This window comes from Bacillus rossius, chromosome 16 (assembly GCF_032445375.1).
Source record: "Bacillus rossius redtenbacheri isolate Brsri chromosome 16, Brsri_v3, whole genome shotgun sequence".
Taxonomy (NCBI): Eukaryota; Metazoa; Arthropoda; class Insecta; order Phasmatodea; family Bacillidae; genus Bacillus; species Bacillus rossius.
This window is the reverse complement of record NC_086343.1, coordinates 26,016,404-26,088,492: the sequence shown is the minus strand read 5'-3', so window position 1 is coordinate 26,088,492 and position 72,089 is coordinate 26,016,404. Positions and strand designations below refer to the sequence as shown.

The following is a 72,089-nucleotide window of genomic DNA, read 5'->3' as shown; positions in this document are numbered from 1 at the left end:
TTCCTTCTCCTTGGAGACTATCGAAGCCATCCTTCTTATGCGATCGATAGTGAGCATCCCGCATCCCGCATAAAGGAAATAAATATTAATTATCTGCAAGCAACCCGTGACGACATCTGATGTTGAAAAGCGGAACTACTTACACCAAATACCTTTGCATGAGATAAATTAACTCTCACCACTGAATATTGCTATTGTAGTCAGTTAGAGACATGACGTTTCGTAGCCACGCGACCAATTAGTTATGCAGTCTCGTGACCATGCGTTCTGGAAGCTTCGTAGTCTTATAGCCTCGCGATCACGTAACCTTTAAGACTTGCAATCGCATAGTCTCGTAACCTCATGGCTCGTAGCTTGTAGTAATGATGCAATGGAGCCTCGTAGACTTGAAGCTACGTAATCAAGTAGCTTTGTAATCTTATAACATAATGCTGTTGGAGCAGATGGAGCAAAAGAGAAAATTCCGACGAAGACAGATGCGGCAATTGGAGCCTTGTAGATGAGTATCTTCGTAGTCAAGTACTCATGCAGACTTGTAGTCCTGTATCCTCGCAGTCACTTAAACTTGAGTTCTAGAAGCTTCGTAGCTCTGTAGCCTCGCAGGCATGTATAACTCGTAACCAGCTAGATCCTTTTGGACTTGTAGCCTTGCGGCTCATAGTCTCTTAGACTCGTAGCATTCTAGCCAAATATATTTGACGCTGACGAGACAAAAAGCAGTTGGAGCCTATGACTTTAGAAGCCAATGACTTTTGGAGCCAAAATACTGTTGGAGTCAATGACTTTTGGAGCCAAAAGACTGTTGGAGACAATAAATATTTGAGCCAATGACTATTGGAGTCAATGTCTATTGGAGCCAATGTCTATTGGAGCCGATGACTATTGGAGCCAATGAATATTGGAGTCAATGAATATTGGAGTCAATGAATAATGGAGCCAATGAATATTGGTGACAACGAATATTGGAGCCAAAAGACTTTTGGAGCCAAAAGACTGTTGGAGACAATGAATATTGGAGCCAATAAACTATTGGAGTCAATGTCTATTGGAGCCAATGTCTATTGGAGCCAATGAATATTGGTGTCAATGAATATTGGATTCAATGACTATTGGAGCCAATGAATATTGGAGTCAATGAATATTGGTGTCAATGAATATTGGAGCCAATGAATATTGGAGTCAATGAATAATGGAGCCAATGAATATTGGTGCCAACGAATATTGGAGCCAAAAGACTGTTGGAGTCAAAAGACTGATGGAGCCTTTTGGAGCCTGTTGGAGCATTTGGAGCAATTGGAGCCAATTGATAATGGAGCCCATGAATATTGGAGCCAATGAATATTGGAGCCAATGATTATTGGAGCCAACGAATATTGGTGTCAACGAATATTGGAGCCAACGAAAATTGGAGCCAATGTATAATGGAGACAACGAATATTGGAGCCAACGAATATTGGAGTCTACGAAAATTGTAGCCAACGAATATTGAAGCCTAAAGACTGTTGAAGCCAATTACTTATGGAACTACTAACTGGAGGATTCATAGACTGATGGAGACATTATATCCTAGCTTAACACTGACGATCGCATCCTATCGAGTTTAATGTAAGTGCGAATGTACCTCCTTTTCGTTAAATGAGCTTTCGTTTTGTAGAATGTGCTTCCTTTTTATTGACGGCGCGTCCAAAATGTGCTGCCTTTTTGATGGTGCTTCTATTTTTAATGTTGATTTGACTCTAGTATTATAGTAAATTGATCTTGATTTGACTAGCGTATTATTCCATCCGGTGCATGTATATAAGCGAGTCCTAGACATCGGGTCGCTCAGTTTGTTACTGACAACGTTGTAAGGATCACCTAGTTTGTTTCTTCCGGTGCATAAGTTGCGTAATTACCTGTTTTTGCGAACTCGATGGCATCTTTACCGACTTTAACGGCGAACTCGATGGACGTTGTACCATCGTCTACGGGAACCTTGACGACAGCTACGACGGAGAAGGAGCAGATCCCGTTGGCAACGACTACAACACTGGAGGAGACTTCGACAGACATGATACCACCAGCAGAAGAGACTTTAATGCCGGTAGTGCGGGCTGTACAGGAAACCTCAACGGACGCTGTTTCACCCTCGATGGAGACTTCAATGGATGACGAATCCTCAACAGCTAACGAACATCGATGTCGTTACTGTGACAATATTTTCTCAAACATCAGCAATGCTCGTCGACATGAGAAGAGAGAATGTGCTAAGAACCCTTATCGAAAAATGTTTGGCTGTATTAAGTGTCGCAAGCAATTTACAAGAAATGCTAATTTGAAGCATCACTTGGAGACATGTAAAGGCCCTGCAGAGCGGCAGAAAGTAAAGGTAACGGTGCAACAACGATGCATCGATGTGCATAAGAGCATGCCTGGAAATGGTACAACCACAGTTACAACGTCATCTGGTTCGGGTTTGTCTTCAACTAGGCATCCTTGCAGCTACTGTGATACGTCGTTCGCATTTTTCCATGATGCACGAAGACATGAGCGGAGCAAATGCAAGAAGAATCCTTCTCGCATGAAGTTTCGCTGTGATGAGTGCCTTAAATGGTTTACTCGAATCGATAATTTGCGACGACATGCGATAAACTGTAAAGGTGAAGTCCGTGCGCCTACTGCTGAACTACCTGCCGCAATTACGACTCCTCGGTTTAGGTTGAAGGCTCGTGAGCGTTCAAGCAAAAAAACAGATGTGCAGCAACCGATTGGTATGACGTCTGAACATGAAAATAAACCTAAGACTGTGTTCGGAGCATTACAAGTAAACGATAATGGCTTCTACTTGGCGCAGTCTGCATTTCGTGGAACGTTGAAAGACTACTATTATCTAAATACGTTCGGTGAGTCGAAAGACATTTGTAATTTTCTTGATGATATCAGACAGGACATAATCAATCAGCTTACTGATGACGTAGCAACAAACGGTCCATTAAAATATAACTTGTGGTTGGACTGTCTATATGGAAAGCCATATCCGTTAGATGACAAAGTGAAGAAGTGTGCATTCAAGACATCGGCTACAGTAATTTACAGTTCTGACGATGTGAAGCAAACTGTTAAAAACGGTATCCAGAAACTCTGTCAAGAAGAGGAGAACTATGTCAGTAAAGGTTCTGGTTGGACTCTGTCTAGTATAAACCGATTGGAGCTAAGAATTAGTCATTTCACACCGATGCGGAACTAAATGATTGATTATAAATTTGCTAGCTTTCGTATGTGATCCTGTAGTAGAATAGAAATTATGTAATAAATATTATGTTTGTAAAAAGAACTTGCGGTGTTTAATTCCTCGAACCTGTTACTAATATGTTAAATTGATGTTATATTTAATTTTTTTTTGCATCATGCTCGATTGTACTAATGACCTTAGTCGATCTAATTAATCAGTATATTGATTGGAAATTTATTTAATGATTTCTGAACTTTTTCCCGAATCTCTAGCAATATAATTACGAATTTTCCAAGATGGTGGTCTTGATGTCTGATAGGATGATGGTTGTAGAGGATTTAGAGTCTCTTTAAGAATGTTGAACATGGTTGATTGAAATTATTTTTTTTCATAAAATTAATCATTATTGCATCGATCGGGTATCGAACCAAGGACTGGAGCGGATCGTATCGATATGTAAAATGATGAGTGATTTATTTAATGAATTTTGAAATTTTTCCCGAATTCCTAGCTAAATAATTACACGATTCCAAGATGGCGGTCAAATGACAAGATGGCGGGTGACACATCAATAATAAATGATTACTGCACTCTAGCGGGTGAGAATTCAACTAACATGGTGTCAGCGCACTCTAGCAGACTACGATAAGATGGTGGTCTTCTGCGTACAAAGACAAGATGGCGGACATGATGTCATACTAGGTGACGATATATATATGCTTTGAAAAAAAGTGGTGGGAGTCAGTATGCCAGCAGCCACCGCGGGGGAAGGATCTGATGTTTTATTTTTATTTTTTGCCCTCACCGGGTTCGAACCGAGGACTCCGAGCTCCGTGTCTAAAAAGTACGTTTTTAAAAAAAAAAAAATATATTAAAATTTTATTAATTGAATTTTTTTATAAATTTTAAATTTTTTCCCATTAAAATCGTATAAGAAATAAAAAATTTAAAGATGGCGGACGTAACGGAAATTGCAACTGTGACGTCATCATCCAATATGGCGGAAAACAAAATGGCGTAAAGTTCGAGAAAACACAATGACGTCATCCAAAATGGCTGATCCAAGATGGCGGATCCAAAATGGTCGCCGGTGTCAAGGTCATGGTCAAAGTCGCGGTACTACTTGTCCCGTTACGCTCATCCAAGATGGTCGCCGTGACATCACAGATAGACGTGACGTCAGAGATGTGCCTCGGCTCTCGGCTCCACGCGCCGGCGCCAGGCGTCGGATAAAGATGGCGGGCGTAACGGAAATTGCAACGGTGACATCATCCATGTTGAGGCTTATCTGAGGCTGTAGACATGGATGCTTAAGCCTACATATGGACATTTCTAGCTGCTGGGATTTTTACGGAATAAAACGGGAAATTTTCCCTCGAAACGGGCATTTTTCCCTCGAAAACGGGAAATTTTTTCTTAAAACGGGAAATTTTGAGTCATTTTGAGTCAATTTTGAGGAATTTTTGCCGCCGTGACGTCACAATCCAAGATGGCGGTCGGCTCCACGGGCTCCACAGCCAGAAGCCATGTTCCAGAACATACATTCGTATACTACTTATATATATAAAGAGACATAGTAACGCTTACCGGGTATTAGCTGGTATAGTCATAAATATTTACATTTCAGTGTATTTCTAGATCACAAATATTATAATAAGTGGCAAATAGATAAATTTTTTATGTAAATTAAAACTTCTTTTTCTCTATTTCCACGGAGAAAAAACATTGAAATAACTATATTCAAACTATAACTCATTTAATTAAAAAAAAAATCCCATGACAGTATGCGTTTCAAAATATTTTTTCATTCAATAAGGAATGATTATTTATTTGATTTTATTTTATACAACAAAGCATCAAGTAATAAACAAAAACAATTCCTCTTTACAAATTTTGGCTTCTGAAATGAATTGTTTGGTGCATAAAAAGCTTTTGTTATTCTTAACGTCTCTTAACATTAAATTGTAAGCCCATTTTTCCATGATATTGATGATTTTTTTAATATACCTATGCTGCAATTTGAGAGTTTCGAAAATAGTTAAAAAGAGGAAGGGGAAAAGAGAAAATGTCGTCTTCTACGATTTTGCAAGGGAAGACGACGAGGCCTTGAACTTTCGTGTCCTTGAGGACTAAGGGCGTGGCCGCGTCGTGATGCGCGTCGTCTGCGACGATCCCGGAGAACAATTGTAGCTTTCATCTCCGCGGGGATGCCGACGTAATTGCTGAGGGTCTGTTTCCAGTCCGTGACATAGTCAGCCGCGCCAACAACCACCTCTGTCCACACGTTGAAGTTAGATATTCCGCACGATCAACGGAGGAATATATCTAAGACCTAGCATCACACGTTATGTTTGATATTCAATTTTCATGATGCTTTTTTCGTTCAAAACAAGTTCATCCTATTTTTTTTGTATTTTTGCTCTTTTTAAAAAAAACCATAACATAAATATTGATTGTCAGTAAAAACGTTTTATCAACTTTAATTATTTTTTATAAGCTTTTTATGAACTCGAAGAAATGGAAAAAAAACATGTAATCGTGTGTTTTCCAGTTTTAAGTTACCCGTTTGAACGTAAACTTTGTAGTTAAACATTTAATTTTTAAACACATAAATTTTTAATAAATTGAAATTTTGTGTTTCTATAACCCTGGCAGACCTTGGGTTTCCAGTGATTCGGAAATGCCAAATTTTTATTGATTTGTAAGTTGTATCATAAAAAATTTAAGAATTTTATGATAGCTACATACGAAAGGATAACACAAAAATTTTAACCTTTTGATTTTATTATCCGAATACGTGTTAATATTAAACGTTTTTTTTTTAAGTTGCAGAAACCATGAAATCATAATTGAAGGTATCAATAAAATAATATAATCACAAAAGTCAACTATATTTATATTACAAATTAACGTTAAATCATGATCAAAACACAAACACAGATAAGGGAAAAATAATTTGGAAACTACTTCATTTAGGTTCGGTATGATTCTTCATATTGGTTATTTATTTTTTTTTTGTGATTTCTTTTATTTGAAGTAATTTCAATAAATATATTCCAATAGGTCTCTTCCATATAATTTTGTTTTCAGATTTTCTTAACATATTTTTCTTCATATTAAATAATATTGGCAATATCATTTGCACGAATATTTACCTCTTATAACAAATTTCTTTAAGAACCTGATGAAAAAAATTGGATACGAAATTACAGGAAGTAAACAGGAAAACCCGTCAAACACTGTAAATAACTATAAAATGAAATAAATAACTCAGGATGTCAAAGCGATCTTCGAGAGCTATAAATATAGATTCATCACATTAGCTGTTTTCCATCTGCTATGTGATCACTAATTTTATTATATAATATTTATTGAATTTAATTTACCTGCTGTTAAATCTTACACACGTGAACCTAATTACAACCATTTATTGCCTTTTTTTTCTGATATTAGGTAACACAACGTAAACTTTAGAAGAAAACTTTAGTGATGACACACAAAATGCATGAACGCTATCGTCTTTAACTGACAGAAATAGTTTTTAAATAATTTGACAATAAAATCGCATAACCATCATGGCGTGTAAGACCGTAACTTAAGCAGGAGAGTCGAAAACGAACGTATGAAATAGTATGTATGAAATAGTTTACCGGTAATAACATATTTTGTCCTATATTGTTATAAATTTACTTTGGCTAGTGTAATGCCTGTGACTCGTAGATATTGTCTGCAATAAATTATTTTACTTTGTGATATTTATGTTGACCGCGTTGTTTGGAACATATGTGATATTTTCTAAGGCATGAGGGAAAAAAATGCATATTGCTCAGATATGAGGAAAAAGAACATACATATAAAAACCCTATTATGACAATCAAAACGTTACGGAAATTTTAATATATTCACTTCATGCCAAAAATAAATAATGTTACGTTTAACATTTAAAAATTGAAATAAAATCTCAGTTATTTCAATGTGACTAGTGCTGTGGGAATTCGAAGACAAATATTTAGGTTATCCACTATTTCAATTTCATAGAATTTAGACTACGGCATAAATATTATTGTAAAGTTTAATTGCACTAGTACGTAGTTAAAGCTATTTGAAAGGAATTTAAAATTTTAAGCTTCACGTAGCATTTGACTGTAACAAAAATGTCTGCTCCAGTCTTAAACAATCATGCTCTTTCGAGTGATGTTATCCGAAAAGCGGCAAAATGGTAATAAGCACTTAAAAACCACGCATTACAAAGTTGCAGGCTCTCTAATTCATTGAGTGCTGGTTCAAATCTTATTGCTTGTTTATGGCGAGCTGAAAAAAAAAACACTTGTAACGGCAACCTTGTCGTTTCGTAACACAATCATTAGTCCAAAAATTAAAACCAGACACCATTTTCTAGTAAAGTATCGTCTGTTCTATTAAGGTTTAACCAGAACAGTTGAATTTCCTTAATTTTAACCAACTTTGCGATTGAAAATAATGAGACATTTGTGTAATAAATGTGTAATGCAATGACCTAAAAAGGTTTCATTTTAATCCTTAAAAATATCGGTATAGGCAGATCGATCGAGGATAGTCTCCAAAGTTCTCTACATGTTGGGTTAAATGTGACGTGTTATTTGCCTACTGACTTGAGAGACAAGTTAACCGATGCACTATGTTTGACTCGGAGCAGTTTACCCTAGATGTAAGGAATAAATATTTTAGGATAAACGACATATACGTCAGACACCTTCTGTTAGGGCAGTCGTCTTGAGGGTAAATGAGTGTAAGACTAATGCCTAGCAGGATCGGTTAAGCACTTAAAATACTTTAGAGGTAACACTTATAGGGAAAACCCTATTTGTGGGTAGATACATATATTTTTTATTTTTAGGCCTAAGTGAAACGTTTTTACAACTGGTAGACTAATATCAGAATGTCAGGGTAACAGAAATGAGTAGGTAAAGGAGTTACCGTGTGTTAAATTTGTAACGTACCTACGTATCGAATATTGCGGGGTTGAAAAAAAAAGTTTATAATTAAAACATTTTTACAGCTGGTTTCAAATGGCAACAACAGCAATGATTTCGTATACTCTCCAGTAATTTTGTAAACTTTTGCAATTTTTCAAACTGTTTTGCGTAATTTTCATACTTTTTACATGCTTTATATTAGCTTCACCTGTATGTTTGTTTGTCTGTCCGTCTGTAACTCTTTCGACTAAGAGTGATTGGCTCATCACAATTAAATGTCCCACCAATTTCATTACGTTCATTAGCCGAGCGGTCTAAGGCGCGCGACTTCTGTGACGTCAACTTTCGGATTCAGCGATCGTGGGTTCTACTCCCGGCCACGCCGAATAAATAATGTTTTTTTTTCCCGGTAAATTCTAAGATTATATCCATACATCTAACTGTAAATGATTCAGAGAGACTTTACCATTTCTTTGTGACGTTGCAACTCCAAATAGTTATCTCAGATGGTAATAGGTAGTGTCGGTAACTCATTTCCCTATGATAATTATACATAAATATAGTTTAAAAAACTAAAAAAACATGCTTTTAAAGAATATCAAACTAAAAAGTTAAAAATAAATATAGTTTAAAAAACTAAAGAAACATGCTTTTAAAGATTATCAAACTAAAAAGTAAAAAATAATTTTAAAATTTAATTTATGACAATAGTATATAAGCAATACTAGTATAAATGAGAAAAAAGCTTGAGGCGCTTTGTGCCATATTTTTTGTGTATTAAGCGCCCCATGCTTTTTTCTCATTTATACTAGTATTGCTTATATACTATTGTCATAAATTAAATTTTAAAATTATTTTTTACTTTTTAGTTTGATAATCTTTAAAAGCATGTTTCTTTAGTTTTTTAAACTATATTTATTTGCATACTTCTGCACACTTTTCATACTGTTTGTATGATTTTTTCACACCTTTTAATTTACTTTTACATACGTTCGCATACTATTGCATACTTTCGCAACTCCTAACTCGCAACTCCAAACTTACAAATCTGAGGTTGGTTTTGGTGTTAACATTAGCAATTATGACAACATGTATAGAAGTTTCTGATAGTGTTACATATAATATTTTAGATTTCATAAAACAGTACATTATTCCTTGGATTCCACTGAAAATAAATGTATATTCTCAATGCATTGTTACACGTGTTTGAAATATATGAGTACCTACTCTTAAAATGCACTATTCCTCGTATTGGTGAAGTTTCAGTTCTAATGCGCGTGTTAGTCACGTATTCATTTTTTTATATTTTTGCTGACGGTTTCTGTCCACTACTGTGATTCCTCAACATGAACTCTAGGTCCATCACAAAATAAAATAACAAACTTAAAATTCTTTAAGCTTTAGGCTATCGCGAACTATGCGAACTTTTCTGGAAGTCTAGGTTTGAGTGCCAATGGATTAAAAATGTTAGTGTCAAAATACTTTAACATCTGTTTCACGTCCTCGTCATGCGAATATGATGTCTTTGCGATTACAATCATAACAACCAAAAATAAAAGCTATCGTGGTTGTTATCTTTTTATCCGTCGTTATTTTTAAGTACATACAGAAAACCGTTTAATTGTCAAAAAATAGTGCACACATAAATGTTAAGTTAAAAATTCAATCGAATGTTTTCTTTGCTCGTGAGTTTTCTGATGTAACTGATTCACAACTTCAACAAGAAATTTTCTTAATTGTTTTAATGTTTCAAAGTTAGTAACATGGATTTAATTTTGTTCTCATAAAATATTAAATAAATTATTTTTATTATAAAAGTGCATTTTATATCTTGAATAAATTATTTTCTTTTTCCTTGTCATTGAACTTGAATGCAGAGAGTGAAAATCGCAGTTTCATTGCAAGCAGTAACTCGAAAAGTCATTTAAAGTTCTCAGTGTTTTTTTTACCATCAACATTAATCAGGTGCTTCTGCCGGCTTGAAATGGTTACGCCGCAACAGTAACAAGCTCAGATTCAATCAATACGTCACCGAAGGCTGCAGAAAGTAAACTGACGACACTACGTTTTCAACCTTGGTTTATCGGCCATGCCATTAGCTTCGACAACTCGTTCTGGATTCTCCCGTTCCATTTCCTAAGCGGCTGTAAAACAGCTTAACGGTTGTAACCCATTAAGGCAGGCCTTGCTAAACTCACGAAGTCACTTTAGAGATGGGAGGTTGTTTAGAAATATTCACGCAACTTTCACATACTAATGAATATAAATAATATAAAAGTGTCTGGGATTTTAATTTATCCCATTTTAATTATAGTATTTTAGCATAAGATATATCTGAAAAATACAATATAAAATATTACTTGTCAATCTTTGTAAAATGAATTGACTATAAAACTATATATATATATATATATAAAACTGAACAAGTATAAGATAGTAACTCACAGATTATTTCACTCTTAATTTATTGTGATATATCAAATGGTTCCAAAGATATTTTATAATGCGCTAACATAAGTTTTCAAAACAGATAAAACTTTGTTTCAGCATTATTAAACTTTTGTATGTAACATTCTTTCGAGTATGCGATTCCACTAAATAGTAAATGTTTTCTCCTGAATTCAAAACTTTAAAAAAAAATAAAAAAATAAAAAAATAATTAAAAATATTTCAAAAAAACTTTTGTGTATAAACAATAATCGTATATATTTCCTATCTAAATAAACTATATGAATTTTTCTGTCCGCGCTAAGAAAGTTGTATGTTGAAAATTAAATACCTGTTCTTGTGGATTTGAAGACTTTCTTGAGTTTACAATGTATCCTCCTCCATACACAAGCTATTTTAACTTGAATATGGATCGGGGTTGTGAACATTAAAATAATTTTATTTCCAGAAAATTATACAGTCAAAAACACCAAATTAGTCATCGTTTATGCTGAAGGGTTGTTAGATATTACAACTCATTTGAAACATGTAAGAATAACCAGTTTAATAGCCTATAATAACCTATATTGTTTAATTTTGCGAATTAAAATCAAGTTCACCCAGAAAGAATGGTTAAATATTGTGATATGTATAAAATTAATAACTTTACAACTTTGTTTTAGTAGCTTCAAACCAAAATTTTTTTTAAAAATTATAGCTAGTTATAAACGACTGAAAAATTTTAAAATTTTAGGAGTATTAACACTAACAAGTGAGTTAATATTTTAATAATTCCGTGTTAAACTGAAATTTATCATCATTTTTGCTCTCTTTTTGTGAGGGATCCAAACGGATCAAAAATTACTTTTATAGGTAAGCACGTAAAAACAAAATTCTATTCAGTAATATCGTTTTATTTACGTCATTCACAATGTTTAAAAGTTGAACACATTTTGTTGCAAATATTAAACTACGTATTAATAATATTGCATTGCAGGCTAAACCATTTACTTATTAAGTAATCGTGTAAAGCAAACTTTTAACTTTTCACGAGAGCAGAATTGAGTGTAAAGTAACTTAACAGTGGCTCCAACAGATCCAACAGCTCCAAGTGCTCCAACTGCACCAATTGCTCCAATGCTCCAAAAGCTCCAACAGCTCCAATTGTTCCTAAAGCTCCAATTGCTTTAAGTGCTCTATTTCTCTGAATTTTCCAAGTGCTCCAAAGCTCCAAATGCTCCTAAGCTTCACCAGCTACAATTGTTCCTACAGTTCAAAGTCCTCCATGTGCTCCAATGCCTCCAAAACTTTAATCGCTCCAAGTGCTTCAATGCTTTAATCGCTTCAATCGCTCCAACAGCTCCATTCAGCGATGAAAGATATTTTATCTCATACAAAAAAACATTGGCGCAAGTAGTTATACTTCTAAACAACAGATGGCACCACGTGTTGCGTAGTGGTAAATATTATTCTTTTTTATGTGGGATGCAGGATACTCTCTCTCTCTCTCTCTCTCTCTCTCTCTCTCTCTCTCTCTCTCGATCGCAAGAGAAGGAGGGCTTCGCTATACATCGTCTTGCATCATAGTGTCTCTCAGCTTTTTAAAGGTATAGTATTCGACTGATTAATTAATATATATATTTTTTAATTCCAAATGATTTAAATTTGGTCAGTGCTGATTTGGTAACGGGAATTCAGCAATTTAAACGAAACTTTGAATAATATTGCATGCCTCATTAAGTTAAAAAAAAATCATGCCCAGATTGATTCCTCAGAAATAAAAAGAAGCACTCGGAGAACATCAAGAAAAGTCTCACCAGGAATAACCAGGAACACTCGGAGAGAACACAAACAGAAGCGTCACTTGAATGGTCAAAAGAACTTGGAGAAACCAACCAAATACAAATATTGACAGGAATAATCAGGAGCATAAAGAGAAAACTAAAGAACGTTTTATTAAATCAAGAATTAAAAAACAATAATAAGATTTGAGATATTTACGATTTAAGGTTATTTTAAATGTTTCTGATCTGACATAACCAAACATTAATATTAGTTACAATCACCTAAAATTGCGATAAATCTATCCTGACAAAGGAAGAAGTTTAAAGAGCAAATGTTTGCGAGGATATTATTTTTATAGCTGGAATTACCAACCAGATTTTTTTTTTTTTTTACTTTTACTATGAAAAAATTCCAAGGATGCACGAACGTAGATTGTTCAGGTGTCTGACTCCATAAATCTTAGGTTTCTAATGTTTTTCACTGTGCTGTATAGTCTGGGGGTAATTTATCACGATAATTTTTATTTAGTCCCAAGAAATACGTGCGTACATGTCGCTTTGTCATTGAGACGTTTGTGCCTATCAAAATACGATGATAAGGATAATAATAATGCCAAAACTAATTTTTCAAGGCAAACTTTGAATAAGATAAAGTGTTACCCTTAAATAATCGAAACGTTCTTCGTAATTTTATATAACTGAATCTTCGTGGAAAATATGACGTATTTCGACTACCGAGTTTTTTTTTTTAAGGTAAACACAGTCGTGGAGTAAATAAAAATAATTTGTTTTTGCAGGAGTCCAAACAAGTTACACAACGATTATTTTCATGGATTCATGTTCAGAGTCAATGAAACAAGTGCCCGTTGAATTTACGCAGATGACGGTAAAATTTACGAAGATCCTAGTATGATTTGTAACCAGCGTTTTTTTCGCAAGTTGGAGTGAATGTGTGTCAGTGAGGCGGGATGATAAGTGCGACGCTCGCTGGTGCTTCTAGCGCGGTATATCCTCTAATAGCAATGGTGTGAACTGGCACGTAGTCTTCTCGTTATCACATGATAACTGTGAAATTTGAGCCGTGGCCGTAACATTATATTGCGCAGAAATGAAGATAAAGGGGTAATGCAAGTCCCTTAAGTGCTTTCAAGAATCTGTACTGGTTGTTTTACGCCTAAAAATTACTCTGAAAACATGCGTTTTAGCCATTTTAATTCTTCTAAAAATACGGTTTAAAACCTTAATTCGAAATCAAAAGTACTTTTCGGCCGTCAGGGAACTCTTAAATGCTTTTCGTAAGCAGAACTCACTCAGATATCTTGAGTAGTTATCAAATCGCGTTGTTTTATCCTGAAGCTCTGCGCACCGTGTGTGTACCCGGGTAGGCAGGGGGCCTTAACAGAGTGTAGTGAGATGCCATTTGTTGGTTCACCCCCCAAACTTGCAAAACGCAGCGGTCTGCAGATTCCTCGTGGGAACTCCGCCGGCGTCTGGTGCCTTTTTCAGCGCCCAGAGCTCGTCGTAACCGCGAGCAGAACCTTCCCCAAGCCTGCAGGCCACACTCGTACAGCGGGAATTAATGCCTCTCGCCGGAGATGTACGTGTGTGCGGTCTGACGGCCTCGATTAATGCCCGCCCTCGATGCCGGGACGAGAGTGTGTGTGTGTTTCCGTGCCCGAGGTCTTCAATCTGCCCGCGAGCTGTTAATCTGCGCGCCGTGTGCCTCTACGTCCGTCTGCGCGCTGGAGACCAGCGGTTACCCAACCGTTGGGTAGCGACCCACCAGCGGGGTCGCGGAAGGGTTACAGGTGGGTCGCGACTCGGATCCCAAAACTATCAGAAACCAATCGAATAAGATAGAACCAGAAAAGATGAAGAAAAATCGAAACACATCGAATCGTGTGCAAACACATATCTATTGTTAAATAAATATCTGTTTTGCTACAAAGTGCTTATATTTTGTCAACCACTTTCAAATCAGAACACAAATTGTTTATCAATAAGTAGAGACCTGAAAAATTCGCGGGTCCATTTCGTGTTATGCTAAAATTCAAATAATTATACCTTAGTGCTGCTTCTGTCATTGGTTCACTGTTAATCTGGAGGACTGAGGGCCAATTAGAGACCCTCGCTCATAGAAGTGTCGAATCACAGACCACCCAGTCGAGACGACTCACAAGTCAGCAGCCAATGAACAGTTGGCATTTGCCCGAGTGTGTAGAGGATATTGGAGTCTATCCTGGAGGTCATTGACAGCGCGAATTTTTCCGGTCTCTATCAATAAGCAATCGGTATCTTTAAAAAAACTTATATATATTTGCAATATGTGATGGTTCATTATATATACATAAAGAAGTGATAAGATACAAATAAGGTTTTTTTACTCCACCATGGACAGATAGACCGTGGTGGTATTCCTATAAGGAAAGGTGGGTCGCCAGCTGAAAAAGTTTGGGAACCACTGCACTAGACAGTTAAATCGTCTACGGTATTTTCGCTGGTGGAATATCTGCGCACGCTCAGAACCAACTGTACATTTATCGAGTTTTTTTTAAGGAATATTGCACCTGAAACGAACAAAATATTTAACGTATATTTACGGATGGACACTTCAGTAGAGATTTCCGCGCTTACGTTCCAAACAAGGTTAAACATGCGCGTATAACCTATTTTTGAATATCAGTTTATACTCCAAGATTCTTATTGTGGGTACGTGTTTCAAGGCCCTGTACCCATCAATTTTCACGAAGACGCTTGGATGATTTCTGATTAGAGTCATTTGGAAATTTAAGATGGGATTTTTAACAGTTGGATAATTACCTGTTAATATTCTGGTAAAATAATTGCCTCACGTTTCTTTCACTAGTCTAAAATTCTTGCATGGTATATATATATATATATATATATATATATATATATTTAAACAATGATTTAATGAACACCCGTTTTTCCTATTTTACACTGTAAGGATCTAGAGATAGCTAGAGGCAAGGTACTGCAGATGCGGTAGAACTTCTTTTAACTGCAGGTAATGCAGTCCCTCCCGTGCTTCGCGACGCGTTCTGCTGGGCTAAACAGCATCCAAACCATTCCGAATGCGGAACTGCTCCAACGTTGCCACATAGCGTTGCGAGACTACAGTGGTTCCCTTTTGCAGGAAGTCAACGAGCACGAAACATTGGCGAAAAACTGTATTTTTCCCGCGCATGTGATTGCCTTGAACTTGTTGGCACGTGGGTGATGTGCTATGGCGGTACCTCAACGATTGTCTTTTTTTCTATAGGTCACGCACAGAAAAAAATTGGTTGTCTGTAAAGTCGGTTTACGGACGATAGTTTAACGTGACAACGTCATAACAAAACATTAATGAAATGATTGCATACTTTTATAAATAAAATTGAATCATTTTTATTTTAATAATAAAAGAATAAATACTTGAAATTATACTAGTAATCTGATTTTTAAAATGCAAGAATAATTAACCTTTTTTTTGCCGAAATTTTTGTTGTAATAAGCAATAAAAACCACATTAACTTTTCACTTCACTTTATAAACAGTCGAGTGGAAGAGAGATAGATGCGGCGCAAGCGTACAATAAGCGTTAACGGGACACAGCGTAACGGAACAATTTGCGTAACGGGACACTTTTTCGTGCGTGCAGCCGGCGTTCATCGATTTATTAGACGTTGTCATGTGAAAAATTCTGTACTTTTACAAAAAGATTCCTTTGGAAACCAGTTGACAAAAAATATTTTGTAATACCACTAGAAATATAGTGTATCCTTGTACAATACATTGCTATGGTTATTTTTGCATTTATGAAATAAATAATTTAATATAAAACTGAGAATTTCTTACGTAAATTGGTAGATAATTTTAGCATTTTTTTTTAACCATGGAAAAGATAATCAAATATTCAAGAATTTGACTTTACTTTGCTGTATCAAGCTTATTATGCACGCAGTTACTAATGGAAAGCTATTCAGGGAAGGGTTTTAAAAAGTAACTTCAATCATCGGAGGTACTGGGACAACACAACGCATAAATGGCCGGGTGAGAATCGGAACCCGGTATTACTGCGAAATCTATTTTTTTTTGTAGTGAAACAGTTGTTTTCAAGAAAATGTAAAAATTAAAAAAATGTGCGTAATACGTAGAGACCTGCAAAATTCGCGGATTCATTCGGTGTTAGGCTAGAATTCTAACACATATACCTCTTAGATAATTTTGCTAAAGGCTTACTGTTTATCTGGAAGAATCTCAACCAGTTATAAACCCTCAACCAAAGAAGGATCGAATCACAGACAAACCAGCTGAGACGACTCACAAGTCGGCAGCCAATGAACTTGCGTTATTTGCCCGAGTGTATAGGGGTATGTGCAGTCTATCCTGAAGGCAATCGAAACCGCGAATTTTGCAGGTCTCTAGTAATACGTTACGTTAATATTTCTGTTCAATTTACCGAATAAGAATTACAATGTGTAAACGCGCTGGGGAAAAATCACCTCACCCTCACGCTCAGGTCGGGCCAACAGATGCTGGAAATCTTGCTTCGTCTGCACTCGGCGCTCTTAGCGTCAGCATCCAGGGCACTAAGGAGCGCGCACTTCGCGATCCACCTGTGGTTCACCAGTCCCTCGGCCACGATGAAGTCAACTATTTCTTGAGAGATGTCTCTGCTTGATTCGACCGTTAACCGCGAATATTTTCGTCGACGCGATTTCGATGCTCATCCACAGGACCGTCGAGAAAGACCATGAGTTCGGGACAGATAATATCGTCGGACCGCCTCCCTATCCCTGTTATTTAAGAGGCCACTCCAGTGTTTCAGGGGCACTACGCAACCCACGTTAACCTCATAACATTCAATGCTATTTTCATTTTGCTTATAACTAATTAACTAGCATAGATTTCGAAATTATGCTTGCTTGATATGTAAGACAACGATGCTCTTATCAAAGCCCCTTTCTTCAAAAACGTGCATAAATTATGGTTTTATTCTAATCTTTACTAATATGCATAGCCTAAGTGTATTGTCTAGGTTTGAAACATAATTTATGCACGTTTTTGAAGAATGGGGCTTTGATAAGAGCATCGTTTTCTTACATATCAAGCAAGCATCATTTCGAAATCTATATTAGTTAATAAGTTATAAGCAAAATGAAAATAGCATTGAATCTTATGAGGTTAACGCGGGTTGCGTAGTGCCCCTGAAACACTGGAGTGGCCTCTTAATGAACAATTTATTTTTGAAACACCACAGAGGGTAAGCGACATATGCATGTATATATGCAGTAAGCATAGTACTTTATATTATTCAAAATATCTTCCTTAAAATATAGTTTATGCGTTATTATTGCCCTTAAAAAATCCACCGTTTCACAGTAACAAATGCCTTCATGGCAAGATATATTTTATTTACAGAAGGTGACAAGGAGCAAAAAAACACCTATTTCTTGGGACTTTATAAACATTCTTGTGATTAATACAGTCCACGGCCCCGAGCTAGCTCTTGTACCATACCGACGCACCAGTGAAGTAAAATAATACCCATTTAATTTCAAAATCCTACCCATTACATTGAGTAAATATCATTTATTTGAATTTTGATGATGCTAAATTGATCTTGTACTTTTAATATATAAATAAATAAGCAAAACCGTCTCTAAAATTTAAGTTTATGTTTGGCTAACAAAAGATAATATAAAGATTTTATTTTTCAAAAAATTCCAAGGCCTTTTGTAAACACCAACAAGACCAGGGAGCTTTTGGTGAAGCCACTCTTCCAAATAGCAGGTTTATTTAATGATTACGTATCAAAAATTGTTGTCACGCTATCTAAAATTTGGGTGCAGGGTGGGTGTTTAAAAGCGTTTAAAAATTGCCTGTGACTCAAGACACCACGACAATTTCTCGTGTTTTGGTTATTTTTATGATTCAGAACCGTAACTTAACCGGCCCAACCCAACGGCTTGGCGTCGAGTTACGGGACGCGCGGTACAAAAAAAAAAAGAAGTTACAGCCGCGGAGGCGTTACTTTTCAATGAAGGCCTCGCGTGTGCATAAACGAGGATGGTATTAATCCGCGAATGCGCGCGCTGTCCGGTCACGAGTTGGAAGGCGGGCGGGGAACACCTATGGGGGTCAGCTCGGCGCTGTAATAATAAGAACCGCCTCTCGCGCCCGGCAAACTAGGGTCGCACTCAGCCCAATTGCGTCAGGTCATAAATAACCCCCCCCCCCTTCCTCTCTCTCTCTCTAGCGAGTCTCAAGGTTGGAGGATGAGCGAGCCGTTGTAGAAAGTCCTCGTGGTCTCACCGACTCTGTACCGCGTCTCCCTCTCATTCGTCTATCTCACCGCCTGCACCCTCCACCACCACCACACACTATATTCACTCCGCACTCAGTTCGCCCCCGTGTGATCGAAACCTCGGGCGCCGATGATGAACGTGATCTCAAGCGACGAGCTGCTATCCGTCTTGAAAGTGTTTTTTGACGTGACGTCTAATAAATCGATGAACGCCGGCTGCACGCACTAAAAAGTGTCCCGTAACGCACATTGTCCCGTTACGCTCATTGTACGCTTGCGCCGCATCTATCTCTCTTCCACTCGATTGGAACAACCGTAGATTTGACTTTTTCCAGGCGCATTAAACTTGAAACACTCCCGTTCGTTTCCTACTTTTCCTACCATCGTCCTATCCTTAACAGAATAACACAGATTGGAAGAAGTTAAATAGCAAACATGCATAAAAGTTATAGTTAAAATAATCTCTTCGTTAAAGTAATAAACATATTTTAATTAATGAGTGCAAATAAAAGTAAATGTATCCATTAAATTGTAGATTTCATTTCACTCCTTCTTTGTATCCATACAAAATAGTGATAATTCAATAAAAATGATTCAATTTTATTCATAAAAGTATGCAATCATTTCATCGATGTTTTGTTACGACGTTGTCACGTATAACTATCGTCCGTAAACCGACTTTACAGACAACCAATTTTTTTTTGGGGGGGGGGGGGGGGAGGGCTGCAATGGCATTCTAGAGAAGGAGTCCCGTGTTGGGTGCCCCGCCCACGGTGTGCATATCTTCAGAATAAAACCACGTGATTCTAAAACTGTTACAGACATCAGAACAACCGTATTTAACCATTTTTAAGCCCCTTTAGGTGTGAAATTTTCTTTTTACACTAGCCAAAGTTTTTAGTGTTTAAAGAGTTTTAACAATATCGGTCAAAATGCTTTTGACTGATTTCGAGAAAAAAAAAAAAAAAACATAAAGTAACAAAGAAACAGAAAAAGAACAATACAATTTAAAAAAAATATATTTTTGGTAATTTAATAATGTTAATAATCTTTTAAAATATAATTTTTTGGAAACTAAATTCAATGTAAATACTTTTTACCGGAACAGATTTGTTATAAGTATGGATGTGGCCTTTACTGAATATAGTGTTTAACGACAAAAACTGCACTGGAACGTTAATTCTGAAGTGTGCATGCCAAGAAATTACATGCTCTTTGTTATTATACTAAGGAATAAATTATATTGGATTTATATTCTAAACAAAAATTAACATAAGCTTAAATTATTGCAGACAACCTTTTAGTAAAAACTTAAAAACCTTGCTTTAGCTGTTTTATGAATTAATTATAAAACAATAAATAAAAAAAAATATTAAATTAAAGACACAAAATATTTAAGGTTACTCCCCGTTGAAATATAATATAGAAATAGACTAAAAAAACACTATCCCTACTCCTCCCATCAACGTACTGGAGAGCGAACAGGCAAATAAACTGTGTGTCGGTACTGAACGTTTCTCCGCAAAACTACGGAATGTAAACTTACAGTTTTTATTCCCAGCTTCAAGTGTCCACCAACAAAGGCCCAATCGTCTGTGCTGGAGAACGACACCGTTAAAACGCAATGCGTGGCGTTGTGTGGTTTACGCTCCTTGTATCGGTCTTTTATTGCGCCGTCTCTCGTGCACGCTTTGAGAACCTTTACATCTTCTATTTATTTATTTTTATAATTTTTTTTTCCTCTTCAGTCCTTGCTATCGCCGATGTATCGTCGTTCGTAACTGTTAGTGGGAATGAAAGGACTGTGCTCCGTAACGTACACTGTAAAAAAAAATATGTCGTGTAATCTAACTCATAAGACCATAAATGTAGCAACAGAGTCTCCAATGATGTTAGTGTATTTTTATACCTACTATTATCGTGTGATTTTTAAATACAGTTTTTAGTTTAAAATACTTTCGAAAGTTAAAGATCACAAATAATTTGATTAAGTAAATTTACAAAAATTGACCGGTGTATTTTTATTTCGTGATATGTTAGTAAATATACATAAGCAATCCAAGTGTAATATATAGATATTTATGTCAGATAATTTTACATATTAAATTTACATAAACAATACATGTGCAAAATTATTATTCTTTTAAAAATTTTGTAATTTTATAGCTTAAGACAAATTATTAGGCATGTTCTGTACTATTAAGCTACTTTAAATATATCACCATTTCCTGATAAGACGAACTTTTTTTATATGTGTGATTGAAGGCGTATCCACACACGACGAATGGAATTCCATTTGCCTATAATAAATCTGTAATAAGAATATCACTAGCATAAAAAAGTGTTCAACTAGTAGATACTACATAACAAGTAACCTTATGCAAATTTAATGTATTTTGTAATTACCTATAGATTAATTATTTAGATACATTATCGTTGTAAAGTTTACTTTAACTGTTATTAGAGATATTAACAAAACAACAAAAAAAACTAATTTTAGTGTAGCAATGAAAAACATTTCTTTGATTAAATCACGCATATCGAAAATGTGTTTTGTCATTTATTCCAAATTTGCTATTTTATTTGTTGGGTATTGTAATTTCATTTGTATATTCGCGTAGTGTTACAATTGGGTTTATTAAAAAAGTTTTTGTAAAATTTCGTAATTTATTATACAGTAGGCTTAATGAAGATTTTCTGAAACGTTACGTTAACCTACATTACACTCGCTGTTCAATTAATTTGCGTCAGATTTTAAGGGTTTTATGCAGGTAGGTAATTATTGTAATAAATTTAATGTCACATTCCTGCGGTTATTAAACTTATTTATATTGAAATTTTCAGATTAATTCCGAGCTAAATGAAATTTTGCACATTTGATCTTCAAAACTGTCTACCTTTCACACTTTACGTTCAAAATAAAATAATAAAATAACCTCTTAATGTTATTAATAAAAAAAGAAACTAAACTAATATCCTTAAATTGTCTTCACTCTGTGTAAGGCACAGCAAGGCTAGTTATACATAAAAACGTATTGCATACACTTCAATCAGGCTAGTTAGTAATATATTATTTTGGTGTGAAAAATATCAAAAGTATAATATTTTAAAAGTTTATTGTCTTAGTATGATTAAGGAACATTTTGAGTTTTCATAAAATGCACTGCAAAAATAAAATAAATGTTTAAACTTCATCACAACAAAAAAATCTTTAAAATTAATATTAAAGATTAAGGGTAGCTCAAGTTCCAGTAAGAAGTAAGAGAGATGTTGCTTGTTGCTTGGATATATTTCATATAGTGTAGATGTCTGGCGGGTGGAGGTCACCCTTTACCAACAGTTAGTTGTCAAACTGATGTATGTGAGTGTCGTGATGTCTGTATTTAGAGGCTTGTAAGGTATTCGGTGTCAAGGCACATTAATACAAGTGCATAACCTGCATATACAAAAATAAATTATAGGGACCGCAGTTTCAAACCACGACCATTCCAAGAGAAGAGTAAGGATAGCCAGTGGTTTTTCTAGTAGTACTTCGGTGTCGTCCCACCAATGTGTATTCTGTAGCTCTCCCATCTCATGATCAATCCATTAACCATTTATGATGACCATGATGAAACCGGGAGGGCATGTGTCGTTTTGCATAAGGCGTTTTGCCTAATTTTAGGCAAAACGCCGTATAGGCAAAACGCCGTTGGCCAAATAGGAGTTAGGCAAAACGCCTGTTACTCAACCGGGACATAAAATCGTAACTTATTCGTTCTTCAAATATTAAAAGAATATGAAGTTTCGGGAGTTAGGATAGTATTCTACTAAATGAATTTTCATCTATAATTTTGGCGTTAATTTAAATTTAAAAGAACCAAATATTATTATTTATAATTCTCATAATCAGTTTTATAAGAGTTTTTAATTGGTTTTAAGAAACTTAAAGTCAGATCTATATCTCAATCCTAGCAAGAACATGAATTAAGAACATGGACTCATGCGTTAAGTATTTTGTAGTTACCTGATTTTAGATGGGGTTTACCATAATTTTTAGGACACCAATCATAAATAATAAAAAAATTATGTGCTTCAAAAACACAGAAAATATCAGATTCTAGGGTATTTAAACAACCAATTTTTTTTATAGATTTAAGAATTATATCCTACAAATAATGAGTTTTCAAACAAGATCACGAACAAACGTTTAATTAAAACAGGTTTACTAATCTTTGTTCATGACAGAATTAAGATTAAAATTGACCTAAATGTTTATAAAAATCGTCCAATAAGCACCTAATAAACAAATAAAACTACTTGCAAACACTAATAGTTATAGTATAATATAGTTCCAAATAATAAAAAAATCATGATAGTGTAGACGCATAATAATTTAGGATACTACTCCTTAAGAAGATAGGAAAGGTCACATCTTGCATGAATGACATGAATTAAAATAATTATCTGAATGACTTGATATAATTCAATTGGGTTTGTTTCATCGGCTAGTTATTTTCATTGCGGTGATTTAAAATGTACAGAATTAGTCAATACAGCGTTTAGTTAAAAAATAAATTTAAACGGTTTTTCATTAAAAAAATACCAGAAATAAATTAAAATGTTTGCTGTGAAGTTATTTAAACCACATAAGAGAAACCTCTATTATAAACCACATTAAGAACGAAATATTTTTCAAAGGGCTTCTTTTACAATTGCCTAATAAAACATTTACATAAATTAAACACAGCTTAAAATTGTAAGATTTTTTTTGTTCGTAGTTTTGGTTAAAAAAAATTGGTTTTTATGATAATTTAAAAATATTATTGCAGCATTTTTTTCATTTTTTAAGGCCTTATTTTATAAAGAAATCTTTTTTTTAACTATGCACTGTATTGCTATTTCTGTATATTAAGATCTCCGTAATAAAATTATATAGCCGACAAACCCAACCCCATTGACTTCTGTCAAGTTTTTCCGATTATATTATTGTTTTTATATTATCATATTTCATGCAAGATGTGACCTAATATACTCTTAAATTAGGGAGCTGAAGGGGACGCACCACAAGGCCGAAATACCACAACGCCGAACTTACAATAACGCCGAAAACCATATCGCCGAATGCCGAATTGACTACAACGCCGACAGCTAGAAAACTGCTGTGTACCACAACGCCGAAATACATTAACGCCGAAAAATGTCATTGCAGGACTGCCACAAAGGTTAGGTTAGGTAAGGTTAGGTTAGGTTAGGTACACAAATTCTTTCAGTGGTTTTTCATTTTGTTCCTGTGCCACCCCCCCCCCCCCCCCCCCCCGTAACAACATTTTTCGGCGTTACTGTATTTCGGCGTTGTGGTACACAGCAGTTTTCTAGCTGTCGGCGTTGCGGTCAATTTGGCATTTGGCGTTATGGTATTCGGCGTTATTGTACGTTCGGCGTTGTGGTATTTCGGCGTTGTGGTAACGACCCGTGCTGAATATAGGACACAATAAGAGGCTCTTTCTCTCGCTCATTTCAATGAATCTGTTATCAAGCACAGTGCATTGTTAGATCAACCAATACCGTTACAAAGGGTCATCTTACAAGCAATACGAAGAAATGCGTTTCACCGGCGTCTGGCGAGTGATGGATGTGCGACATCCGGGACTCGACATCTTCGACGCATCGATGCAAGTCCTACTCGAAGTTCTCGTCGATATCAGCGATTATTCAGAAAATTTTACGAACTCGACGTATCGGTCGATATTTTTGACATGTTGGTCTCGAGATATCGATTTCAAGATGTCCACCTACGACTTTTAAATCCAAACTGTAAAAAAAGGAAAGACAGACCTAACGTCCTGATGTCGAAACGGTCATAGGCCTATCGATATTTTGCAGAGACCGATACAAAAGAAGAACTCTTAGCTGTATCCTATACTTTATTCTCACGAACGAATAATTCTCACGGGTTATTTGCATAGAAAAGATAAACAGTAACTGTTTATTAATATGTATGTAAAAAAAATTTCCAATAAAGCTACCTTGTAGTAGAATAACATTTTTATTTTAATAAGCCTATGTGCTTTGTGTCAAGTTGAAAACGAAAAAAAAAAAATTAGCTTTTACAATTTTACAATTAAGTTAAGTTTAAACTCCACGTTGTAATGCCGTAGGTAAAACTATTTTTGGCATGAAAAGGTATCTTCGGGACCAATTGAGATACAGCAATAATATAAATATAACTAACAATAATATAAGTATAACTCTGGGTTTACAATACAAAAAAGGTTCTAAATTTTAAAACAAAAGCATCTGCAGTTATTATATTGAATCATAGCCTACAATTTGAAAAATATGTGTATATATTTTTAAACGTTCAGGTTTGGTCTCGGAATGTGCTCTGCTGCTCTTGCAGTGGGGTCTTTCGACGGAGGCAAGAAGGCGCAGTTGCGCAGGCAGGCGCAGTTGGCGCTCGTGGGAGAGTGACGTAAGCGTGAAGGGCCCCGTGGAGACAAAAAGCCAGCGAGTGTGTTCAGTTGACAGTCTCAGCCACATGCTGCATTCTGTCTCCCCCTCCCCCCCCCCCCCTTTACGCGCAACCAACTCGGTCGTGCCGTGGCAGAAGTTTGCGATCCGTGAGAAGGTGCGCTTTGCTGACGTCACAAAGAACACATGGCCACGTGGCCGCCACGTGCCTTAGAAGTAAAAACTTCACATACAAAGGTGTGGTATACAAAATGTGTGTGTGTGACTATGCGAGTTAGCAAGTATGCAAAATGCGCAAATATATATAAAAAAAAGTTGTTTGTTCCATGGTAAATATGCCACAGAGTGACCTACCCCTCATAGTTAAACTTTGCGTCGTCCCAACAGCGTTACACTTTTGTTTCGCTCTGAGGACGTCATCGCCACCGGCTGTGAAGAAGTGTCGCTTCGAAACAGACAAGCGACTGCGTGGCAATCTACGGTGGACGCGGCAGAAGGCCGAAAATCACTAGACCGAAAGGCTCTAGGCCGAAAGTCATTTAGCCGAAAGGCACTACACCGATAGGAACTCAACCGAAATGCACTAGAACGAAATGTAGGGTAGCTAGACGAAAGGAACTAGACCGAACAGATACTAGACCGAACAGACACTATACCGAAATGAATTAGACCGAAAGGAACTAGACCGAATGGAACTAGACCGAAAGGAACTTGACGGAAGAGACACTATACCGAAAGACAGTGACCAAACAAGCACTACACCGAACAGGCACTAGACCGAATGGCACTAGAACGAAAGACACTTGACCGAACAGACTCTAGACCGAACGGACACTTGAACGAACGAAAGGCTTTAGACCAAAAATCCATAGACAGAGAGAAAATAGACCAAAGGCACTACACCGAACAGGCACTAGACCGAATGTCGTTTCTCTGATATTCAGGTCAAATTATTTCAGGTCTGATGCCACTGCTACTCCATGCACAACCTTTCACAAGAGAAACCTTATGCGTTAATTTCAGCGAAGAAACTTATCACGATGAATTTAACATTTGATGTTTTTGTTAGCATTGGCAAGGGGGGCTAGTTGCCCCCCTTCAGAAATGGGAAAAGACCTTGTAGGTAGAGAAAAATTGGAACTAATCCTTATAAAGATATTTTTTTTATTGTTCATGATTGAATGACCCTATTGCCTTTGCTTCCCCATAAAAGAAGGTGAATTCAGGAAATGGCGCCTCCCCTATTTTTCTCTTTAGAGCACGATACATCCTTTAGTTAGTAATTTTTTTTTTTAAGTATGTTAATTCTGCATCAGACCAGCAGCCTATAGACACAAATTCCAACTTACATTACATTAATGTCATGACTATAAGTGAAAATTTTAAATATTTAAATGAACATTTACCACTAGTCACTTATCCAGATATATACGATGATGTATATATTTAAAGAGAGAACTACATAAGTAATGTTATTTATAAAAAAAACCTTCGTCTAACACAATTTTATGGATGAACATAAACAGTTCTTAATTTCCGCCAAAATGCTACACTAATTTATCCGCGCTGGTTGTGGCACCATGTGTCCTTAAAGCAGTAACTACATATTATCGTTGTCTTTTAAAAGGCGGGAGAACTCTTGTAATAACCTCAGCAGGTAACTCTACCCTTGATGATGGCGACTACAATGTCGACCGATACGTCGGTGATATACGTATATTCGCCTTGGACGCGGCTACAACCCAGAAGCCAAGCAACTCCGTGTTTGTAGCAGTATTGCAAGCTATCTCTTGGTGGTTGTTTGACGGTTTTGGTGGGGGGGAGGGGGCAATGGTGGATTCAGAGGTTCACTGTAGGATTTCAGAGAAGGCAGAGAAAAAAATTTCTTAAAATTACTAAATTTGTATTTAATCTACTCACACTACACATAATATCCAACCGCCAGATTTTATGGTTCTACAAGACATTCATTAATTATATAAAGATATTTTATTGGTTTCAGAAACAATAATTTTTGTCGGCATTATTAATGTAGCAGACAACTGGTTTTTCGGGGGGGGGGCACTTGGATCCACCACTGGGAGGGGGGTGTCGGAAGGAGAGACTCGGACGGCGTGGAAGGGCAGTGGCGTGCCTGCGATACGGCATCTGCCGCTGTGTTTCCCCCACCCCTCCTCGCCGCTCTCCACAACCATCAGGGCGAGGACCTCACCTTTGCAGCCGGAGCGGCGCCACGACTCGACCCGAACGTGCCGAGTGGCGCCGGTGGTTCCCGCGCCGCCCGCGCCCGCGGCAGAAGCAGCAGTACCGTCGCACGTGACGGCCGTGGCATACCCCCGATTCCGATACACACAGCTCCTCGAAAATAACGTGGGTGCCCGCTATAGGCCCAAAGCGCCCAACCCCCCCTGCATGGTTGATTCTTTCACGTCGGACCCCCAACAGTCAAGCACATATGCACATCAGAAACATAAAGCCTATAGTTATTGCATATATGTTAATATCGACAATGACATCATCCCAGGTAACGCTCAATTCCTCGCTGCCAAACGAAGCCTTATTATACAGGGATCCCGATGCTGAGAAGAAGTTCGTGGAGACAATTGTGGACATTGGAAATCAGGTATGGGACATTTTTATGAAAAGAGCCTGCCGATGGAGCGACTGACGTCACTAGAGTACACATCAGCTTCGCTGCAACCCTACAGTGCTGCTACTGCCGATTGTCATTCACGGCTGATAATTACCAGGTCGGAGGACCATGACCACTTCAGTGGGAAGCACCTAGGAGCCAGCCTGCAACAGCTGTAACCTCCTTCGCAGGCGGCCCAAGAAACTGGTGGTATACTTCTACAACCGAACCTACGATGATAAATTTATTATTAAATAGCTAGGCTTTGACGAAAATGAGATTTTTAATTATCTAACTCTTCTTACCTGGACCTTTTTTTCCCCTCTTGTCCAGTAGTTTTCTTGCTTGCTTTAATGCATGTTTGTTTGATCCCCGCATGACCCGGCCCAGGGTTTTCTATGTGTCTATGCAGGTTTCATCTGGGACAGGGGCGCCGACTATGACTACAATCGCGGCCATGACTGGCCAATAAACCCCAATTAGCACACGATGCACGCGCCCTGGTTCTGCATGGTTAAAACACTGCATGGTAGAGTGTATAGGCTTCGGCCTGAGACACACTTAGGTGCTCACCTAACCTGGACCCTCCCCCCCTCCCACTGTACAAGGTCGAGCTGTAGAAAATGTAAAACACACCCGGAAATTTTTTAAAAGCATTTTCAAAACCGAGACAATACCTTGCGGACAAAAATTGCGTGAGGGAAGTGGTTCAACACAGCGGTGTGTGTGTTTATGGACCATCATCAGCACCTACGCGCCGTTCTTAGCTTGAGAAGAGACGCAGTCTCATCAGCCGTTTGCGCCCTGTCACCACTCAGCTGTTCGTCCGTCCACTTTTTCCCGCCAGCGGGGCCCTGTGTTGAGGGAGGGGGGATAGAAGTGTCTGCAGTTTCGCAAGACTCGTGCGCGCGCCGAAAGGCAGAGTTTCGCGCGGAAACAAGGATTGCGCAACGAGAGCTTAAAAGTTCGTCGTTACCGCTCTTTGGAGTGAACTAGGAAGTGTCATGACAAACAGGGGTGTCTAAGAGTGTGCAATTCCTGCACCCGGCATGGAAAAAGAAAAAAAGAAAATTTTAGTAATCTGCATCCAAAATTAAAAAAAAAAACACCCCTACATGAACGTATAATCTATCAATTTTTCAGTTCAAGGAATTGGCTGATTGAACTCGAACACTCGAATACCATAGATTTTCTGTTGTTTAAGAAAAATAAAAATAAATAAAAAAAAAGTATTTGAAAAAAATATTTGAAGGAATAAAGAAAATTCAAATATTTAAAACTGAACTCTTTAAATTTCCCTAGGTGTGTCTTTTTTTTTTTTTGCACCTTTCACATTACCGTTACCAAATCTATTTTGGTTATAATAGACTGTTTATTGTCTAACTAAAATTACCAATATGCATTTACTTTGGAAACATTGATTGCGAAACAACATTTAAAGGGTTGAATGTTTAAAATGTCATTATTTCAAGCTGGAGCCAATGACGTTTGGGGCCAAAGACTGTTGTAGTAAAGACTGTTGAAACCAAATAAAGCTGGAGGTATTGTAGCCAACCGCAAATTGACGATCGCATTTTACTGAGTTCAATGTTCGTGAAAATGTACATCTTTTTCGTTAAATGATCATAGTCAAGCCTTATATTATAGTATCGCTGTGACGAGATCGTATTCATGTGACGAGATTTTATTCCTGTGACGAGATTGTATTCCTGTGCCATGTCTCTCCGATGAGATCGTTTCCTACCACGTTGAATTTACGTAATAATGTGTGACCTTTTCATTATATGTAATTCCTTTTTGTCAAATGCGTTTTAAAATGTGCTTCCTTTTTTTGATTAAATGTAATTCCTTTTGTTGAATGAGCTTTCCAAAGTGCTGCATTTTTGTCGAATGTGCTTCCAAATGTGCTTCCTTTTCGTTGATTGGGTGTCTTTTTTTGACTGTGCTTCCGATTGTGCTTCCTTTTTTTTTACTGTGCTTCACAATGTGTTTCCTTTTCGTTGATTGAGCTTCAGATTTTGTTTTCAAATTGCTTCATTTTCGTTGGTTGCGCTTACTTTTCGTTGGTTGTGCTTACTTTTCGTTGGTTGTGCTTACTTTTCGGTGGTTGTGCTTCCTTTTCGTTGGCTGTGCTTCAAAATGTATTTACTCTTTGTCGAGTGCGCTTCCAAATGAGCTTCTTTTTGGTCGAATGTGCTTCCAAATGAGCTTCCTCTTTGTTGAATGTGCTTCCAAATGAGCTTCCTTTTTGTCTAATGTGTTTCCAAATGTGCTTACTTTCTGAATGTGCTTCCAATTGTGCTTTATTTTAATTATGTGCTTCTTTTAGACAAATGCGCTTTCTTCTTATTGTGTGCTTCCTTTTTAACGACGCATGAGCATCGATAATTATGTACTCAGGGCATGATTGGCTTCGTGGTTTAGAAACGTCTGTTCATTACTACTCAAATTGAACATAATCTTTTTGAAATGTTGGTCGCATATCGGCGAATAGCACCTCTTGCTGCCATCTGTGGCGAATAGAGTTAACCCAAAAATCACACATACAAAAGGAGACTTTATAGTATTACTTTTTTAATGCATTTTAACGAAAAGGGCAGTATTTCAAATAAAATACTTTGTCCAAAATCAGTCCAAAGAACGGGTTTAGTGTTTTTTTAAAGTATTTTTCGCTTTCATTGGAATCATTTCATTATATAATTTAAAATTTCGCTCTAAAAATCTAATGATTCTATTGTCAACGTAGCTGCTCTGGCAGTGAGTTCTAGCGGTAGGTGTGGAAACTAAAGCGTGATTCTCGTCCAGAAATATAGTTTAAAACACGATTTTTTCGTATGTTTATCACGCTCGGCATTATTTTAAAGATTTCCAGGTTAAATTTATGTCCAAGTTCGGTATTACAGGTATAGTGGCAAAATGAGAACACACGAATTTGCTCGTCACCGAAGTAAGTTGTAGCACATTGGCACATCGCTGGCGAATAATGAGAGACTCGCTCACATTTTCTTGTAAATTCATTTATGTTTTTGACGTGACAACGTCTAATAAATCGATGAACGCCAGCTGCACGCACGAAAAAGTGTCCCGTTACGCACATTTTCCCGTTACGCTCATTGTACGCTTGCGCCGCATCTATCTATCTTCCACTCCATTGGAACAACCATCGATTTGACTTTTTCGAGGCACATTAAACTTCAAACACTCCCATTCGTTTCCTACTTTTCCTATCATCGTCCTATCCTTAACAGAATAACACAGATTGGAAGAAGTTAAATAGCAAACATGTACAAAAGTTATAGTTAAAATTATCTTTCCATTAAAGTAATAAACATATTTGAATTAATGAGTGCAAAGAAGTAAATTTATCAATGAAATTGTATATTTCATTTTACTCCTTCTTTGTAATAGTGATAATTCAATAAAAATTATTCAATTTTATTCATAAAAGTATGCAATCATTTCATCAATGTTTTGTTATGACGTTGTCACGTTAAACTATCGTCCGTAAACCGACTTTACGGACAACCAATTTTTAATTTTTTTCGCGCTGGTTCACAACAACCCTATGTTCTGATGTCTCATCGCGTTGTTTCGCGTCGGGTGCTATTGCGATCCCAGTATGAAGCTTTCGCGGTCCCATTAAGACCCTACGAACGAAACGACGAACAACGTCCATCATGACGCAATAACGGTTGCGCAGATAATCGTCTGGCGAGCAATCAGTGACCCCAAAGAAATTACAGGGTTACGCTTATGCCACAGGGAATTCTGGGAAGTAGAAACGTTGAGATCTTACTCTACACAAGAAAAATATGTCTGTGCTTTTACAAAAAGATTCCTTTGGAAACCAGTTGCCAAGAAATAGTTCGTAATGCTACAAAAAAATTTAGAACTATTTACAGCACATGGATATGGTTTTTTGTGCATATATGAAATACGTTTTATACTTGTATTGAGTTTTTTTTACGAAAATCTGTGCATAATTCTATATTTTAATTGGTTATTCATTAAAGCATAAGGTTATTAAACCTTTGAAAAGATAAATGTATATTTAAAAATAATTAATTAATTTTGTTGTATAATGTTTATTATGAACAGTTAATATGAGAAAGCTAAACTGGAAACGGTTAACAAACACTAGTTTGTAGGTGCTACAGTTGTTTTTAATGTAAATGGAGATATTTAACAATATCTGTAATTTAACGTGAATATTTCTGTTCTATTTACAAAAAAAAACACAGTGCATGAGAACGCTGTAACTTAAATTTTTCGTACTTATTTACTTTAGATATTTTTCTCTGTGAGTTTTACTTTAAGATCAAATAACGCTTAAGATTTACACGCGTGATAATTAGTTTCAGTAAAGCTTTTTCTCTGTCCCTTTAACCCCTCCCTTCTCTGAATATGAGATTGTCAGGCATGAGAAAGAAATATTTACACGCACCTTTTATCGTGACGATGAACTCGCATTTATCTCCGAGAGTTGTCGTAATTGCTAGATGAGTGAGTAATTGCTCATTCTGCACTGGCCTCAGATGCACTTATGGCAAACCTCCCCTAGGATAAGTTCCACCTACACGTAGCACATCAACCATCGTCAACGTTATAAAAAATTGGAGAAAGTGTTGCATAAAAAATGGGCGCGTGTACTTAGGTACGCGCGTGAGAAGTTATACTTCTTTGGCATCATTAAAAATAGTTTTTAATTGCATGCAAAAATAGTGCGTGGAGTCCCTCCACGCGGAAGAAGTGAAACTTCGTAATGTGGAAATGAAGATAGGAAGGGGTAGAAATTGATTTTTAGTGAAATCATATTGTATCAAATCAAACTAAAGAAATAAAGGAAATAAATTTGTAACGATTCATAGATTGATTTTCAGAGAGAGAGAGAGAGAGACCTATTGAATGTCTATGAAACTAACTTTTTTATGAGAGCAGATTTTCATTTAATAAATCATGAAATCATTCAACGATAAAAGCTTTTTATTTAATAAAGCGGACGGGTTCGCCCCAAGAAGAAAATTGACGCGGCGAGACCTCGTGAACATAAAGAAATGACACACACTCACTATTTGTGTGTCTATGAAACAGGATTTTTTTCTGAAATTTAAATTGTAATATACAAAAAGGGTATTGAAAATTGAAATAAATATGGTGACACCACAAACTGTCAGGATCTTAATTTTTTTCTTACTTTCTTAAGTAGTTCCTTACTTCACTCTCGCTCTCTCTCTTTCTATTCCCCCTCCCCAGGAGCGTTAAACGTTTAACGCAACCTTGTTGGAAGTCACATTAGAAGTATAACTTCAAAAAAAAATCTTTTCTTCATCGATGAAGCTGGTAAGTGGTTAAAATTATTGTCAACTAGTTGTGTCTGTATCTTCGATTACGTCATATTAATGATTCAAACAATTTTTTTTCTGTACAGAATGTATTGATTCTTATTTTTTAACATAATTTAATAAGTACACTTGAAGTTACTTCAAAAGTTCCGTGTAAACGACATTCCTCTTTTAACGTTCAATAAAGCTTTCGTATAGGTATGACTACTATAATAATATCTTGAGACCCACTTGTGGCACCACTATAAGAATACAAACTTAATTAATATCGTGGTTCCTATCTAAAACTGATTTTAATTTATGATTAAACAGTTTCTTAGAGAAAGGCATGTAAACAGACGATTTTTTTAACGTGATGTAAGTAAAATCAGATGTGGTAATTCTAAGATTTCAGGGTTCTTAAACTTTATTTATTTATTCGTCTTGATTTCTCGGTGTAGTTGAAATGCATGGAATACGTTTTATGGAACGCTAAGAGGTACGGCGATTGGTTTGCAAAACAACCCATCTGCTCCAGGCGTAGCAGAAGATCCAGCTGCACCGGACACTGTTGCGCAACTCAGATGCCGCCGGCGAGTAAGGGGATAATCCAATAGTCACTCGCGACGAAAGCTCACGAATTCTTGCCCCACAGCGCCGCCAACATCGGGCGGAGGAATACACCTGTACGTCCGTTCGCTGGGGCTGTGGATGGCATGCGATTCACGTTGAACAACCTGACGGCATGGAATCATCCTCTCGTTGGTAGAATGCAACATTGTTTCAGCGATCCCTTCATGAAAATTCTACAAAAAAAACACAGAAATATTATTCATCTCTACTCCTTTGGAAAGCAGTTGCCAAGTAAATTTCATATTTAAATTGATGTTTCATTCAAGCATAAAATTTTAAACCACGGAGAAGATAAACTAATATTAAACATTTGGACTTTATTTTGTTTTCTCGTGCGTGTTAATGTGTGTAGTAAATACGGGGAAGCTGTTCAGGGAACGGTATTGCCACAAAACAAAGCAAACATTCCCGGGTAAAGATCCGAACCCATTATTACTGCGAACACTATTTTGTAGTTATTTTATGTATTTATAGAAATTCAAAAATATATATAATTTTTGACGAGACAACGTCTAATAAATCGATGAACGCCGGCCAAACGCACAAAAAAGTGTCCGGTTACGCACATTGTCCCGTAACGCTTTGTCTCGTTACGCTCATTATACTCTTGCGCCGCATCTATCTCTCTTCCACTCGATTGGAACAACCATCGATTTGACTTTTTCGAGGCACATTAAACTTCAAACACTCCCATTCGTTTCCTACTTTTCCTATCATCGTCCTATCCTTAACAGAATAACACAGATTGGAAGAATTTAATTAGCAAACATGTATAAAAGTTATAGTTAAAATAATCTCTTCGTTAAAGTAATAAACATATTTAAATTAATGAGTGCAAATAAAAGTAAATTTATGAATTAAATTGTAGATTTCATTTCACTCCTTTGTATCCATACAAAATAGTGATAATTCAATAAAAAGTATTCAATTTTATTCATAAAAGTATGCAATAATTTCATCAATGTTTTGTTATGACGTTGTCACGTTAAACTATCGTCCGTGAACCGACTTTACAGACAACCAATTATTCGTGTATATTGTTATGAACGCGAGAGACCAGACCACGATGCCAGATTCGGAGCTGGCTGGCGACCCTGCACGGCCATTGGCGTCACGCGCCGTGTCACGTGCGTTCCTGTGACGTAAGGCATGCCAAGCGCGCCGGGCCGGATTATGTTACAAGGGTCGTCGCTACCCGTCTCTCTCCTTCTCCTGTCCGCTCCCCGCGCATCGTCCTGCTTCGGCGCAGTTATCTGTATCTGAACGGCCTTGGGAATTCCGAGGGGCCGCCACGTGGAGTGGCGTGAATAGACGCCGCCCTTCTGGACTATTCGGGCGTTTTGTTGGCCCGGGATGACGCGACACGTCACGGCCGCTCTCGTCGGTTCTGGAAAGACAACCAACTATCACTTAAGCAGCGACGCCGGCCTCTGCGGGAGTGCGGCGAGAGTTCGGTGACGGAGTTCCGCGAAGAGTTCCAAGCAAGCTCCGAGAGTTTGGAGAGTTCCGCGAGCGAAGGGAAGTGCGACATCAGCGAAGAACGTGAGAGAGCAGCCCCCCCCCCCCCCCCAAAAAAAAAAAACTAGAGTGGCACGACGAGGAGTTCGAATGAATCGCGAGAGTGCAGCGATTGAGTGGCGCGTGACTGAGCGTGTGTGGAAAGACGCGAGGTAAAGGGCGAACCACTGTCGAGCCTAGCTCAAGTGAGGAGTGCAAACTGTGGAACTTGACAGACATTGAGCGAATTAAAAATAAACATTTTTAAGTGCCAGTGATTTGTGATCGGACATTTTAAAGTACAATTATTTATTAGTTATGTTAATATCAGTAATTAATGAAACTGTGAAAAAAACATAACTGGGCTATCCCTTACGAACCCAGTTCTCCCCAGATTAAAATCTTAACAATATTCAAGTTCTATAATCCAGCTTTGTTTTATTACCAACAAAAAAAATAGTTTCATAGACATTAATGGGCAAACCTTTTATTTAATCAAATTATTTTTAATAAAATAGAAAGAGAAATGTTTGTTTGTAACTATTCCCGCTAAATTTTTGTTTATAACCAAAGCCACCACTGTCTCTATTTATTTTTTCTGTGGAATCGCTAAACCAATTAGGTCAAAAAGATATTTCAAGCAAATTTCCTTTAAATAAATCTGTACACATTATCTTAATCTTAGAAAAAAAAATCCTGTTTACGATATCCATACGCCTTTTTCATCGGTTACTGGACAATGGTAAAAAAAAAAAATAGTTTCAATATTTTACTAAATGTGTACCTTCCTAAGACTGAAATTGGTTGCTCCTACATATAAGATTAATATTTTTTTTTTACGAATTAAATTATTATTTACCTTCTGAACTAAAAAAAAATAATATTTTTTTAGAAATGAAGAAGCGCTAGAATTTATTTTTGGCGTTTTAAAATTTGAAACGCCAATATAAAACGCGGTTTTCAAAATTAATTTTCAGACTTGAGAATCCCGGTACAGATTCTCGAATTATATACTCAGTACACCTTCATCTTGATTTAATAGCCGTAGAAAGAAATATTGAGGTTACCACTCAAATCTCATAATTGCCACCGCGCCATTAGCACCAGCAAGAGTCGCAACTTATCGTCCCGCCTCACGACACACAAAAAAAAACCTTAACTTTGAAATTCTTAATATTATTTAAAACATTTTTTTTGAAAATAAACATCATTCTACCAACCTTAACCACGAGTGAAATTAGGATAAAATTTATTTTTCCCGGCACAATTTTTTTTAACGTACAAAAAAAAAAGAACTAATAAATCTACCTGTGTCTATAAGCCAAGCCAAGAGAAAAAATTTTGTTGGTTACGTACTGTGAGAGAAGCTCATTCCGGGACGAAAGAAATACGTTTGCTGTGCCAATGCCTCAACTATTTTCTTTCCGGCCTCCTTTGCATTTTCCTCGTGTCTGTCTACAACAATCGTTGCATTTTTATTGGCCCCTTTAAAAGAATACTGAAGCAAGCCAAGAGAAAAAGTTACGAGAGTGCTGCATTCTTTGCGATCCCGTCAGTTTCGTTCGTGATTGCGAGACCGAAAATGATCCACTGTGAGTCCGAGGAACGAGGGATTCATTCAAATCCACGAAGCACGCTCACGTGACCGATTATTTCCTCCCGGGAACGCCCGGCCGTAGGACGAAGCCATCTGCTCGTGGCGAAATAGGAAAGCCTTTTTTTCACAGACGAGAGAGCCAAACGCCCGATCGTGCATCTTCGGTTGTTTTTTTTGTTCACTGTAAATAAATATGGCGTTGTTGATAAAAGGAAAGACCATAAACAAGGCAACGGTATTTATTTGTACGCCGCCATATTTTTTTCGTTTGCCGTGTGTCCGTGAATCTATATTTTGGACAACTCATGACAACTAATGGTCAATTAGGTTAGGTTAGCTACGTCATAAATACTTTAAAACATTGTGGACGGTTTATTTGGTTAGGATAGCTACATTAATGATACTATGAAATCATGTAAACGGATTCCTAGCGCTGGATAGCTACATATTAAAAAGTTATTTGCTGAGCAACCATACAATGATTTTACAGTATTTTTAATGTAGCTATACTTACCTAATATAACATACCATCCACAATGTTTTAAAGTATTTGTAACGTAGCTTACCTATCCTAATCGACCGCAAAATTTAATGCCACGCCGGTTTATACAATGAGATAGAACGGCGTATGACGTACGAGTAAGCTACATCCCAAATAAATACACATGTTGTGGTACGGGGAAAAAAAAAAGCGAGCATGAACTTCGGGGAACTTCGGGTGTGGCTCTCTCGTCTGTGAAATGAAGGCTTCCCGGCGAAGCAGACTCCAGACCCTCCTCGAAGTCTGTCTGCGAGGTCTGTTTGCTGAGGAGACGAATGAGATTCCGCCCCCTTCTCTTGAGGGGGGTGGGGGTAGGTAAAACTTCGTGACTCGTCGGAAGCGGCTCTCGTCTCGTGGCTCCGGCTGTGCGTTCGACGACCGGCAGCGCCTAACTAGGGTGACCTTTAGCGAGCGACATGCGGGCCGCTGGGCCTTAATGATGGACCGAGCTGGTTGTCGCAATGCCCGCGGGGTCTGAGATCGATCCGCTCGTGGTTTTTTGGCCCGAACGTGGACGAACCGTCGAGCTTGGCCACGAAGAGTTCGCTTTGTTGTTTGGTTTTTGGGGAAGGTGATTGTCCCCTGAGGTGTCGGATCTGTTGCCGGCTCTGGTATCCGAGACATGATCCGACAGGTTCACGGAATGGGCGCAAGGATGCGAACACATAGCCTCTCCGCACCAAGTGGCAATCCTCTGCCTCCACTTGGGCACCGCTGCTGGGGGGCGAATCGTGGTGACTATTTTGTGATGGGTAGACTGAACCTCTAGTCATAGCATCGCCTTAACTGAAGAGGACAATGCCAGGCGTAACCCTGCCTCAGTTGCATCATCAGATGCATGTATGGTACCAGAAATGGTGAATTGGCTGAATCTGCGGGCAAACTTTCTGGGGGGTTCGACTGCCAAGCCTCGGTGTCTCGGCCCCAAAGGGCCCCATAGTGAATGGATCAGGCCTATGGTAATGGAACGACCGAGAATGGCGCCAGCGTGTTCGGGGGCACCCGGGCTTAAAAAAGAGCTGTAAACTGCTCGACTTGGTGTGTGATACGTCCCCCTAGTCCAGTGGTCGGGGGAGGTACCGAGGTAACCCCGAGGCTCTCCAGTCCACGCACGACTGGATTGTCATGTCTAGCTAGGGCTTTCTACGTTCGCCACCGGATAAGTTCAGGCACGTCCGGGCAATAACCGGCTGTAAACCTGTCGGGCCGAGGTACGGCAGGTCGGATTCGGAGGGTAGTCCGAGGAGACGAGGACATCATGTGGAGTGACTCTGAAGAGTGGCGGTCGGTTTGCTTTTTGGCAAACGGTCTTATGCTGTATAGACACCAAGTTGGTATTAGTACGGGAAGAATCCATTTAAGACTGAAAGGTGTCCCGTCGATGTTTCCTATAGGCCCAGGATTCTGATTGGGTAGGACTCGTACTTGGTGGTAGTGCTCCGATCGCTTGGAGCAGACTCCAAGGGTTTCTTAGCCCGATGCGGAGTCGACGTGGTGAGCGACGACACAGCTCCGGTACTAGCCTGGACAGCGAGCAGAGGTTGGATAGGCCTCCACCGGACTACGGGTTCACTGGGTGACTGAGGGGTGCCAGTGTGTTGTGGGAGATCGGGGTATGTTGCTAGCAGTGCTGATAAGGTCTAAGGGTTAAGAACACAGCCAACTGTGGTGTTAGCTGTGTGAGGTAGGGGGCTAAGGCTCTGACACCTTCTAGATCAAACGGGGGAGTAATCCCATGGCAGTTTAGTCTCAATTTCACTTGCAAGTCGACTCCCAATCTACCCTTAAGGACGTATATTTGGGAGGAGTGGTGGAGGAGCCGGTCTTGATTCGGAAAACATTTGTTGTTTGGTTTTGCACGATGCAATATATGTATTTTTTGTTTTAAAAGGAACATAATTATTTACATGAACTCACAGATATTAGTATATTTGTTCATTTATATGAAAACAACCGTATCACTACAATATAGTGTTCGCAGTAATACTGGGTTCGGATTCTTAGCCAGGCATTTATGACTCGTACTGCCCCAGTACCTCCAAAGGCAAAGTTATTTGTAATCCGTTCCCGGAATAGCTTTTCAATATTAATATAAAAAAAGAAAATATAGTACAATTATTTAATATTTGACTGTCTTTTTATAGTTTAAATCATTATGCTTCAATGAAACATAAGTTAAACACTCATTTTTTCGTAGAGCCATACTAGGCTACACAATAGTGTACATAGTTAATTCAAATGCTATGTGTTAATTGGCTGTTGTCACATAGTTAAATTTATAACAGGGTTGCATATGGTTAGGTCAGATGATTTTAAGGTGGTTGTCCACGGTATGTCGAATATCCCTTTACCCAATTACCAGAGATGTTCAAGTGTACAAACATATGCAATCTAGACTATCATGGAATAAAAAAGCGTCTCTAGTTATTGAGCTGGGAATATTTTATTAAGGGCTTAGAGGAATTTGGAGCTTCTGCTAAAGATTAATGAATCCTTGGATGGTTCTGGTACACATGTAACAGCTGGAGATCGAAAAAATAGTATCACCTATGTTAAATGCAAGGGCAGCACTAGGTCGTTCATTGGCTGAGCGTGATTGCAGGCGGTCTGATTTGCCACTCAAAGCTGTGGAACTTGACGCATTGGTTGATTCGGTTACCTAGTTCCTTTAACCTGGGCACTAATTTGAAACGCATAGTCCACCAGATTTTTGACCAGTTTGTTCATTTCTTTTTCAAGTGAAGTTGTGTCTCACGCACTAAGGAAAAGAACGATTGGTTTTAGGAACAAAATATCGGTACCCGCAGCCCATTGGTTCCATGTAACAAATGGAACTTATAGACTTTATTTCAGAATTGATTTAAAACGTATCTGTGGACATTTGCTATTGTTTATTTACACTGTGTATCATAGAGATATCTCAAGAATGGTCAAATAAATGAATGCACAAACACACATAAAAAAAATCCAAAATCAGGCAATGTAAAATGTTAAATACAAAGACAGCGCAGAGAATTTCGTAGAAGGAACTGGTCACAAATATTTCACAGCACAGACGACACATTGTGTTGACAACGACGAGACAGTTGCATCATGAACAGTAAATACAAAAAAAAAATTGGTTGTCTGTAAAGTCGGTTTACGGACGATAGTTTAACGTGACAACATCATAACCAAACATTGATGAAATGATTGCATCCGTTTATGAATAAAATTGAAGCATTTTTATTTTAATAATAAAATAATAAATACTTGAAATTATACTAGTAATCAAATTTTTAAAATGCAAGAATAATTAACCTTTATGACGAAATTGTTGTTGTAATAAGCAATGAAAACCACATTAACTTATCACTTCACTTTATAAACAGTCGACGAATCAGTTCACGTGTAGATGACTTATAATTAATTTAAAAAACTGGCTTTTAGCTATAAAGTTTAAATATAATTATGAACAAGTTTTCATATAAATAAACTGTAATCAAATATCTATCATCAATTATATGAATCACCATAATTTTTTAGTCAATTGCAACATAACCTATTATTACTGCACTCGCCGACAGCGTAACGGGGCACAGCGTAACTGAACAATGTGCGTAACGGGACACTTTTCCGTGCTTGCATCCGGCGTTCATCGCTTTATTAGACGTTGTCATGTCAAAAAAATATCCTTGGACAACACAGCACAGACGAGCCTAATATTGATACTAAATATATCATCTGGACACCAGTGACGCACAGACAAATCCAGCGTTCATATATTATCTGCTTAGCTAAGCAGATATTATAGACGCTGGATTCGCCTATGTTTCGCTTTGTTGTCATTTTGTTGCCCTGATTATCTTTTTTGTATCCTATTTAAGTTCGTCTGTGTGTCGCTGTTTTGTCAAAGTTCGTTTTTGTCCGTATTTACTGCTGTTGTTGCAACTGTCTCGTCGTTGTCAGACCTCTCTGTTCGTCTGTGCTGTGATACTTCTCTGAATAGTTATTTTCTCGGAATTCTCTGTGAATTTCAATGCGTTTAAATTTTGACATAGGCTGATTTTGGCTTGTTTTATTTATGTTAGTGTATTCTTCTCTTTATCCATTCTTGTAGTTTCTCTATGACATGTCGTGTATACCAGCATTTGCTTGTGTCCAAAAAGGACAACCTTTTAAACCAATATTTACCGTCGAGAGAACCATTCAAAGAACTAATGTTTCAGAATGTTTGGTATACAGCTCATTATACTGCTGGTACTTAAGTTCGGTAACGAATGCCTGATAAACCTCTTATGGAAAATTTTCGTCGACATTTTTCTACTAGTTGTACTTAGAGCAAGAAAGACGGAAGTTTCGCTTTTGCATGCCTAGCTATCTTGCGGGTAGAGGCAGGAAACCTTTCAGCAAGTACCATGTGGACGATATTTCGTACGGACGTCCATAACCGATTCTAACGAGACATACTCATAAATGGAGACTTTTGTCTATTGGCCATTGGCTGCTGTCACATTTCACCATCCGGCAGGATTGCATGTGATTGGGCCATTGAATTTTCGCAATATAGTTACTGGTTTCTCCTTATTCAGAGCGTTTTAAAAGTAGAACAATGAGAACGCAGTTCAAGTTTATAATGAAACGTTATAACCCTTTTACAAATAATAACGCGAATTTTGGAGATCTTTACACTTTATATACAAACTTCGGCGCAGATTTATTACTATAAAAATAAGTTGAAAACATTAATGACTCATGGTCTTAAGTAGATAGGCCTTCTTCCCATGACAGGTGTAATTTAGAAAAGAAAGTAACGATATTAGAGAAGTATTTAAAATACTAGACTATGCTTCTGGATGATTATTTGTTGAAAAAATCTCTACAACCACAGAATTTTATTTTTGCAGTTGTAAGAAATATTCGTTTATATAATTACGGAAACCATCTCGTTAAAAAATGTATGAAAAATAATAATATGAAATCAAATATTTCCAGGAATTTATTTCAGGCCATCGAATTGTTTAAATGTAGTTAAGTAAATATGCTGAATAAAATAATGTACAGATGCTTAGATATCCATATTAAATATTAACTATTTTGCAATAAAAATGTGATTCATCTTTTAATTCAAAGCCAGCCTTTGAAAAAACTTTTGACCATACAATGTGATAAAGCTGTAGTAAATGTTTGGCACTTAAATTCATACTTACTCTTTATAAATGAGACATACATTTATAATTAACAGATATATATTTACAATGTGGTAATCTGGTAACGTACTTGGATACCAGTCAGGGAAAATTAGCGATACATAATCAAACTATGCTCCACTAACAGATTGATAAAAAAATAATCCTAACCTTAAATTCACCTCTAAATAAAAACAGTTTAAGATTCCAAAGAAAAAAACTGGACCATTTTTTGCGTTGAAATCCTTCCTATGCTTGGAAAATTTAGTAACGTAGTTATAGCCTTACATCATACGCGGACGTAATAATTAGAAGACTCTCTTCTACTTTTCTACTTGGTGCAGTCCTCTTCATTAAGGAGTCGGTATTCTCCTGCAGGACAGCTAATTGTTCCACTAATTAAGTCTGAGCCAACTACCTCGAAAATACAGACAGATGGAGAAGAATTCTTTGGTCTAAATTTGTGGAAAGAAACATTTAATAGATTCGGTATAGTGCAGCGTATCAAGATGCTTGTTGTAAAAATCTCACACTAATGTTTTTGTATCAAATATACGCTCGAAAGAATTTGTAATCAAAGGGCCAGAGTAATCAAAATTCACGATAAGTTCAATTAAAATTGACCAAAAAACTGTCTTAAAATATGGAGAGCCAAAATTATGAAAACATTTGGCGCAAGAACAAAAAAGCGGTGCAATAATGTGAAAATAATTGTCATTTATGTTTGAGTTTGGTTTGAAATTATTATTTTGGTATTTGTTTATTCTTAAAATTATGCATTAAAAATTAATATTAATTTTTTTGTAAAAGTTTTACAGGAATTAGCTCGATTTTTTTTTTAAATAACGAGGTTAACTACTTTTGAAACACTCTTAAAATTCAACCAACAAATTAACATAGTTACTGTTAAAGGCGCAGTTATAAAATAAGGAAAGAACGGCTACAAACTGGATTGTGTTGCGAAAAGTTGGGGGGGGGGGGGGGGGGAAGGTGAATCGATAGTCTTTCCTGAACCAGAATTTATTCCGGAGGGTATATTAATTTAATGTTAACTTAAAATACTTAAATTAAAGTAACAAATTATCTTTCATCAAAAGTTACATGAGCTATTAAATTTATGTTCATAAAAATGAAATATTTCAATACCAACAACTAACTTATTTAATGTAATGTTTTTCATCTGCATCTTTTTTTTGAACGATAGCCTTACCCCGAAATGTTTCTCTGGGGCCACCCTTAATGGTTAGTACTAAATAAAGAAGCATGCCAGCTCATATCATCTGGCATAATCAGAACAGGACGTACACAATATATGTGTTATTAGATGTTAGAAATTACATAAATTAAATGTAATCCAAGAGATAGGACGAAACTTATAAAAAACACAGGGTAAGATAATGTTTAATATCTTGAACAAATTATTTCTTTACCACCTAAAATACAAAATAACTAAAACGCAAGTGTAAAAAAAGGGTCAACTCCGCACTAATTTAATTTTTTTTTCCTTTATCGGAACATATAAAATTTGTTCACTTAACTAAAGACAGCGTTTTTGAGTGTCACGTCAAGTTTCAAAAAATACGTAGTTTATGTACAAACCACGAAGTAGTTTCAATTGTAAAAAAATCTACCCCACTCTTTCACAAGTGTATAAAATATGTGTTGCTACGCACAGCACAAAGAGTTACGTATATTGTTTGTGCCATCCATCAAAAATATCGATTGACAGAGTAGTAGAAAAAATCTTACATTCGAGTTTTGTGGTACCCATCTATGTCGTATCACGCAAGAGTTTTATAAATGGTGTAGATCAACACATAAAAAACAGTGATATTTCCTGCAAAAAAATTATTATTTCACAAATAACTTTAAAAACCACCAAATTTCGTCTTATTTCACGAGCTTCGTGCTTTCCTGTGTTTTGATATCCTTATTAAAATGCTTAAAAAAATATTTTGAATGACAACTTTTACTATTTGCCATTGGTGGGGGGAAAATTTTAAAATTTACAATAAAAAATTGTTTTGAATGAGAGGCCAAAATTACACAATTTACAAGCTTCTAAAAACAGATATTATGTAAATTTGAACGAAAGAGTTACAGTTGTTTTAAAGAAAACCAGTTTTCATACATACCAAATTTATAATGTGTCGTTTAATACTACTAGATTATTAAATAAACATACATTGACCTCCTAAATAAAAAGTTATTTTTTCAACACACGGTTCCAACATAACATGTCTTAAAACCAACAAAATTAAATATTTTTATGAGTGGGGAAAACAGGTCCGAAATAACATTTCAATCTATTAAATAGAGTTTTAAATGTTGCCTGATAGTTACATTATTATTTAAATTACAGCTTATAAAATTTCTACCACCAAACCGATACCTTTTTCATCACTTCTACAATTTTCTCTGCCCACTGGAGCTGGGCTCGACAGTACTGCTCACCTCGTACCACACACCTCGGTACCAACACGCTGCCTCGTACTACTCACTCGTCCTCCGCACATACAACACCCGGATGCTTCGGTACCCGATGCACCAATCTGCAAACACGAAGTCCTCCGCTCGCCTTCAGGTGTCGTTCACCGAGGAGTCACTCGCTCTCTTCACTTCACTGCCCTCGCAATTATAACAGGATCCACCTCTCTCACTGCCACACTACTCTGCGGCAGCCGGGACTCCGGCATAAGTATACCTGCCGAGTCCCCGCCTGAAAGCATCTCGTAGCCCCTCCGAAGTGTCGCGTCATCATAATCGAAGCATCGAGAACAGTGGCGTCCTAGTTACGCCACTTCACGCAGACAGGGCTCTGGGAACCTGCCGAACCCTCGAGAGATGCAGAGAATTATCCGGGCTCAATGGGAAAGCGCTGGAGAAAGCGAGACGCCGCTGCTAATCAGATTTGGCGTTTAGTAGTAATGGACGGGCGGGCGCTACCTGCATCGCGGGTGCACGCGTGGGCTATTTGGCCAGCACCGTCGCAAGAATCCTTGTAACAAAATGATTTTCTAAAAATACTTTAATAGAAGTACTTTAATTAAACTAAATTGTGAAAGTGCCGAATTTATGAAAGGACTTTCGATGAAATCAAATTGTATCCAAACAGACAAATTAAATTACTAACGAAATCAGCACTAGTTTAAAGTCAAATTAACAGAGAGCGATGATTTAGTAATTATTTGTATTTGTAGTCATCGTTTGTAAACTTGTACAGGGCAACCCCTCTACCCTTTTTCACCTGGTAGAATCACGGTCTAGGTTCCCACGCCCGCCGGTGTACGTAGCCACCCCTGGATTGAAGCACAGCCTTGATTTTCGTACCTACCAGTGTACATGTTCACCTCTTGGTTGAAACATAGCCTCGATTTCCACACCTACCGGTGTACTTAGCCACTCCTAGTTTGAAGCACAGCCTCGATTTTCGATAGTGTACATGTTCACCTCTTGGTTGAAACATTGCCTCGATTTCCACACCCACCGGTGTACGTAGCCACTCCTGGTTTGAAGCACAGCCTCGATTTTCGTGCCTACCAGTATGCATTGTCACCTTTTGTTTGAAACACAGCCTCGATTTACACACCCACTGGTGTACGTAGCCACTCCTGGTTTGAAGCACAGCCTCGATTTTCGCGCCTGCCAGTGTACATAGCCACTCATGGTTTGAAGCACAGCCTAGATTTTCGTGCCTACCAGTGTACATGGTCACCTTTTGTTTGAAACACCGCCTCGATTTACACGCACACCAGTGTACGTGGCCACCCTTGGATAGAAGCACAGCCTCGTTTTTCGCGCCTAACATTGTACATGGTCACCTCTTGTTTGAAAAACAGGCTCTATTTCCACGCCCACCAGTGTACGTGGCCAAAGCCCGCGGCGGGTCGGGTTCGGCTCGCATCTTCGCACGAGCCCAGCACGCGAGTCGCCGGCGAATCGGGGTCGCGCCGTGCGGGGGATCTGCGCGCATGCGCGTGGCAGACCACGGCCTCAGCTCTAATACGTTTATAATTGCTGGCTGCTGACATCGGCCAGAAGACTGGATCATCACACTCGACCTTCGCGCTAGTTGTTATTACGAGAAAGAGACAGAAACCGAAAGAATCCTTATTAGTTTCTCGGTTATTTTCGTCATCACATTTTTTTCTTCTGATTGTGTTTTTTTTTCTTTTCAAAATTTATAGTTACATATATATGTATATGATTCCTTAAGTTTGTTGTGATTATAGCGTGTGCAATTTAAAGAGCATTCATTTTCTCTTTCCAATGTCAGATTTCTGCTATTAACAGTGTCCTTGTTTTTTTGTGTAATTTTTATATGGATGCCATTCAGCACAAAATTAGTTTAATAAAAATGTTTAATATAAACATAATTTTTTAAAAGTATCTAAAACTTTTTATTCTGTAAATGGAGATTTTGAATGAGAATTGTGAAAATATATTTTCTTGTTGTATTTTACCTGATAGTATTTAATTTTTACTCCTAAGAAAACGTAACTGAAAGACTTATGTAATCTTGGTTTCTCCGGTTTTGTCAATGATTTTTTATTTCACATAATATTACATATCTGGCAATGTTTAAATCTAGAATATAAAGCAATGGAATACTTTGATATTAATAATGCCCGAAAGCTGAAAATAGTTTATTATGTGTAGTTTTACTTGGTATTTTGCAATGAATTATGTTTTTAAATCATATTGAATACGACTGTAATAATACTGTCAATAAACAGTATTTTACGATAAAAAACCAACTATGAATAACATTTTAAATAATAAATCTTATTATATTCAACGATGGATTAAAAAATTAATATATTCAATTTTAAACAGGTTAGTATAATTCTGGCAACAATGGGGCACCATTTACTCTGTAAGCTGAATGCAAACTAAGCAAGAGAAACCCTTTAGATGCTGCAAATAGCTAATCATGTGAATTCATTGCCGTTTGATTTCGAGTAATCGTTTTGGTAAAGACTATAACTGTAATAATACTGTAAACGTATACAACCGGCTTTATGAAAATCTGAATATGTGATATATGTTCTAACGAATGCCTATTATTAATATCAAACGATACATATATTTAGAGCATAAAAATTATGACACCATTATGTCGCCTTTAAGTTCACATCTCTTTTTTAACGTATTCCATTAATAAATTTAATTATATTTTAGGTAGTATTAATAGGTTTTGTAAGTGCATATGTAAACAGAAATAAATATGTTGACTTTTTTTTAAAATTGGGATGAGAGTTGACGTTAATGTTTATTTTTTACTATAAACTAGCTTGATTTCAATTAGTTGTACAGTGATGGTTTTTTCAATCGATTCAAAATTTATTTTAAACTCCCTGAAATAATCTCAGCCAGTAAAAATACATGTATTCTCACTTTTAAAGAAGACTGGAAAAAAAAACATCTAACAATGTGTCTTCGGAACTAAAGTGGGTAAAAAACTTCAAATAATTTTGTACCTTCAGTTTGAACCTATTGATTTAACAACGTAAAATTTTTGAGTGCCTCGTATCTTGTGAGCACTTAACTTTAGAATAGTAATATTTTGACCCAGTAAAATTTTTTGTACATATTTTTTTCTATATGCGTGTGTGTGTTGATGTGCTTTTTTCTTTGAACGTCAATCATAATATACGTATATTTAAGCTGAGGGGAAAAAATTTCTTCGGTATCAGTAGTTTTTCTTAGAAACTAAATTACTCTTAAACTAAAGTTATTATTATACTAGCTGTACCCTGAAATTCGTTAACTTCCACAATATAAGTAATTTAAACAGTGGTTAAAAAATTTTAAGTGAATTCTACGTAAGATGCACACAGTTGGCTGCAGTTAAGTTATAGCCCCACTTTGAGGCTGTCAGTTATTATTATATATTACGAAATTTTTAGCTATGATAACAAATAGAAGACAAACAAATACTGGAGTTACTATCAAAAACAAGCTTAAATTTTAAATCAGTAGTATTGGCAGTTTTTAAGTTAAATAGTTTTTTTTAACACATATTAAAACATTTTTAACAGATTCATAATTGGATTTATAATTTTTTAACAGTGAAAAAATTTGAATGTTAAAAAGTTATGAAATAACAGACATAAACATTGATTTCAATAATTTAAATTTACTTTTATTAACAACATTTTTTTTATTTTTTTTTTGGAAAATTTTACAAGGAAAATCCTCTGGAAATCAATTGGTCAACGATGTCACTTTTGAAACTGCAAGGCAAAGGTTTGTCAAAATAACAACTGGTTGAAAAGTAATATGCCTTGCAGTTTTACAGTTTATATCGTTGGCAGCTCTTGAAGTTTCCAAGGACTATCCTTGTAAAAGCAAGAAAAGAAAAAAAAAGTTGTATTACAACTCGACCGTAACAACGGCCGTTTTCAATCCGCACCGAGTAGCAGCACCATTGAGCGGCTTCTTCCTTGCATAACACGTTACAGAGCGAAGAGGAACTCATTACGCCGTAGCAGACGGGCACGCTACATAATTACTGTTTCGCTCTTCCCCCCCCCCCCCCCCTTGCATTACCTGCTTCCTTCGCAGCGTTTTTTCTCGTCCTTTTTTTTTTTTTTTTTTAAGTGGGCAGCGGAATGATTCCGCCTGTCCTGGCCGCGCCAGCGGAGGTCTTCGGGCAGCGAAGACGGGCCGATGCCACCAGAGGCGACGCTATCTGGCTTCCCCATAACTCACCAGTGGTCCTCCGCGCGTCCCACATTCCGCGAGTTGGCCCAGACACAGAACATGGAGGGAAAAATTATAAGTGCGACTCCTACAGTGGAAACTGAAATCATGTTTCACGCGAAATGTGTCGCTATCTGTTGGGCGGGTCCATAACTACCACCAAATAAAAAAATCTGAATAGAGTTTCTCATACAAAGTTTAGTTAATACGTTTTTTTGGTTATATTAAGTTATCTACTTGGTGGCACAAAACTAATTTAATCGATGCAAAAATACTTAATGCTGTTTTGTAATAAATAAAGGAGTAGGAGCTACAAAAACTCATTGAATTAAACACCACAAAATTCGTAGCTACCTATATAGAGTGAATTTTCACTGGTTTGTTTGCCTGATAATAGCTTATACATTCCTTCACCTAATAAATTAATGTAGTTATGTCAGCAATATATATTGAAAAATACTATCTAGCGGACGGACCCATAACTACTTCAAAAAACTAGGTCGCAGTCTCGGTAATTAGAGTTTCTCCCTCATGGGCCCAAAGGAACTCGGTCAAACAGGGGTGTTCACAAAGTCCTTGCCCGAAGTCCTCGATATATGCATTAGTAAAACTGGGACGCGCAATCTTCAGCTTCATTTTGCGGAAAGTCAGGTAACCCCTTGGCAAGACGTGACGGACACACCAAATGATAGCGCGTTACAAATTCAAGGCAACGCAATCTAATGACGAAGTTCTAAACTAAACTGACAAACGACTTTAGTTCTCTAGCAGCTGCGAGCTTCACTAAGCGGATGGGTTTAGCCACGGAGAAGAAAGTTGCCAGAACTTTCTATATGACCACGTGGCGGACATAAAGAAATGACAAAAACTCACTGTGTGTCTATGACATAAGATTTTCTATCATAAAACTGAATTTGCTCCTTTTTCGCTCCTTTAAGGATGGAATTTCCCAATTATTTGTAGTCTATGTCACTATCGGGCCCAGAAACTGTCTGTCTCTCCTTTGTTCTATTGCTGTGTGAAAGAAGGACAAACAGACAAACAATTTGTCGCATTTATAATATTAGTAGAGGTGCATTCATGAGTATAACTTATTTTGGAAAATCAACAAAACGTTCATTTCCAGACTGATGAAACCATAATAAAGTATTTCATTCATTCCTACCTCTCACCATTCAAATAATTAATTTGTGTACTATGAGCTACTGAATTTCGTAGGCCCATCACCATTACAGATATATTATTTTGATCGACGGCAGAAGCAATACTGACAGTAATTCGAATCACTGAAACCGGCCATCTGCGTTTGTTGTCTTGGAGTCAGTGAGCGTCGGCCTCCTGTGCTCCGAGTTACGAAGGAGCGCTGTGAGCGCGTGTAATTGGTGCTCGTCACGTTAACGTTCTCCGGCAATTCTTCCCCTTCCCTTCCCGGAACTACGTTCCCCAACCTCTGCGGACTGTGAATGAAATAATTTGTGGCGGGTCGTGTGAAGCTTCATACCGTTCAGTCCATTCATAATTTTTAATGTGCCTCCCACAAATTAGTTTGGACAGTAACATCGTCCACTGATTATTTAGATTTTAAAAACTAGGCATTTTTTTTTTACTAATATTAACACTGAATTAGCTTGGCTTCTGGGTTGCAGCCGTGTCCTTGGTGAATAATTCACCGGCGTTTCGGTCGACATTGCAATGGCCATCATCAGGGAGCAGTTACCTGATGATGGTGACTGCAATGTCGACCAAAACAGCTAACAACTAACATTTTCAACTGAGTTTCCATGAATTTTCCTTGTAAAAAGGACATATATGTATTTTTTTTACAAGTGTACGGTAAAATCAGAAGCATTGCACATCGCGAACCGTGGTGCTGGTTCTGCAAACACGCTAGATCAGCTGCCACAAATCCTCAGATAGAACACGATAATATGATACTTCAATTATTGCCATCTAGCATTTAGGCCGACCACGCATTAGGGCCAGTTTTACAGTGGCAAGGAAACGTAGACGGATCCCCAGTAACACTTCACCATCGAGTCCACTGCTTCCACAATGCACGGAAACGTAACAAATGGCAACTAAATGAGAATGCTTTTCAGTGTTACGAAATATTCAGTTAATTTAAAACAATATTACAATTATATAACATGGTACACTAGATATTCTTGTACTTGAAAAAAAAATTGGTTGTCTGTAAAGTCGGTTTACGGACGACAGTTTAAAGTGACAACGTCTTAACAAAACATTGATGAAATCATTCCATACTTTTATGAATAAAATTGAATCACTTTTATTGAATTATCACTATTTTGTATGGATGCAAAGAAGGAGTGAAATGAAATCTACAATTTAATTGATAAATTTACTTTTATTTGCATTCATTAATTCAAATATGTTTATTACTTTAACGAAGAGATTATTTTAACTTAAACTTTTATACATGTTTGCTATTTAACTTCCTTCACTCTGTGTTATTCTGTTAAGGATAGGACGATGATGAGAAAAGTAGGAAACGAATGGGAGTGTTTCAAGTTTAATGTGCCTCGAAAAAGTCAAATCGATGGTTGTTCCAATCGAGTGGAAGAGAGATAGATGCGGCGCAAGCGTACAATGAGCGTAACGGGACACAGCGTAACGGGACAATGTGCGTTACGGGAAACTTTTTCATGCATGCAGCCGGTGTTCAACGATTTATTAGACGTTGTCACGTAAAAAATGTTTTAACCTGTTCGTACCGTAAACAAACATGGCTGACATCGCAGCCGAATACTCGCACGGAGCAACGTAAACGTAAGAGCTCAGCATCTCCGAAGTGTTAATCCGCGCGTGTACGTCTCCTTCTGCTAGCCGCTGATAAAACTCTGTTCCGTGAGAGATGCATCTTCGTTTGCGTGTCGTCGTAGAGGGGGACGCACCACAACGCCGAAATACCACAACGCCGAAATACCACAACGCCGAACGTACAATAACGCCGAATGCCAAATTTACCACAACGCCGACAGCTAGAAAACTGCTGTGTATCACAACGCCAAATTACTACAACGCCGAAACACATTAACCCCGAAAAATGTCATTGCAGGACTGCCACAAAGGTTAGGTTAGGTAATGTTAGCACACAAATTCATTCACTTGTTTTTCATTTTGCTCCTGTGCCCCCCCCCCCCCCCTGCAAAAACATTTTTCGGCGTATATTTGGCATTCGGCGTTATGGTATTCGGCGTTATTGTACGTTCGGCGTTGTGGTATTTCGGCGTTGTGGTAACGACCTGTCGTAGAGCGGCGTCCTGGGACAGCATCGCGTAGCGGAGCACACGTAAGTGCAGACAGCACTTCTAAATTTGGTAGTCGCACGTTAACGTGCCGCTTCGGTACGTGCCTGCACGGGTCTGCGTGCCCGCAGCCACTACGCAGCTTAATGCACCGCCCGCTGTTTGAATGCCATGAAGATTATTTTACGATCATTAATTGCATAGACGTGCAAAATTAGCGGATTCGTTTCGCGATAGGCTAGCATCAAAACAACTATACCTTCGTACCGCTTCTGCGATTGGCCCACATTTTATCCGGAGAACTGTGAGCCAATGGGAAACACTAAACCAAGAAAGTGCCGAATTACGGACAGCCTAGTTGAGACGTCTCACACGTCAGTAGCCAATGAACAGGTGTCATTTCCGCGAGTATTTAAAGGACCGTGGAGTCTATCCTAGAGGTCGATGAATCCGCTAATTTTGCAGGTGTCTACTTACAATGAGTGAATTCAGAGTATCAATTTCTATATAAAAATCGGATTCAGAACTAAAATCTAAGCAAATCATGCCTAAATTCGCTGCAGAGAAAAAAAAATTGTTTTCTTATACAAAATATTTTTTTTTTCCATTTGTCAGGCAATAGTTCGTAATAATAAAAAAAATAGTTCGTAACATTTTGCATATATGAAATACATTTTTGAGATAATAATGAGTATTTATTACTAAAATTGACGCATAAGATTATATTGTAATTGATGTTTCATTTCAGCATTATTTTTTTTTAAACCATGAAAAAGATAATTGAATATTCAATGACTGGAATTTATTTTGTTTTCTTGTGCGTACGAATGTGCGTAGTTAATACTGGAAAGCTATTCAGGGAAAAAAGTTACAAATAACTTTTAATTTTTGGGGTACTGGGACAGCACAGAGCATAAATTCCTGGGTAAGAATACGAACCCAGTATTACTGGGAAATTTTTTTTTAATGACAAAGTCTAATAAATCGATGAACGCCGGCTGCACGCACGAAAAAGTGTCCCGTTACGCAGATTGTTCCGTTAGGCTGTCCCGTTACGCTCATTGTACGCTTACGCCGCATATATCTCTCTTCCACTCGACTGTTTATAAAGTGAAGTGAAAAGTTAATGTGGTTTTCATTGCTTATTACAACAACAATTTCGGCAATAAAGTTTTGTTATTCTTGCATTTTAAAAATCTGATTATTAGTATAATTTCAATTATTTATTCTTTTATTATTAAAATAAAAATTATTCCATTTTATTCATAAAGTATGCAATCATTTCATCAATGTTTTGTTATGACGTTGTCACGTTTAACTATCGTCCGTAAAGCGACTTTACAGACAACCAATTTTTTTTTGTAGCGATGCAGTTGTTTTCATGTAAATGTACAAATTTGACCAATTTTCGGTAATTTTACATGAATATTTCTGTTGCATTTACAAAAAAAAAGATTTGCAGAGTGTATTTGAGGTTAGGGCGCCGGCCTCGTCCGCCTCCTGATCCACGCGAGGAAGAAGGACACCTCGGTGAGGACACCCGGGAATCCTCGGCTGCCGCAGGGCTTCACGGACCAGGACACGACCCCCGTCTGGACACCGTCCGTCAGGAACGGCCCTCCGGAGTCGCCCTGCACGGACACGGGGTCGTTTCCATATCACCTCCGTCCCAGTCCCCAGTCACTTCAAGGCTGTTTCCGTGGACATGCGCCATTGCTGGTGTCCACTGCATTTCGTGGATGAACCACAAGAATGGACAAGTCTGGTATCAGGAAGTCAACACTGTTCGTCTGTGCCGTTATCAAAAAAAAATTTTTAAGTTATACTTCTAATGCGAATTCCAACAAGGTTGTGTTAAACGTTTAACGTTACCACGGAGAATAACGCTACCATGGAGAATTATTTGCATGCCATTAAATGCCAAAGAAGTATAACTTCTCACGCGCGTACCTAAGTAAATCCTTGGTTTAGCTGTTTGTCACTGTATTGTCCATTGTTTCTCTGTACTTTCTGTTCTTTTATTGAAACTGTCAGTCATCTATGTTGGTCGTGCCGTGATGTTTTTTTTTTTCCTATGGAATTCTCTGTGCGGACTATGCGTTCACACATGGGAAGCCTACAATGTACATTCTCTACCTACTGCACAGAGCCGAACAAGCCCGAATATCTACCTTCGGCCAACGTCGGGATAATTTTTTTCTGTATACTCAAAATATTATCACGAGGAGTATTTTAGGTTGATGGCATAGTTTGAATTTATGGATACGTAAACGAACTGATTTTTTATGTTGAAGGGGTAATTATCTTGACTAGTCCCTCTTCTTTAAAAAGAAAAAATGAAAAAATCTGCAATACTTTTATTTCGTGCTACAAAATTTCCTCTATTTAACACATTTTGTGGAGATAAGAGGTAAATTAGGTTAGTATAGCTACAATAAAAAAAATTGGGAGATTGTGTGAATGGTTTGTGAGGTCACGTTAGCTACATATTAAATTAGAAATTCCTAAGAAGTATTAAAATTATTTGACAGTATTTTTAATGTAGCTTTACTAACCTAACATAACGAACCATCCACAATTTTGTAAATTAATAAAAAATCTGACGAAGTTGTCTGAAGGTAGATATTCGGGCATGTTCGGGTCTGTGCAATACAGAATGTACATCATAGGCTTCCCTTCATACATTCGACATTGGCTAATTTGGGCTTGTTTTTTTCTATGTTCTTTTTTTGTTTGGTAATCCTTTACGTCCATTCTTGAGGTTTTCTCTGTGACATAAGTGTAAACCAACCTTGGCGTAGGTCCATCAATCTTCTCTATTGCAGTAGTCATTCAAAGGAAATATATCTCTCAACACATGACAATTACCAATATACGTAATAATTCTATACTATTATTTGTTTCACAGAAGCATGGAAATGAACGATCAAACCACTCAGTGACGATTGGAGCACAATGTGTTTTACAGTCAGACAAAAGTTTCTAATTTTTAAATTACATATATTTGATGAACTTCAGATGTAATGGAAAGATATTCACGAGCTGAAAGCGTATGGAAATATGATACTGTGAAGCCCAAAATTAACACGAAAGTTTCATGATATATCGATTTTGCGATTACGTGGGAGCCTCAAAAATCTTATTTTCGTCACTTTTATGATTAATTCATTATTCTTTTTGACACTTTGGGTGAATATGACCCAGGAATAATTTATTAACATAGATGTAACCTTGATAACTGCTAAGTTCAAAAAAAATATTTGTGATAAGACATAATTTAAAGAGTATTTATATTCATTCACTTTTTTTTCTATTGGCAAAATGAAAGTTTGGCAAATTCATAAAGAACTATTAGGTCAGTGCCAAGAGGTTAATCTTAGTATGAACCGCCTCCTGTAATGCTGTCACTCATATAAAATACATCAGCAAATTTAACATTAAATTGTGTTTGGAGTATCATAATTTGGTGAATGCGTGGTGACGAAAAGTGCTGGCCTGTAAGGTTTTGCAACATTGGAGTATTATTGTCACTTCAGTGGTAAGAAAATGTCATGTTTAGTTAAATCTGTCTTATATTGTTTTATCTGCAAGTGGGGCATTCTCAGCGAATGGTCACTGATTTACAAAATGTCTTTATTTTTACATGCTTTATATTAGCTTCACCTGTATGTTTGTCTGTCCGTCTGTAACTCTTTCGACTAAGAGTGAGTTGCTAATCACAGTGAAATGTCCCACAAATTTCATTACGTTCGTTAGCCGAGCGGTCTAAGGCGCGCGACTTCTCTGATGTCAGGTTTCGTATTCAGCGATTGTGGGTTCTACTCCCGGCCACGCCGAAATTTTTTTTTTTTTCCGGTAAATTCTAAGATTATATCCATACATCTAACTGTAAATGATTCGGAGAGAATTTACCATTTCTTTGTGACGTTGCAACTCCAAATAGTTATCTCAGATGGTAATATGTAGTGTCGGTAACTCATTTCCCTATGATAATTATACATAAATATAGTTTAAAAAACTAAAAAAACATGCTTTTAAAGAATATCATACTAAAAAGTTAAAAATAAATATAGTTTAAAAAACTAAAGAAACATGCTTTTAAAGATTAACAAACTAAAAAGTTAAAAATAATTTTAAAATTTAATTTATGACAATAGTATTGCTTATATACTATTGTCATAAATTAAATTTTAAAATTATTTTTAACTTTTTAGTTTGATAATCTTTAAAAGCATGTTCTTTAGTTTTTTAAACTATATTTATTAAATGAGAGTGTTGGGAAAAGGTGACAAACTAAAGAAAGGATGAGGGATTGTCTCATAGGTTCATGCATCATCTAAATATCTACAAAATTGTCGTATCATTATTTAAGGACATCTGGATAAACAATTCAAGATATCCCAGCAATTAAAGCAGAATCAGTTTCCTGCTTGAATTCAATACAGTTATAGTGTCTGTGGCTACATGATTATGTGTTGAGTCTGGCTACCCAAGCACACAGACTGTTAGGTTCCAAAATCTGGGAATAGCACATTACATAAATTGAAGTTGTGGTAAAAAAAGTCACGCGTATTGAGATCATGGTCAAAGACAACGGGTAGTTGCAGAGAAACGGGCTTAGTCGGTTTTAAGTAGACTTTGGTATTAAAATCCCATAGTGAAGAAATAAAGTCTCTTTGGTTATATGATGTGTAAATTCGTCAGTTCAAGGCAAAATTTTCCACAGTTGCGAAGACGAAGTAATAGGATTATAGGCTGCTCCATTATTTGAATTATACATCCTGAGGAACCTTCTGAAGTCTCACGCTAAGAAATTACGAATACTGTATTTTTTGAAAAATGGAATTTAAATTTTCATGTAAAATTACAGACATCTGTAAATTTATATATTTACATTAAATAAATTATGTCACTTTAAAATAGTGTTCGCAGCAATACTGGCTTCAGAATTTTACCCGGGAATTTTTGCTTTGTATTGTCCCAGTAGTCTAAGTTATTTGTAAACTGTTCCCTGAATAGCTTTCGAGTATAAACTGCGCAAACAAATAGGCATAATAAAACAAAATAAATTCCAACAATAAATATTCTATTATATTTTCCATGATTTAAAATTGTATGCTTGACTGAAACACCAATTTAAATAAACAATTATTCTCCAATTTTCGTAGGAAATACTCAGTATTGTCTCGGAAAACATATTATATGCAAAAATAACCAGAGCCATCTGTTGCACAAAGTTACAATACCTTTCTTGAAGTATTACAAACTATTTCTTGGAATAATTTCCAAAGAAATCTTTTGTAAAAGTACAGAATTTTTTTTCTGTGTAGTAAACACTGTGATGTCTGGCTTCGTGTTATAAAGTAAACCCAGTGGGAAACACTTCTTCTGAACATAGTTATGCCAATGATATAGTACAGATGAGAATAACAACTGTACTGCCTTCAGAGTGGTTACTAAAATCTCATTATGAATTATGTCTAGTATAGATTTTTAACTGCTGAAACTGTAATGCTCGCCTAAATTTCTTCACGCTTATTCAGTATATCCCATTTTAAAAGACATTCGGACTGAGGAAAAAGGTTTCGGGTGTCAAAATCTCTCTTGAAATGAGAGTCGTGCATTTTTTTTTATTTTAAATTGAAAACTCTTGTTTTAAAATGTCAAATGACAGTAATGATTTCAAATAAAGTGATTTAGCAATCAGATATAATTTTTTACATTAAGACGCACTGGCATAACTTAAATAGGCTCATCTATTAGTTATCAAAATTTTTATGTATTAATTTTGCACTTCGTTTTTAATATTTTTAGCTGGTAAATTAAAGTTATTAGTACCCATAACTAGCGACCTGTAAAATTCGCGGATTCATTTCGTGATAGGATAGAGTCCAAATACTTTTGAAATTATTTTGCTTCAGTGATTGGGCCACAGTTTATCTGAAGGACTCTGGGCCAATGAAAAATCTTTAACAGAAGAATTAGCGAATCACGATCATTCCAGTCAACAGGTGTTACGAGTCGGTAACCAATCAGCAGATGTAATTTGCACGAGTGCATAGAGGATCATTGAGTCTATCCTTTAGGGATTTGAAATCGAGAATTTTTCCTGTCTCTACCCATAACGCGTGTCACCAACCGTGCATTGGGCTTTTCCACCTTCGGGGGCCCCAGCACAGAAGTTGTTGTGGTGGGTGTACCCAAGGTGGGCCTTACGACAAGACGTAGCGTCGTAAGTCAATAGATCAACCTCCTGGAGCTCGTCCGATACTTTCCCGTCCGTCTGCAACAGTTACATGTAGAGTCCTTCTAAGAGTACTGGTCGGTACTTTCCAACTAATTAACTTTAGATCATCTTTTCCATGATTTTAAAGGGGATGCTTGCATGAAACACCAATTTTCGTAAGAAATACTCAGTATTATCTCTTAAAACATTTCATATCAATGCAAAAATAACCAGGTCCGTGTGTTGTACCAAGTTACAATAACTTGATGAAACGTTACAAATGAGAGTAACAACTGTACTGCGTTCTGAGCGGTTACTAAATTCTTACTATAAATTGTGTCCAGGGTAGATTGTTTATTGCTGAAACTGTAATGCTCTCCTAAATTTCTTCGCGCTTAATCGATATATCGCATTTCAAAAGACTGTCTAGAATATTTGCCATGAGGAAAGGGGTTTGGGGTGTCAAAAAGACAATAGATAGGAAAAATGTTATGTTGATGGAAGTATTTATAATCCATGTTTTAATCAACTATCTGTCTGAACGTACATACATATAAACGCGAAACTTGAAAATTCCATTGTCCACCGAGTATGTATGATGAATTGCTGTCTATTCAACTTGATCGGAAATGCATATGTACTCAAGATTTGATGACTGGCATTGGTGTGAGTGTTTGGAAAAAAATTTGATTTAAAAGATTTCCATTGCAATACGTCATTGCAATACGTCATTGCTGATTTAAACAAGAAATATGAATACAGAAACTCACAGAAAACAGGTCAAAATCAGCCGATATCAAATGTTAAACACGTTGACAGCACAGAGAGAATTCCATGAAAGGAAAAAAAAATATCAAAGCACAGAAAAACAGTGGGCTGATAACAACGAGACAGTTGTAACAAGAACAGAAGATACAAACAAATAACAACCCTGGACAAAACAGAGACACACAGATGAATCCAACGATGATACAAACAGATAATCAGGACGAAAAAATAACACCACGACAGCAAGACGACAACAAAGCGATGCACAGGTGAACCCAGCGATGAAAACAAATATTCTGAACAACACGACGATGGCACAGACGACGTTTTGGAAATGACTTCTGTTCCCGTCATCAGGCACTAACAGACTACTTTGTATTCATCTTTCTTGTCCAATCTGTGGTTTCTTAATGACTTTCAGTTAAAACCAGCAATAGCGTATGTCCATGAAAATCTTTTAAATCAAGCTTTCCCATTGCAAGAATTGTTCAAAGAACATGGAAATATTGCATCAACGGATTCCCTTACAAGATTGACAAACAAACCTATGGTGGAATATGGTTGTGATACTTTCTTCGTTCAAAGCTGACCATAAAAGTTTCTTTACTGGGTAAAATATGTTTGTATATAAAGGTCTAACATTTTAGTACTTAAATCGTCATATTAAATGTAGTAAAGTTGCTCTTATAATTAGGCTAATAAATAATATTTTAAGATTATATTATAACATTTAAAAATGAATTCTGACTCAAATATTACAATGATATTTATTATCAGTAGAAACCTAGATTTTAAAACGATATGCACAATCACCATTATCTTTATACTGAATTACAATATATAATTCATTATGTTTAAGACATTATATCTTAAGAAGTGGATCAACCGGCTGGGAATGCTCATCCTTTACCGTAGAAGAGAAAATCTAATTTTGCAGGGTGATTAAAATAATTGTGGATTTCCTTTGCCCTTCTTAATAAATAGTTGTTAAGTATCTGTGCAGCAAATGTTTCTTGTCATGGAGAATAAATTTTTTCGATGTAATTAAAATTATGGCCCTCAATTTGGAATTTAAAAAATAGATTTTTGGCCTTATCATTCAGACATACTCGCCACTGACCACAACGGTTGTAAATGTAGCGCTAGTTAAATATTTTCATTTGACGAATGTCAAACACAAATTCGTTTTTTAATGGCTAGAGACCTGTAAAATTCGCGATTTCAAATCCCTAAAGGATATACTCCATGATCTTCTATGCACTCGTGCAAATTACATCTGCTGATTGGTTACCGACTCGTAACACCTGTTGACTGGAATGATCGTGATTCACTAATTCTTCTGTTAAAGATTTTTCATTGGCCCAGAGTCCTTCAGATAAACTGTGGCCCAATCACTGAAGCAAAATAATGTCAAAAGTATTTTGAATTTATCCTATCGCGAAATGAATCCGCGAATTTGACGGGTCTCTAGTAATAACCCACTGACTGACGACGAGAGAAGTCAAAGAGTGTACTCACACTGAGCAACCCCCAGCCGACAGCAGTACCGCACAGGCCACTAGGGGTGGCCGATCTCGGGTTGGCTGGCAAGGTGACAGGCTGTATGCTGGAGGTAAAGTTCAGCGGGGAAGTCATCTGAGACAAGCACACCAGTGGCAAGTGGTAACAAGCCCCCACATTCTTTTACAAGGTCAGTGGGTAGGTCATATGTATCCAATACACCAGCGGCAAGTGGTAACCAGCCCCCGCACTCTTGTACAAGCTCAGTGGGGAGGTCATATGTGTCCAACACACCAGCGGCAAGTGGTAACCAGCCCCCGCACTCTTGTACCAAGGTCAGTGGGGCGGTCATATGTGTCCAACACACCAGCGGCAAGTGGTAACAAGCCCCCACACTCTTGTACAAGGTCAGTGGGGAGGTCATATGTGTCCAACACACCAGCGGCAAGTGGTATCAACCCCCCACACTCTTCTACAAGGTCAATAAGGAGGTCATATGTGTCCAACACACCAGCGGCAAGTGGCAACAAGCCCCCACACTCTTGTACAAGGTCAGTGGGGAGGTCATATGTGTCCAACACACCAGCGGCAAGTTGTAACCAGCCCCAGCACTCTGGTACAAGGTCAGTGGGGAGGTCATATGTGTCCAACACACCAGCGGCAAGTGGTAACCAGCCCCCACACTCTTGTACAAGGTCAATAAGGAGGTCATATGTGTCCAACACACCAGCGGCAAGTTGTAACCAGCCCCACCACTTGTACAAGGTCAGTGAGGAGGTCATATGTGTCCAACACACCAGCGGCAAGTGGTAACCAGCCCCCACACTCTTGTACAAGGTCAATAAGGAGGTCATATGTGTCCAACACACCAGCGGCAAGTTGTAACCAGCCCCACCACTTGTACAAGGTCAGTGAGGAGGTCATATGTGTCCAACACACCAGCGGCAAGTGGTAACCAGCCCCCACACTCTTGTACAAGGTCAATAAGGAGGTCATATGTGTCCAACACACCAGCGGCAAGATGTAACCAGCCCCCCAAACTCCTGTCCAAGGTGCTGGGATTAATGATTCTGAGTGGCCCACCTAGCAGGGGATGGTATGGTAAGAGCAAAGCTCGCTGGTGCTTCTAGCGTGGTATCACCTCTTAGCGCAAGGCCGCGAACTGGAGTCCAGTCTTTAAGCCGTGCTTTGAGTTATTACCATAACGTTATATGGCGGAATAATTAAGATAAAGGTGCATCTTTCAGGAATCTCTACTTGATATTTTTAATAAATTATTCATCAAAAAACGTTTTTTATACCATTATCACTCTCCTAAAAATACAGTATAAAAACAAAATCCGAAAGTAGATCAACTCATCCAACCTTCAGCGTATTCTTAAAAGCTTTTCGTAAACAGACGCCACTCGGATATCTTAAGAAGTTTTCAAATCACGTAGTTTCTTCTGAAGTTATGCACGTCGTATGTTGCCCATGTATGTGGGGGTCTACATGGCAAACCTGACAGAATAGAAATAATAACTGGTAACTCAATATTATTTCATTAAAGGAGTTATTCCGATATTAGTTTACAAATAAAGAGAAATTTATATTTTGAATATATCTATCTTAAAACAGAATGTTATTTGCATGTGTAAATTTGAAACCAAAATAAGAATCGTTATTTGAAGAAAAATTTTGATTAGGGCATTATTTTTTTGTTCTTTAGCAGGCGTTGATTAGCAGGCGGCGTGATGTGTATTTTGTACCTCTGTGGATTATTCTTATTTCTTTAGTGCGTGTCAAATAATACGTATTATAAGGATGTCTGCTTTTCTCACGTAAACGAACATGCTGAAAACCATTCCGCTAAATCATGATGCAAATTTTGCAATTTTCTACCAAGCACGTTCAACCGAGTCAAGTACATAATTGACTTATAATGAAGACAGTGACTGTAATGACTAAATTGCCCGGGTTGAGAAAAAAAACATACTCCCACGCAATCATGAAACCTGCGTGAAAAAAAGGAAAACGCGAAAATTTTACGTCTTACAGCAACGCACATTATGCTGAGCTCCGTACCACCTACGTATACCGACTGAACAGTCATAAAATAATGTAGGTACTGCTGCTTTTGAGAGCATGTATGTTACTTTGTTAAATGAGCCTTTAAAAGTAATCCTGGAATCACAACAAAAAAAGTATATGAAATGGGGACTGTCGACAGAAATGTAACCTTAAAACTTTGTTTTTAAATGTGTAATATGACATCATTTCTACGCCAAACTTACGTAAGAAAATTATTTTGGTGTTATATCAGTAACATTTCAGCATGCTATAATTGAGATAATTTAGCCTTACATCATTTTTTAGTCACAACAGACATAGTTGATATGTCAAAATTACGTAGAAATTCATTACCTAGCTATTACTTACCAGTGATGTCAGACCTAGGTCATGTGTTCACTGGGAAACGCACATTATACACAAATTAAACTTTTCACGCGGTCAATTTAACTTCACTTAACTTCTACTACCACATGTCGGTGACGCAAACTCACAAGATTTTAACCCATCCAAAGAGAGCCCAACACGCACATTATACAGTCGAGTATATACAATGCATCGGTGTATTAATGCGTATACATGTACACAGGCCGCTGCGCGTTGCCAGTCTGGCGCAACACGTCACTAGTATGTCGGTGACATGAATCTTATATAGTTTTGCTCATCGCGGCTAAAGAAGTTTCCACTTTAAAAACATTGTAACCTACTACATTGTCGTGCAATTTTTAACGACTTTACAAGTTTGCTGCTGATGTAAAATACAAACAAATAGGTTTCGTAGTAGAGACCGGAAAAATTCGCAGATTCATTTCGCGATAGTCTGAAATTCATACACGTATACCTATTGGTTAGCTGTTCGTCTGGGCGACTCTGAGCCAATGAGAAACCCTCAAGCAAAGAAGTAACGAATCATGGGCAATACCTGTTCAGACGACTCACGAGTCGGCAGCCAACGAACTGGCGTTATTTGCCCGAGTGTACAGAGGACTGTGTAGACTATCCTGGAGGTCATCGAAACCGCGAATTTTTCAGGTCCCTGTTTCGTAGTGTCGCTGAAGGCCTCGACTTGTGGTTCAATGACCTCCAGGATAGACTCCAATATCCTCTACACACTCCGGCAAATGCCAACTGTTCATTGGCTGCTGACTTGTGAGTCGTCTCGACTGGGTGGTCTGTGATTCGACACTTCTATGAGTGAGGGTCTCTAATTCGCCCTTAGTCCTCCAGATTAACAGTGAACCAATGACAGAAGCAGCACTAAAGTATAACTATTTGAATTTTACCATAACACGAAATGAACCCGCGAATTTTTCAGGTCTCCAGTGGTTACCTTGACGACAGCCACGTCGTTCTTGTAAGCGTCGCTCTGGTTGTACCTGGGGTGCTCCACGCAGAGGGACACATGTCTCTGCACGCCGCCTTCCGACAGCCTCGTCGACCCCGCCACGACGCTCAGCTCCGAGGCGTTCCTGCAAGTGTTCTTTCCGTCGTGGCCTTCCGAGCGTCCGTTCCAACATCTCCGAGCACAGCGCGTGTCCCGATAAACCGAGTCCGCGTGGACCGCAGGCAACCTCGGACAGGGTCGTTACCACAACGCCGAAATACCACAACGCCGAAAGTACAATAACGCCGAATACCATAACGACGAATGCCAAATTGACCGCAACGCCGACAGCTAGAAAACTGCTGTGTACCACAACGCCGAAATACATTAACGCCGAAAAATGTTGCAGCGTAGAGGAGGGGGGGGGGGGGGGGGGAGGGCCCGCAGGAGCAAAATGAAAAACAACTGAATGAATTTGTGTGCTAACCTTACCTAATCTAACCTTTGTGGCAGTCCTCCAATGACATTTTTCGGGGTTAATGTATTGTGGTAATTCAGCGTTGTGGTACACAGTAGTTTTCTGTTTTCTAGCTTTCGGCGTTGTAGTCAATTTGGCATTTCGGCGTTATGGTTTTCGGCGTTATTGTACGTTCGGCGTTGTGGTATTTCGGCGTTATGGTGCGTCCCCCCTCGGACAGACACGGACAACACGGACGGAACAACACAAAAAAAAAAAAAAACCTCAATCTTAATTCGGCCTAGTGGATCATTTTCCGGGGCTGATGTTTACCACGGATTTTCTTTCAGTGTGGATTCTTTCACGTCACTGCATGATTTCCCCAACAAAAAGTATTTTTCTTTTTGGGCTTTGGAAAACAGTTAGATAATTTTCTGGAGTCCTCAAATATATATTTTTTCTACGGCCTTTGCTGGTATTAGCGATTGAGATCGGCTCGGATCGGAAGCAAAATTTTGTTTATCGAGACTCTACTATGCTTCCAAGTGAATCCTGAATCAACTCGCATTGTACAGTCAAGGTAGATCTGTATTATGGTTGCAAATTAGTTTCGCACAGCTGCAGCTTAACGTCATGAAATAATTTGTTTTACATCTGTGTAGTAAATAGACAGACTTCGCAACATTAAAAGAACTTCATAAAATACTTAAATAAACAATTGAAAATATAACATTGCATTTATCATGTAGATAAAAGCATAAAATTTATCATTAAAAATAGAGATTTTTTTAAAAAAAATTCAGAATGCAGGCTTACCACACCAGAATATTTGTTACCTTTTATACTTTAAATTCGTCAGGAATGTCTAACAAAAGAATGGCTTCCAAATGAAACCCAAGCAATCTTATTGCATTATTTTTTAATATCTTTGGGACTCTAGTACATATATACTGTAAAAACTGTTTCTTTGTAGAAAGTAAGCAAAAAGTAATTTTAAACCAAAAATATTAACGAATAATACTAATATTAGTAGCCTTTATTTTCTTACGAAAGGTTTCTTATATATTATATTTATATTACACTACTTGAGGTTGTAAAACTTAAATTAAATTTATTTCCTTTGATAAACTTGATCTTATTTACAGACACTTCAATCTTTCTTTTACTACTAATATATAGGCTATGTAAAACGAATTTTTTTTACACCAACATAACATTAAAATGTGTTATAGTTGAACAAATTTTTAAATTGCATGCATTTTTTTACTAAGAAGAACATGTACTCATATCTAAAGATCACCCACGTAATTTTTTATGGTTAGTAACAAACGTTATCCACAAAATTACAGTTGTCAAAATGACCTGTACCTCCACGGCTTTCTTCACCTACTTGAATGCGTGCCTTTACATTCGGTTAGAAACTCCTTCCTAATGACAGATTATTGCTTTTTATTTTTATGGTTAATTCCTGCAAATGTCTTACCATACAATCATAGTAAATAAATCACTGAATTAAAACGTTTTGTTACTAAATTTGTTACCAGACATCTATGGTACCAGCATACAAGAATTCACAGTTAACATTTTTTGTATGACTAATTGTTCTATGATTACACTTTAGAAACTAACTTTCTTTTTTTCTATAGCTAGAGAACGCATGAACTAACACTTCTACGGTAATAGTTTTAAATTCCTCGTAAAAAAAAACTGAAAGTTCGGAAATAAAAAAAATAAAAATTCTGTATTGTGAGCGAAGCCGAGATTTTTTTTTACCTTAGCTAAATACGTTGGTTTAACAAATTGGGTTACGGGGTTTTGGTTATGGTGTATTGGTGAAGGCAGGCCGCAGCACCACTTGAGCTCTTGCTACAGTTATCTTCGCGGCTGACAAAGAAGATGACTAGGGACCGGAAAAATTCACGGATTCAATGACCTCTAGGATAGCCTCCATTATCCTCTGCACTTCTCAAGTAAACGCGCGTGTTCATTGGTTACTAAATTGTGAGTCGTCTCCACTGTGATTCGACGCTTCTTTGGTCGATAGTCTCTCATTGGCCCAGAGAGCTCCAGTTAAAACGCAAGTCAATAGCAGAACCAGCAGTATTATACACATGTTTGAATTTCAGCCTATCACGAAATGAATACGCGAATTTTTCTGGTCTCTAATCTTGGAGATGATACTCACTCGTTGTGGACGCAGTGGGCGGCTGTCAGTATCCACTCTTCGTTGATAATGGTCCCGCCGCAGAAATGCTGACCCCACTTTCTGATTGAAACCTACCAAACAAAAACAAAAAATGGGGTGTGGCGGTATCACGGACACTGCCGTGTGTTGTACGTGAAGACGTGTACGTAACAGGTAATATTTTCTATACAAAATATTAAATATGCTATATTATGTATGTTATAATCACGTTTCAACACTAAGAAGTCGCGTATAGGCTGACATTTTAAATTTCTTTAATTTATTATTTTTAATTTAACATTATTACTAACACATTTTACACTAATGTTAAATATATATGCAATCGATAGATTTTGACGAGAGCTGACGATTGAAACTCAAACGAACGTCGATTTAGCTGCTCTCACGGGGGTGCAGAAAAAAAATTGGCGTGTCATTACCTGGAATGGATATTTTTGGATTTCCGCGTCGTATCCACCGACTATCAGAGGCATCTGGCGAGTGTTACGAGAAAGACCTGAAACTGTACAGTAAATTAAAAAATCCCGCATACACTGCGTGATAACTAATATACATATATATATATATATATATATATATATATATATATATATATATATTCCACTGTTGTAAAACTAACTTCAAATACATTCTGGCCAGACAATATTTATCACACGTACAACATATAAACATTTTTTTAGAATAACACTAGTTTAAAAAAATTACAGTGGTGTTCAAAAAAGTTTAAATGTTAGTAAAACAACAAAAATTTTAAGTCAACTACCTTAAAAATTTTTTTTAAAAGAAATTACTTATAACATATGGTTGTATTTCATCGACAATCGTCGAAACTTTTTATTAAAAGAAACCCATAGCAGGTAACTTACTAGGTGGATAAGGTCACCACGTCAAAATTTTCTCTATAGATAACACTATTGCAGATTTAAGTCTTCTGTAATACTTAACTTTACACAAATTAACTTTATTAATACAGTTATTTTAGTAAAAAATATAATACAAACGCGAAAATGGCAAAACATCAGAATAATGCATTACAATTAAAGGAGTTGTGCTCAATAAATTATTTTATAAACAATTTCATGACAATGACAAATTTTGCGGTTGTTGAAGAACTCAGTTCAGTTGAACACCATACAGACACTTAGGGCTCCATTAAAAATATTTTCTATTTCATTTGAGATAAAATAATTATTCGGTTTCAACTTCAGAGGCCACATGAGCCTAGGAAAGCTCTTAAGACTAGACATGCTATACTAATTTTTTCGCTATGAATCTGCAGCCGGAAATTACACAGAAAAAAATTAATGTACAGTTGTCAATAAGAAGTTTGTAATACCACAATAAATAAACTGTTACTTTGTGCAACAACACATGGCTGTGGTAATTTTTTGACGCATGAAATACATTTTTTCGACATAATACTAATTCTTGCAAAAATCGACTCCTAATTTTATATTTTAATTGGTGTTTCATTCAAGCATTCTTTTTCAAACGATAGTAAAGAGACAGTCGAATATTCAAAAATTTTAATTTATTTGGTTCTATCTGTCAATTATGTGCTCAGTTAATAATGGAAATCTATTCAGCATGAATGCCGAAGTAAGAATCTACACTATTGTGTAGAACTTTACAAATACCTGTAATTTTTAACGAATATTTCTATTCCATTTACAGAAAAAAGTTTTATGTAGTTCAAGTAGCAATGGCATTGTCATGGAGAGGCCGGGTGAGACTTCGTCCCTCCGTAAATACAGATTTTATTCATTAATAATGAACCTCATTAACCAGCTTAATTTCCTAGTGGTATGGCTTAATTAATGACCACTGAATAGGTAAAATTATATGGGTGCCTTAGTATTAAACACGTATAAGAACAAAATCTTAAGCAGTGGTGTAGTGCAAGAATACACCTTTCAAAATTATGTCACTGTTCGTCTAGAGCAGTGGTTCGCAACCTTTTACACCTGGCGACCCAGCTTTCCTTATAGGAATACCTCCGCGGTCTATCGGTCCATGGTGGAGTAAAAAAACCTTTTTTGTATCGTATCCCTTCCTTATGTTTATATTATTTACCATCAAATATTACAAATACATACATATATATTCTTTTTTAAGATACTGATTGATTATTGATAAACAATTTATGTTTTGATTTTAAAATGCACTTTGTAGCAAATCAGTTATTTATTTAATAATAGATATGTGTTTGCACACAATTCGATTTGTTTAAATTTTTCTTTATCTTTTCTGATGGTTTACTCGGTTTGTTTCCGATAGTTTAAGGAACGAAGTCGCGACACACCTGTAAAACCCTTTACGCGAATCCACTGGCGGGTCGCGACCCACCGTTTGGGAACCGGTGGTCTAGAGGGTGTTCCTTCCACTTTCTCCAGATCCTTCCGTCCAAGACAGATCCATCCGAAAAATATATATACACGTTGTCGGTCTGGGGACGCGGCAGTAGACCAATAATCACTAGACCGAAAGGCACAAGACCGAAAGTCACAAGACCGAAAGGCACAAGACCGAAAGACACAAAAACGAAAAATGAAACATTTCTCTCGCTAGGAATATGTCTTAACTCTGGCATCAGGCACAAGACCAAAAGTCACAAGACCGAAAGTCACAAGACCGAAAGGCACAAGACCGAAAAATGAAATATTTTTCTCGCTAGGAATATGTCTTAACTCTGGCATCAGGCACAAGACCAAAAGTCACAAGACCGAAAGGCACAAGACCGAAAGTCACAAGACCGAAAAATGAAATATTTCTCTCGCTAGGAATATGTCTTAACTCTGGCATCAGGCACAAGACCAAAAGTCACAAGACCGAAAGGCACAAGACCGAAAGGCACAAGACCGAAAGTCACAAGACCGAAAGGCACAAGACCGAAAGGCACAAGACTGAAAAAATTAAATATTTCTCTCGCTAGGAATATGTCTTAACTCTGGCATCAGGCACAAGACCGAAAGTCACAAGACCGAAAGGCACAAGACCGAAAAATGAAATATTTCTCTCGCTAGGAATATGTCTTAACTCTGGCATCAGGCACAAGACCAAAAGTCACAAGACCGAAAGGCACAAGACCGAAAGGCACAAGACCGAAAGTCACAAGACCGAAAAATTAAATATTTTTCTCGCTAGGAATATGTCTTAACTCTGGCATCAGGCACAAGACCAAAAGTCACAAGACCGAAAGGCACAAGACCGAAAGTCACAAGACCGAAAGGCACAAGACCGAAAAATGAAATATTTTTCTCGCTAGGAATATGTCTTAACTCTGGCATCAGGCACAAGACCAAAAGTCACAAGACCGAAAGGCACAAGACCGAAAGGCACAAGACCGAAAGGCACAAGACCGAAAGTCACAAGACCGAAAAATGAAATATTTTTCTCGCTAGGAATATGTCTTAACTCTGGCATCAGGCACAAGACCAAAAGTCACAAGACCGAAAGGCACAAGACCGAAAGTCACAAGACCGAAAGGCACAAGACCGAAAAATGAAATATTTTTCTCGCTAGGAATATGTCTTAACTCTGGCATCAGGCACAAGACCAAAAGTCACAAGACCGAAAGGCACAAGACCGAAAGGCACAAGACCGAAAGTCACAAGACCGAAAAATGAAATATTTTTCTCGCTAGGAATATGTCTTAACTCTGGCATCAGGCACAAGACCAAAAGTCACAAGACCGAAAGGCACAAGACCGAAAGGCACAAGACTGAAAAAATTAAATATTTCTCTCGCTAGGAATATGTCTTAACTCTGGCATCAGGCACAAGACAGAAAGTCACAAGACCGAAAGGCACAAGACCGAAAGGCACAAGACCGAAAGGCACAAGACCGAAAGGCATAAGACCGAAATTTCGTTCTTATGACTTTCGGTCTTGCGCCTGCTACCCGTCGGTCTGCGCGGTCTCACCCGTCACCGCGCGCAGCACCAGGACGAGGATCAGCTGCCACGACATCCTGGATGGTCCCGCCGGCTGGTCCCTCCTTGCAGCCGAGGCTGTACGAGCAGGACGTGTGTGACACCCGTCCAAATAACCAGCGGCGGCGGCGACGGGGAGGCTGGGGTTTCCCCCGAGCGCGTGGGTGGTCCCCCCGACGTCAGGGCGAACCTTCTCGGTGAGCCACGTCGGCCACGAGGAGACGCCGACGTCCATAGGTCGTTGCGGGGACGCACCACTACGACGAAATACCACAACGCCGAACGTACAATAACGCCGCAAAACCATAACGCCGAATGCCAAATTGACTACAACGCCGACAGCTAGAAAACTGCTGCGTACCACAACGCTGAATTACCACAACGCCGAAAAAATGTCATTGCAGGACTGCCACAAAGGTTAGGTTAGGTAAGGTTAGGTTAGGTTAGGCTAGGTTAGGTAAGGTTAGGTACACAAATTCATTCAGTTGTTTTTCATATTGCTCCTGTAAACGCCCCCCCCCCCCTTTTCCGCAGCAAAATTTTTCGGCGTTACTGTATTTCGGCGTTATGGTAAACAGCAGTTTTATAGCTGTCGGCGTTGCGGTCAATTTGGCATTCTGCGTTAAGGTATTCGGCGTTGTGGTAACGACCCCCTTTTCACGTCGCGACGCCTGGTTTGGTTCTTACGCAGGGAACAAGAGTGGATGCTGTGCTGCACTTTCAACACAGCCGACTGTCTGGTCAGCCAAGTGAGGGAGGGGGTCGAGGTGGTGACTATGCTGGGATGGGTCACCGTAGCCTCTAGCTTTAACACCTTCATGATAAAAAAAGGGGGAGCAATCCTCCATACAGGTCTGGCTTTTAAAACGGCTCTGGGATGTTTAAATAAGGATCTGTAGGCTGACTCCCAAACTATACCCTTTAAGGCCGTTGATTTGAGAGGGGAAGTAGAGGATAAGCCGGCCTTCGGGTTGGAAAACACTGTGCTGTACTTTCGCAGCACCTTTGGAAAGCATCGGCTCCCCAAGGAATCCTAGCACCTGTGACGGCGTCACTTCTCTGAGCAACAGTGAATCACATAGTTGATTCCACGATTTGATCAGAGGCCGGAAAATTTCGCGCGTC

At 37.6% G+C, this 72,089-nt stretch overlaps 1 protein-coding gene across 1 annotated transcript; it reads right to left on the bottom strand.

Annotated features, from left to right (window-relative positions):
* Positions 1-53,978: 53,978 nt before the first annotated feature.
* Positions 53,979-71,199, bottom strand: LOC134540337 (trypsin 3A1-like). The gene is made up of 6 exons (XM_063383000.1): positions 70,963-71,199; positions 67,013-67,104; positions 64,377-64,563; positions 61,016-61,132; positions 58,643-58,786; positions 53,979-54,134 (listed from the first exon to the last, which is right to left on the bottom strand). The coding sequence occupies exons 1-6, from the start codon at positions 71,197-71,199 to the stop codon at positions 53,979-53,981; spliced, it is 933 nt and encodes a 310-aa protein (XP_063239070.1).
* Between the last annotated feature and the right edge of the window lie 890 nt (positions 71,200-72,089).

Coding starts and splice junctions, on each gene's coding strand:
- LOC134540337 (XM_063383000.1), bottom strand. CDS start 71,199: ATGGACGTCGGCGTCTCCTCGTGGCCGACGTGGCTCACCGAGAAGGTT. Junction 67,105..70,962: donor TCGTCCTGGTGCTGCGCGCG/GTGACGGGTGAG, acceptor TTTGTTTGGTAG/GTTTCAATCAGAAAGTGGGG. Junction 58,787..61,015: donor TCGGCTGGGGGTTGCTCAGT/GTGAGTACACTC, acceptor TAACTGTTGCAG/ACGGACGGGAAAGTATCGGA.